The 72,089-nt window shown below is 36.8% G+C and overlaps 1 protein-coding gene across 1 annotated transcript; it reads left to right on the top strand.

The window, feature by feature from the left end:
- The first annotated feature begins 20,216 nt into the window (after positions 1-20,216).
- Positions 20,217-51,849, top strand: LOC149570127 (weak chloroplast movement under blue light protein (DUF827)). Its single transcript, XM_089822793.1, has 3 exons — positions 20,217-21,271; positions 49,141-49,322; positions 49,439-51,849. Exons 1-3 carry the CDS (start codon positions 21,196-21,198, stop codon positions 51,326-51,328), a joined length of 2,148 nt encoding a protein of 715 aa, XP_089678919.1. The 5' UTR covers positions 20,217-21,195; the 3' UTR covers positions 51,329-51,849.
- Positions 51,850-72,089: the final 20,240 nt, after the last annotated feature.

Raw genomic sequence — 72,089 nt, 5'->3', positions numbered from 1 at the left:
ATATATTTGACCTTTCATGTGGATTCTATGAGTCTTGTCCTATGTGTAATAGATTTAACCTTTCATGTGAATTCCATGAATCTTGTCCTGGGTGTAATATATTTAACCTTTCATGCAGTTTTATCAATGCGAAATGGAAAATTGAGTTATCAAAACTTAGATTGAATATTTCTCTCTTGATCTTTGATGTTCAATACACGTTTAAGAATGACAACATTTTAAAACTCAAAAATTTTAACGGTATTCTAGATGGCTAATGTCAAGCTATCTTGGGTCAGCCTTCTTGACAATTTGACTTTAAAATGTTTGATAAATATTGCATGACATTAAGAAAGTCACCTATGACTTATATGTTAGTTTTGATGTAGTCATTTCTATGTAATACACTAATCAAAATATTCCCTTTTTTTTGTGATTATTTTTATAAATCAATTACTTATTGAATGCCTTTATATACTAACACACAATAATATGTTGTACAAACTTGTATATAGTTGGCACATAATGACTATTAGAAAAGGATGGGAGTTAGTACTTTTCAATTTTAAGATATATATCTACTTTATTTAGATTATTCTTACATTTGAGAAAAGTAATCTATATTAGGGAATATATAATCCAAGGATATGATAAAAAAATATGTGAGATAAAGACAAATATATAAAATACATGTAAGAGATAATGAGTAAAAACGAAAAAAAGCAAAAAAAAGAAGCTAATGCAACACAAGAATCTACACATCACCATATAATTATATTTTAATATTTTTAAGTTAATTTTAAAATTAAATATATTTAAATTTAAATATATCAATCTTGGACAATAGAAACAAGAGAAAGATTAGTCTTAACCTTTTTTTTGCTTGAGAGTTTGAGATCATTTGCATGATTAAGCTAATTATTTGTAAATCTCTGTTGTTTCTTTAATGCAAGATCTTTTTTTTTATATCTATATTGTAGGAAAGTGAGCCCTCATCTTGCAATCTACTTAAGAAATAACTATATTTAGTTTGCTATTATTGACATATATACTTAATTATAAATTAACATACCTGTATTAATTTTGGCCAATGAAAACAAAAATATGATTGATCTTGAATTTTTTTGCTTGGGAGTTTGAGATAATCATTTGAATGATTAAGTATATTTTAATTGTAAATCTCTCTCTTTCTTTATTTATTTTTTATGGATAAACCTTCTCTATTAATTTATAATATTAAAATGTATATTCACAAAAAAGGTCGAGGGATACAAGATCACCCTGAGAGAGTCACAAAATCACAAGCATGGAGCATATAACATCAAGTATTCATCAAAAAAATATGGGCATTGCCTAGAGAAATCTACCTCAAGAGGCCACAGCAATGTCAATTGGGAGTGGGGACTGGTGATCATCTTTACCTCATACATCAACGGGGCCATGGGCATACTTCCCTTCTGGGAGGCAAAATCGCCAAAGCCAAGCAAGGAAACCCCCTATAAGAGGAGCTTGCAAGCCAAGTAGAATCTCCTCTGGTAGGATAACTAAAAGTAGTAGGAGCATAATGAGAAACAAAATTTAGGGATGCTCTCATGGCAAAGCCATGGTGCAATGAAGAATTCAAGTGATGCCTCCACCCATCACCACCACACTAGGAGAGCGACAATTAGGTTAGGATTGTGGGGTTTGGTACCAATGAGAAAAATAGTTGTGGCTACGATGACACCTATGAAGTAGAGTGCAATGGATATGTAACGCCCCGCCAAGGGATCCAAAAGAATTAACCTAAAGTTTTACTAAGTTTGCTAAACATTTTTTTTTTTAAAGTAAGAATGTATAACATACACATCAAACACATAGTAGCGGAAGCAATAACATGTAATCATCAACAAACATACATAAACAAGTTACATTCCTTAAGGATCCCAAGACGTTGAGTCACATTTAAATTTAATTAATTCTAAGTCTAACAACTACCACATCCACATGAAAGAATAATAAGAAAGTCCAATGTCCATATAATATACATTTGTTCCGAATGCCTCTTGGCAAATTAATTCGGAATGCTCAATCATCCACTGTACATGTCACAGGGTATGAAAGGCTTAAAAGAATATACATATATAAAAATAAAGATACATCACCCTCAAATCCATGATACAAAGTACAGTAAAATAAATGAAATCATTCACCATACATGATACATCCATGATAATCCAAAAACATAGTGAAGGCAAATGCCAACCAAGAAAGCTCTAGCCACGGCGACTACGAACGGATCTCAATGGTAAGAGTAAAAGCACTACCACCCGACCACGTGGAACCTAAATGGTCCACTCCCACCGCGCTGAGGAGATAGTCTCAAGTCCCAAACAGGATACCAAAACACAAAACACAAGTACTCTCTAAGTCTGGGAAATCCTAAAAGTACACTAACTCAAAGGTTCCAACATAGATAGACATCTAGACCTAGAGGCACCACAAAGACACGTAGGAAACCTACTATGCAAGCGGGAAAGTGTCATCGCAAAAGTCACGTCGAAAGTTACCCGAGCAATCCCTTAGGAATCCCGGGTCCCCTGCGATCCAATGGCCACTAGTATCCTCTCGTACTGACGAGGCATACTACGAAATGCAAGGTTGTAACCAGGCGTTCTCTCTACCCCATCCTAGTCTGTACTAGCACTCAAGGCATGGGAGAGAACATACAGTTATCTTATTAGGTTCATTTAAGTCAGTATTTAGGTGAGATGTTTTCACTTATTAAAACAAAAAACTTACAATGAGTCATGCCCATAGCCACTTCGGGTCTCCCGTCCCTCATTGCAAGCCACTTCCCGACACTACACATAGATAACCTACCCTAGGTTCATGAAATCACAAAATCAAGAATCATAATAAAATCACCTCAGTCCTATACAAGCGACTGAAAACATCATAAATATAATCCATAATCATCACATCAGTTCTCCATGAGCAACTAAATAGCCTCAAATAATAATCATAATGATCACAACAAATCTCTATCAACATTTGAAGGCATCAATGATAAATCACAATATCCCATGGTTCTCCAACAAGCAACCAGAAAGAATCCCAATAATAGAACACAAAACTGATCGAAGACTCCAAAATGGTTAAGTCAGGTAACTCAAATACATACACCTCAGTCTCACACAAGGAAATTGGAAAGCAATAACAACCAGTAAAAATATCCATATCATAGAGCACTCCATCACATTACCATGGTCGGGTTAAGAAAGATCGAGACCAAATCATCATAACATCACATTCCCAACCCCGAGCCTCTAGTAACAACCTAAACTGGTCAATACTAGAACAAACCCCAAAACCTCAAAACATAGACAACAAAATAATCTCATAGAAAAATAGAGTCATCACACAGTTGGATCTGAATGATAATATACTGTTGAGTTAAGGTAAGGTTTATGTTCCAGTTTAACGTCTATTTCAAGTAACTAAGTTTTCACAACTAACCCTTACGATTAACCCATTTCTATAATAACTTCCATTAAATCAATAATCTAAATCTACAATTTAATCAAATAATATCTATTAATAATTAACTTTAATTCAACTAATTCTAATTAAGTTAATTATTAAATATTTAAACTATATCAATAATATTTAATTAATTATTAATATATATTAATAAAATTTATTAACAATATTAATAATTAATAATTTTAATTCATTATAAACTAACTTAATAGCATTACTAATCAATTACTAAAAATAAAATACAATTTATTAATAATACTATATTTAATAAATTGTATTAATTATAATCTATTTTTAATGAATTAGAAATTAAAAATCATATTTAAAAAAAACTAACCCCGAAATGTCTTTTTTAAACAAAAAACGCATTGTTTAAAAAAAACGAGTTTAAAGGCCTGCCGGCCTGTGCTACCCTACGGCCGCAGGTGTTACTGCTGCCGCAGACAGTAGTACCACCTGCCGCGACAGTGGTTGTGGGGCGTGGGAAGTGGTGGCCCTGCCCCACTCCATAATATATATATATATATATATATATATATATATATATATATATATATATATATATATATATATATATATATATATATATATATATATAAAATTTTAAATTAGCTTTGTCATATGTTAATTTTGTTAAAACAATTTTTGCTAAAAGAAATATATATATAATTTATTTATTTCATAAAATTTGCTAAGTTATAAAATTTATAATTATATAAAATTACTTAAATAACTCTTCTTCATATATATATATATATATTTTTTATTTTTAAATTTTGATTTCCACAGTAATTTGGTAAAGGAAAATTATATCAACCATATAAATTTTTAAATCTAGAATTTCCATTTTTAAATTCAAACCCTTCCCAAATTAAATCTTAATTTCTTTAATCTAGAAAACAAGGGTTTCTAATAACTCTTCTATTCTCCACGTATACAGAAATTATTGATAAGCAATTAATAATTCACAATATTGACAAGTTTAAACTTTCATCACAGAGAATTCAGATTTACAATCCCCAGACACGAAGAAGACAGGAAAGGATGATTATGTAAATAATCAGTGATCAAAACATAAGACCCTACCTGATCCTGATGCTAATACGAAATCCTTGAAAACCTATGAGAGAATTTTCTCTCCTTCAATAACTTTCTTAGAATTCTCCTTCTGAAATTCGCTGCCAAAAGATGTCTCCAAAATTCCTATCTCCCCAAAATTCTTTCCCAAAAATTCGCTGTCCAAATTCGTGTCTCCCAAAAACGAACCCCCAAAATTGTGATAAGGAGTTTTCTCCTCAATTCGGGGCACTAATTGTGCGTTCACCCGAGAGGACTCTTTGCTCAACTGAGTTAACTCAAAATTAACTTGTATTAATTCTATGCTTTATCTTTTAATGCGTATTAAATGCATTATTAAATAACTTAATTAATATTCCACTTGACTTCTATTTTAAATTAATTAATTACTTTAATCTCATGTGCTCTTTATGAAATTAAAATAACATTATTATTTTCTATTCTTTTATCTTTTAATTTATTTCTCATATTTAAACTCATGCTTAGATCATGCAATCTAGAAACCTTTAATAATTTAATATCTTTCAACTTTCAATTTATTTTAAAAACTTAATTGATAAAATATTTAATTAATTTAAATAACAATAATCTTTAGCATTTATTTAAAAATGAACTCTAAATATATTATTATTAAATTGAATTAATATTATCATGTTCTAAATTTATCTTTGAACTTTTATCTCCAAATTTAATTCTTTTATTTAATTAATTTCTCAATTAATTAAATATTAAAGATATCATATTAATTCTCCATTAAATTAAATCATTAATTAATCTTTTTAATTAGACTTAATTAATAGAAAACACATCAAGGACTCATAAGGCAACATACGAAAACCCATCATAGAAAACACATACTAAATCAAACAAAAGGGTTATAATCACGAAATTACATCATTTGATGCATTCGGAGGGTACTTAACTCAGATACTTGTCCTAATTATCAATTAGGACAATTGGCTAAAGGGTTTAGGATTTGGACTTAAGAGTTTATCTCCCCTCTCTTACCATTGAGATAATGTGATAGGGTACGCTCATCCTGGCAATTCAGAGAAGTCGATACCCGGTACCTGCAACCTGCATAAAATCCATGCATGTACAAACACAATATTCTAAGCTAAACAGACAATGGCAGGAAGTGGTGCATCGTGTAGATCCTGACTAGCAGGTGACTACGACTCCCTTCCTTAACCACATCAGAAACACCATTCATAAAGAAAACAAACACGCGCACCATACACATGCAGTATGGGGTAAGTATCCATAGGAAAGCGCATGTGATAATAAACCATCTAACTAATCATCATCGATAACTAAAAACATTGGATAATCATCATACATGCATGAAATATAGAGTACCAAGTAATCTCATCATATAATAAACTGAGTGTAAAACAACATCCAATAATCTCTAAAATAATAATACTAATCATCAAACATAAAATTGGCCTAAAAGAGTTTGGCAAGGATGACAGAAATGCAATTTAGGGGCAGGCACTACAGGATATAAATATAATTCACCAACACCCTGATAGTTGTACAAGGGCCATTACCCCAATGTTGTAGTAGCTTCTACAAGTGAGCCACATCTAAGGCCGATCTATTAGTCTAAACTTGAATTTGAATCAATGCATTATTACATATGCAAGGCTTAGTATACATAGAGATAGTTATATCAAGAAACCTATGATTAATGAGAATGGCATTCCTATTATTTGAAAGAGAATAGAATCTCCATTTTGAAAGCATGTCGAATCTTAGAGAACTTGAAAGGGATTTTGGATAGTCCCCCGACAAAGCCATATGACAAAAAATTGAATCAAGCTTAAATGGTTTACAAAATCATGAATCCAACTCCAATATTGTGGAGCTCAGTAGTAAAACAAGAAAATATGGAAAAATATTTTAGTTACCCACAAAAGAGTATTTGGGATTAGGAACCCCCAAATGCTCGGTCTGAAACCCAAGGACAACCCTTGAAAAAGTACAGACTAGGAAAAGTGTATAATCTTGGGTTTTGTGGTGGTAAACCAAAGAAAAAGAAACCTAAGTCTCCAATTTTTATGAGAAGACAACAAGTGCCAACAATAGTTCAGAGTGGTGACCATAAGAAGATGTGGTACCAACCTTTGATTACCCTTTTTGGATTTGTAAATGGAAAGAGGAGTACAAGGATACCACTTCCAATCCTTCCACCAAGGTTTGATGGATTAGATACCAAGCTTATAATGAAGCAAATGTGTAGACAAAGATGAAACAAGCAAATCAAGAGTTTGTCAATATGGGTGACCAAGCCAAGACAAGACTTGGAGGTCATCCCATGTCCAAAGAATCACAATGAAAAAAAATTATGCAATAATCATGATACGATTGTGCCTAATCATATCATAACTAGCTCTAAAATTAATCAATTATGTCAAACATCGTCGAGATAGCGATGATTTGTAAAGGGATAAGAAAGATCCAATTTATTACGCATGTAGTACCAAGCTTCAATCTCTCCAATTATCCATTAAAGAGGTAAAATCACATCCTTCTTTGAAGCCACTTCAACCATATTGAAGTCTCCAGACATGACCGAAGTTGAAGGTGAAAAATGATCTACAATGCATTACAACTGATGTGATCTTTCAAAAACATCATTAGGAACATAAGCATTAACTATCTCAAAAGAACAATTGTTTAACAACATCAAAATCTATTAGATTGTGGTGACTGATCAGGAAAGTACTGTATAAATTTTTTTTGGAAGTAGCCGACATGGTAGCCGACATATTATGGCCGACATATGGCCGACATGTTATAACCCTAAAGCGGTTTAATACTTGTATAAAAAGGGCTTAGGGTTGGGTATTTTTATGTGTGGTGATACGAAATTGGTTCTTGCGACGGTATTGAGCTGTAAGGGATTACGGATTGTAATCAGGTTGTAATCACTGGATTGTAATAAGATCGGACTTGTTGTTTGGTGGACGTAGCCTAGGGATTGGGTGAACCACGTTAAATCTTGGTGCCTTGTGTTCATTTCTATGTGTTCTATTATTTTTGTTATTGGTTATATTCGCATGTAGTTTTTTATTTATGTCCGTGGTTTATCCTAACAAGTGGTATCAGAGCCTAGTTGTTTCTCAGTTATCCTCTGCAGGAAAGTCTCACGGTTAAGTGGGAGTCTCACGGTTGAGTGGGAGCAATGGCAGATGATGGTAAGCTGAGGGTTGATAGGTTTAATGGGCAGAACTTCCAGTTATGGAAGATGCAAATGGAAGACTATTTATATCAGAAGGATTTATGGAAGCCGTTGGAAGGAAAAGCCAAGAATCAGGGAACTATGTCAGAGGCTGAATGGGATCTTTTGGACAGAAAGGTACTCGAAAGCATTCGGTTATGCTTGGCACCATCGGTGGCATTCAATATTACAAAAGCAAAGACGACAGAAGATTTGATGAAAACCCTAGCGACACTGTATGAAAAGCCCTCCGCTTCAAATAAGGTATTTCTCATGAAGCGTTTATTTAATATGAAAATGGTAGAAGATGGATCTGTTGCAGATCATTTAAATGAGTTTAATACTATTACTAGTCAATTATCTTCTGTGGGTATCAATTTTGATGAAGAAATTAGGGCTCTCTTGATTTTGTGTTCTTTGCCTGAAAGCTGGAATGGCTTGGTAATGGCGGTGATTAATTCTGTTCCTGGATCAAGTACCCTAAAATATGATGATGTGATCGGTGTTATTTTAAGTGAGGAAACTCGTAGAAAATCCTCAGGTGGATCTACATCAGGAAGTGCTTTAAATGCACAAAGCAGGGGCAGAACGACTGAAAGAGGAAGTAACTCTGGAAATCATGGCAAATCAAGAGGAAAGTCAAAGGGGAGGAGGTCTTAATCGAGAGGACCAAATGATTGCTGGTACTATGGGAAACCAGGGCACAAAAAGAAAGATTGCTGGACTCGAAAGAAAAATGAAGGAGATAAATCAGATGGAGACAAAGAGGCAAATGTGGTAAGTAATAAATCCGAAGAGGATGCTTTGCTTCTGTCTTTAGAGAGTGTTGATGATTCATGGGTTTTAGATTCTGGTGCTTCTTTTCATGCTACACCTCATAGAGGTTATTTCATTGATTATGTCCAAGGGGATTTTGGGCTTGTTTATTTGGGGGATAATGAACCCTGTCAGATTGTTGGAAAGGGAAAAATTAAGATTAAGTTGCAGAATGGGAATCATTGGCTACTACATGAGGTAAGACATGTTCCAAAGCTGAGTAGGAATTTAATTTCAGCAGAGCAACTCGGTGATGAGGGTTGTGTAATTACTTTTAATGATAAAAATTGGAAGGTTTCAAAAGGTTCCCTTGTAGTAGCAAAAGGTGTGAAAGTAGGCACCTTATATCTTTGTATAGGTCATATTGTTCCTTCTACTTTGATTGTTTCAGAAAAAAATGAATATTCAGGAACAATTACTGCAGTTGAGCAGGGAGAACAAATAGCTGTTGTAGATTCTGATACAGCGTTGTGGCACAATAGACTTGGGCACATGAGTGAGAAAGGTATGAAAGTACTTCATTCAAGGAAAGTTTTACCAGGTCTAAAATGTGTGAATATGGATTTCTGTGAAAGTTGTGTGTATGGAAAACAAAAGAGAGTGAGTTTTGTAAAGACAGGGAAGGAAAACAAAAAGGAGAAATTAGAGCTTGTGCATACAGATGTATGGGGACCGGCTCAGGTATCTTCCCTTGGTGGCTCTCATTATTATGTTACATTTATTGATGACGCAACTAGAAAAGTATGGGTTTATTTCCTTAGACAGAAATCTGATGTATTTCAAACTTTTAAGAAATGGAAATGCTTGGTTGAAAATGAGACTGGTAAGAAATTAAAATGTCTCAGATCTGATAATGGTGGTGAGTATTGCAGTCATGAATTTGAAGATTATTGCTCCACTAATGGTATTCGTAGACAAAAAACTGTTCCAAGGATTCCACAGGAAAATGGAGTGGTTGAACGCATGAACAGGACTATAATGGAGCGCGCAAGGAGCATGAGGTTGCATGCTGGGTTGCCCTTACACATGTGGGCGGAGGCTGTCAATACTGTAGTATATTTGATTAATAAAGGTCCCTCTACTCCTTTGGGCTGTGGTATTCCAAAGGAAGCATGGACTGGTAAGAAGGTGAGTTATTCTTTTCTCAAGACCTTCGGTTGTGAAGCTTTTGCTCATATAGACTCTGAAAATAGAACCAAGCTAGAAGCGAAATCAAAGAAATGTGTCTTTTTTGGATATGGCATTAATGAATTTGGCTATAGGCTTTGGGATTTTGAAAATCATAAAACTATAAGAAGCCGGGATGTCATATTCAATGAAAAAGTGTTGTACAAAGATCTGTTGCAGCAACATGAGAAGAAAGAAGATGATTATGTAGTACTGGATGATACTCCAAAAGCTGATGTTCCAGCCATTCCTCATGATGTGCAACAACTGCAACAACAAATACCACACACACCAGTAAATGTTAGACGGTCAACAAGGCAAATTAGACCTCCACAAAGGTTTTCTCCCTCTTTGTATTCTATTTTACTTACTGATGCTGGTGAACCTGAAAGTTATGATGAAGCTGTGCAGGTGGATAATAAGATTCAGTGGGAGTCTGCAATGAAAGATGAAATGGACTCTTTGCTGAAAAATAAGACATGGGATTTGTGCAAGTTGCCTGCAGGTAAAAAGGCTTTACAAAATAAATGGGTTTACAGGTTGAAAGAAGAGGAAGGAGGTAAGAAAAGATTTAAGGCCAGGTTAGTTGTAAAAGGATTTGCACAGAAAAAGGGAATTGATTTTGATGAGATATTTTCTCCTGTTGTTAAAATGACTTCTATTCGTACTGTTTTAAGTCTTGTGGCTACTAAAGATTTGCATTTAGAGCAGATGGATGTTAAAACAACCTTTCTTCATGGTGATTTGGATGAAGAAATATATATGGCTCAGCCACAGGGTTTTGAGGTCAAAGGTAAGGAGAACTTAGTGTGCAAATTGAAGAAAAGTTTATATGGCCTGAAGCAAGCACCTCGGCAATGGTATCTGAAATTTGACAGTTTTATGCATGAGCATGGATATAACAGGTGTAATTCAGATTACTGTGTTTATTTTAAGAGGTTGGATGATGATAGCTACATTATTTTATGTCTATATGTTGATGATATGCTTATAGCTGGGTCTAACATGCATCATATTAAGGGGCTAAAATGCCAGTTAGCACATGCATTTGCTATGAAGGATTTGGGGGCAACAAAACAAATCCTTGGTATGAAGATTTGCAGAGATAGGAAGAACAGAACATTGATGCTATCTCAAGCTGATTATGTTGAGAAGGTGTTGCAACGTTTCTCTATGGAGAATGCTAAAGCTGTCAGCACACCTTTACCTGGTCATTTGAAATTGACTAAGGAGATGTGTCCCAAGACACAGGAAGAGGAGGATAAGATGTCCAAGGTACCCTATGCTTCAGCTGTAGGAAGTTTGATGTATGCTATGGTATGCACTAGGCCAGATATTGCACATGCAGTGGGAGTCATTAGCAGGTATATGAGTCATCCAGGTTTTGAGCATTGGAATGCTGTCAAGTGGATTCTCAGATATTTGAGAGGAACATCCAATAAGTGTTTACACTTTGGGGGCTCTACTACTGATTTACAGGGCTATGTTGACTCAGATTTGGCTGGGGATATTGATACCAGGCGGAGTACTACAGGTTATGTCTTTACTGTTGGTGGGGCAGCCGTGAGCTGGGTTTCTAGGCTACAGAAGATTAATGCTCTCTCCACTACAGAGGTAGAGTATGTTGCTGCTACAGAGGCAGCCAAAGAGATGATATGGCTTCAGTTCTTCTTGGAAGAATTGGGACATCCTCAGAAGGATAATTATTTGTTCACAGATAGTCAGAGTGCCATTCATCTTGCTAAGAATTCAGCTCTGCATTCTAAGACCAAACACATACAGTTGCGGTACCATTTCATTCGATCAGTTTTGGAGGATGGACAGTTAAAGCTGGAGAAGATACATACCAATGAAAATCCAACAGATATGTTGACAAAGGTTGTCACAAGGGAGAAGCTGAACTCCTCTTCAGCTTCAGTTGGTCTTTTAGACTAAATGTGAATAAAAGAATAGCAGAGTCCAGGGTGGTTTGATCCAGTGGGAGCCCCATGCGGTAGTTGTATTGCTACAGGATCAGTCTCCAAGTGGGAGATTGTTGTTTAGTGTGGAGCCTGATCAGTCCCCAAGTGGGAGATTGTTAGATTGTGGTGACTGATCAGGAAAGTACTGTACATACTTCATAAATAGTGGCCGACATATTATGGCCGACATATGGCCGACATGTTATAACCCTAAAGCGGTTTAATACTTGTATAAAAAGGGCTTAGGGTTGGGTATTTTTATGTGTGGTGATACAAAATCGGTTCTTGCGGCGGTATTGAATTGTAAGGGATTACGGATTGTAATCAGGTTGTAATCACTGGATTGTAATAAGATCGGACTTGCTGTTTGGTGGACGTAGCCCAGGGATTGGGTGAACCACGTTAAATCTTGGTGCCTTGTGTTCATTTCTGTGTGTTCTATTATTTTTGTTATTGGTTATATTTGCATGTAGTTTTTTATTTCTGTCTGTGGTTTATCCTAACAAAATCCAAATAATTCCTTTCATGTAATCAAAACCTTGAGCAATTACAACAAAACATAGATGAGGGGAAATGATAGTAGTGGCTCTATGCCCACAACCAAAATCATGTTGAAATGATATAACAAGGCTATCCAACCATATAACACAACATGTAACATTAAGCATGAAACAAACAATTTTAACTTCTTGGGGAGATAGAGAACATCTAGGCTAGAAACCCTTTGATGAACACCTCTAACAAAGTACTTTATATGGAGGTCAATAAGACCTCAAACATTCTTAGATATGTAATTCATGTTAAAAAAATCTTATATATCATCCTTGTCCTCCGGAGAGGAGAAATTGTTGTGCAACAATTTCAAACTAGTTCTAAAGCTAGGAAGAGACTCACCTCCCAAGATGACTCTTTGCTTCTTAAAACCTCCATTGGCAGTCTCAACATGCCACAAGGGTAATGAGAATGACACAATGATAAATAAGCATCAATAAGAAATGCCATCCATATTCTACAAACCCAAGAAGGTTGAGAAACACCTACAAAAACCTCCTTCCCTTGTTGGCCAGAGTTTGAAACTAGAGCATACACCAATACCTAAGCAGAAGCTAGGTTGGGATCTTTTGATGTTAGTTGGGAAGAAGAACCAACAAGTTTCTTTTGGGCTAAAGCTAAAAAGTTCTCAGCTTTCAAAACCACCATAGTCCATTCTTCATTTTATTTCCTGCTTCCACCGAATAAGAACTAGACTCCATAGGAGCAAACTTCATTTGTGGCATAGTTATAAGATAATCCTTGATCTTATGCTCCATCGATTGACACCTATAATAGGTGTTGGGGAGATTTAAATAGAGCACATTTTGGGTGAAGGTATGACCATCCACTTCAACCTCTATAGTTTCTTTGAGGTCCCTCGAAAAGTCAATCTCGACACAAACCCTTTTTTGAGGTTGAGCGTTAAAAAAATGGTCAATTTCAAGAAAAACCACCTTGCCAAGAAATTGAGCATTATTTTGCATGAAAAACCAACACAACAAGCGGAGAATAGGAAATTCAACCCATATAGGAGCCCTCAATTTCTTGTCATCTTAGACAAAAATATCTTAAGACATAAAAGTCTCGAAACCAACAAGAAAGACTAGACATACCATGACCCATGAGAGAGGATAACCTCGACATGCGAAGGGTGGGAAAAATGAAATAAAAAACCTTGGGTAAGGCTTTGGACGCCATTGAGTTGAACTCCATGAGGAGCTCAGACTTTGGCTACCCACTCTCACAACATGCTTTTAGGAGGATTATACCTGCAAAATAGACTATGAATGTATCTTTCCCTAGCCATTCACAAACATTATCAAAATCTTGAACATGAAGCACAACATCACGTGGGGGCATACCTCATGAAACACTTTCGAGATGGAATTGCGAGGGCTTTTGTTCAAAAATGACTCCATGAGCATCCGTTGGAGTAATTCCAACACCAACATCAATTACTCGACTACAGTTAGCTAGATCCACTATAAACCCTATTAATCCTACAACTAATATAGTGTCACACACAAATATACACAAGAATTAATCAAAATAATATAACACAACCCAAAACCCTAACTGAACTCAGAGCATGGATTAAATAGACAATTAATAAATTGATTATAAAACATTTTTTTAACAATCTATACTACACATTTCACAATTCACTAACATATATACTCAACTCTTTCCTTTCCATTTCCATATTTTCAAAGAAAGATGCCTCTCTCTCTCTCTCTCTCTCTCTCTCTCTCTCTCTCTCTCTCTCTCTCTCTCTCTCTCTCTCTCTCTCTCTCTCTCTCTCTCCTTTCATTTTCTACTAGTCAAAAGACTAATTGACTAAAAGTTTGTGTTGAATAATTGCCTAAATACCAATGCTCAACACATAACCTTTTTTTTTAATTGAAGAAAGCTAATAAATTGCAAATAAAGAGAGCAACAGACAAAAGGCTGCTAAAAAAAAAAAAAACTAACTCAATAATAGAAGACTATATCAGCCAACTCACGGATTAGTAAACCAAAATATCATCTAGGCACAATGCATAACAGCCAGCTCGTAGGCTGGAAAAACAAGTCACAAACAATAGCAATACATAAGAACCAAGTCACAAACTCTAAACAACAACAATACATGAGGAACATTAGGGCTGCACTTGAAACTTAATGAGTTGTTGGAGCCGTCTAGAACATTTCATCTCACCAGCATGGAGTTGTAGAAACTGATATTTAATTTCATCCAACTGTCTTTGGTACCTGGCTTGATTCTGCTACTTAGTCTTCTTAGTCTGTAGCTAAGAACAAAGAAAAACTAATTCATACAAGATATCTAAATAAAATAGAAAGGTATCTATTTCTTGTTGTAGACAATGGTTAGAAAATACTGCTCAACATCTACTTTTCCAAATATGTAGCAATATGCATTGTATCATAGAGTTTGCAACCACATTCTTACAAAGACCAATCCCAAAAATTGCTTCTTTCCAACTTAAAACATGATAAAAGATGGAAGGAAAATGATGAAACATAATATTCCATTTAACTTTAGCTTGAGGACAACTCCAAAAGATATGTTTCAAATTTTCAGATCGATGACAAAAAGGACACAAGGGAGTTTTTAAAGACAAAAAATTCAATTTATCCCCAACAAGAAACTTTTGATGTAAAATCTTCCAAGACAAAATTTGTGCATTTGCCTCAGCTTTAGATTTCTAGATTTGAGAGCTCAAATTGCGCCACTTCCTTTCAGTAAGCCTGCAATCCCATCTATTGTTTAGACAAGGATTTAACCTCAAATGTGGAAGAATGTGTAAATAGATTTTTTAAAGAGGAAAACAATAAAATGGAAAACATCCCAGCCACTGCCAATCCTTCAAGACACTGCATTACAGAGGTGTACATGGCTTCATAATGAGCTCCATGGCACCAATGACCTGACAAAAATAAAAAACCCTTTAATCTTGTTATTTAAATTGAAGCAATTCTTTCTAGCTCGCCAACTTGCCCAATCAAAAGAGTTGAAATCCCATATATCATTAAAGCCACATACCCCTTTCTTGAAAAGGTATATAGCATGCTTAGGAAAGTTGACTGCCAATGGCTGTCCTTGATATTGTATAAGTTTGTTCCACCAAATAGAGGAACTGGAAAAGTTGAAACCATGTAGTAATGAGTTCCTTCTCTAATCTAAACAGCTGCAAACAATCCTCCAAGCCTTCCAAATGGATTGCAAAGGAAAGGAACCTTTGAGATGAAATAATTGAGCAAGTAAGATCTTGTCCAACCATCCCACATTATGCCACTTATTATTCCTATCAGCAAGAGCAATCTTGTTTCTCACCAATATCTTCCAAGGTTCATCTCCGAAAACAACTGTAACAATCCATTTAGAAGCTAAACAAATACCTTGAGTCTTAGGGTCCAAAAGTCCCAACTCACCTCTATGTTTTGGTTGAATATAATGAAGCCATGAAGATGACCTAAAACCGACTTTACCATCCCAACTAGTCCACAAAAACTAATAGATGAGTTTGTTGAGGTCTTCATAACATTTTTTAGAAGGCATCCAACAAGAAGAGTAATAAACATGTGATGCTAAAAAAATTCTATTAATCACTTGAATTTTACCAACTAATGAGAGATATTTATTGCCCCAATTAAAATTTTTATTCTTCAACTTTGTGAGAAACCAATCCCACATGTCACATAGAGAAACCCCCAAACCAAAGGGAATGCCACGATTGCGTGTAATCTGCCCATGCTTAATGAGTTTCCATTGATTGGGAATCCATGGTGGAACTAGGTCAAGCTAGATCATCAGAAACTCGGTCTTATGGTGAGCTAGTTTGGAACCCGAGACTGAGCAATACAATTCCAAGACCTCCATCACATTGTTAATTTTGAATTCAAAATTAGAACAAACAACAAACTGTCATCAGCAAAATGTGAGTTGATTACCACATAGTTTTTAGGAATAGAAATGCTCTTAACTAGCCCCATGTGATTATATTTTTGCAAAATATATCCTAGGGCATCAACAACTAAAACATAAAGAAAAAGAGAAAGAGGACAACCCTATCTTATCGAGCGTTCCAAAGGAAATGGGTTAGATAAAAAATTATTGACCCTTAATTGTGCATTTGCATCGATAAATAACATTTGAACATGCTTACAAATTTTAGGACCAAACCCCAACCATTGTAACATCTTTATAATGAAGCCCCATCACATTCTATCATATGCTTTATCAAAGTCCAGCTTGACCACTAGCGCATCTTGTTGTGATTACTGAGCCCATTCACATGTCTCCCAAGCTAACATTAAATTATCCAATATGAATCTACCATCGAAAAAATTGGTTAGCTCAAGTCGAACTATCACATGGCCACTATATTTATCTTATTAGCCAATGCTTTCGCAATAATTTTATAGGAAGTGTTTAGCAAGTAATAAGATGACAGCCAAATATGTAATCTGTATTTTTCCCTTTAGGGAGGAGCTTAATCAAACCTCTATTAATCGCTGGGCTCAAGGAACCTTCATTAATAGCTTCTAGGTAAACCAAATAGAAGTCCTCCTTAATATGCTACCATAAGGTTTGATAAAATTCAATTGATAAACCATCAATGCTTGGGCTTTTATTAGGAGCCATAGAGAAAATATGTTCTAAATCTTCCATAGAAAGGTCTCGATCAATGTATCTACTATAATCTTGTTCCACCTTCCGCAAAATGACATCTTCAAGGATATCTTCTAAAACTAAATGGACATCCTGCCAATTTTTATCCTCTCCAAAGAGATTCTCACAAAAACCCTAAAATAATTTTTTGATTTCTTCTGGATTAGAATGTAGTTGTTCATCATCATCAAATATAGGGCCTATGAACTCCTTCCTATGCTTATAGTTGAGGTACTAAAAAAAGTACTTGGAGCCTTTGTTAACTTCTTTATACCAATGCAATCTTGCTCTAATTTTAGCTCCTTGCCCCCTTTAATTATCAAGATTTCGTAATAGTGATTCACTAGAAGCTATGACAGATTGGATAACTGTGTTGTTTGGATCAGACGCCAATAATTTTCTATTTAGCTCTAGTTTCCCTTGTAAAGATTTTTTCTTCCTTCTAAGCTGCCATGCCAATCTTATGCTAAATGAGCTCAAAAATTCAGCACACTTAGAGATAGCTAATTGCCACCATTCTCTATATGACTCCCCATCTCTCAGTTTAGGGAAAGAGTTCCATAACCCCACCAATGCATCAACACAAGATGAGATTTTTAGATAAGAAGTGTTAAGCTTAAAAGGCAATTGCAAATTAAAAAATGTGGAATTATCTTTAGCAACCATACAAATGATAGGAAAGTGGTATGAAAATGTAGTAGTGTAATCTACCCTCACAACACAACCACTAGCATCTTGGATTACTTGTAGGTGAGGAGAGATGTAAAATCTATCTAGTCTATCGAGTTTCCTTTCAACCCCTAACCTGCAATTAGACCAAGTAAACCAATTTTGTCAGTGGCTTAGAGATTTTTAACAAATAGGGTCTACAACACCAATAGAATTGCAACAAAATAGTCATTTGTCAAATTCTTAATTGCTGATTTTAACATGATTAAGCCAACTGCTATCTATATAATGTTCCACCATGTTAAAGTCCTCGCCAAAAACCCAATCTACCTGTGGAAGATGATTAGACAACCATTCCCATAACACAAATCTATCTTTAGCACTATTAGGGGCATAAATTGAACAAAAACCAATAGGCTGATCATTGATGAAGGTCAGTACCCACACACAGTTATGTGAGGGATCCTCTCCTTTATTGATGGCAAACCTATTAACCCAAGAAGCGAGTCCAATAATTGCTCCCTCCCTGCCTTCACTATGCGATGTATGGAAGAAAGTTCCCTCTCTCCAAATGTTGAATAATGAAGCATTGAGACAAGGGCCACTAAGCTTAAACTCTTGCAAAAACACAATATCAGGTTTTCACTTGACAATGGTTTTCTTAACTTCAACTTTGCGGTGAGGGAGCGATAACCCTCTCACATTCCAAGATAGAGTTTTGTAATTCATAATTAAGCTGTGGGAGAAGAGTCATCCTCATTAGGCAAGACATCAAAGCGATTTGTATGCACAACTGACTTTTCCACATTTCCATCCTCCTTCCAATTGGAAATGAAAGATCTTGATCTTGGTCTTGAAGTTTGAACAGAGGAATCATGTATTTTAGAAGGGGAAGGGGACCTGCACCTCTCTGAAGGACTTGAAAGATATGTTTCTTTGTTCTTGACAAAAGGTCTAGTGGGAGATGAAGACCGATTGCGAGAGGACGAGGATCCCTTGTTCTGAATAAAAAATGAATGAGGGGAGTCTTCTCTTTTTTTAACCATCCTCTAACTATCCGTCATAATGGCATTTTGTAGGTAGAAGTTGTAACATTGTCATTCATGTTTGAGGGGTCATTGTTGAGTTGTTGAGACTAGGGGACTATATTGGGCAACACCATAGGTTGAGAGGGCTAAGGCTCTTGGGCTGGGCTAGGGGAAATCGTGTTTTGGGAATGACTGAGTTTGCTCTTACGGGTTGGGCAATCTTTAATCAGAGGTCCCTCTTGCCTACATAAGAAGCAAACATTAGGTTAATTTAAGTAGACTATAGGTTGATAAAATTCAAAGCCTAGCCTAACTAACTTAATACTCTCTGGCAACTGATTATTCAAATCTATCTCAATGCAGGCCCTAGGATGGACCCTTAGTGTGGAAAACTTATCAGAATTATTTTTACACCATATAACCTTCTTGAGCTGAGCAACTATGTTCTTCATAAAGGGTCCGAAGGCCAAATTTAGAAAGGGTAGCTCAATCCACATAGGATATTTTGATCTAGAGGGACCCTTAGGGTGAAAGTCAAGTGTCCAATCCTATAAATAGCAAATTTGCCCACAAATAACCCAAGTAACATACTGCACAACTACTTGAGCAACATCAACAGACTTAAATTTGTATGAAATTTATCCTTTACCCAACCTCTCAGAGCTTCTATTTTCCACCCTGTGCTTTTCCAATTAAATTTGGCCCATTTATAGAAATCAATTTCAGAGGGGATGCCCTTCAAAAAAACAAGATTACAAATTTGTATTGATAATCTTTAATCGAATCAAGCACATCATCAGGGAGAACATATTCCAAGATTTTTCTGTCATTGTTTGGTTCCTCCATGGTCTTTTCGCTTCCATAGGGCTTTTCTCCTCTTCACCAATATTGACTGGGGCCTCCTTGTTTACTTCCGTTACAAGCACATCTTTAACAATTTGCATGTCATTTTTGTCTACCGAGTTGCGGTTAGATAACTCCACACTACTCTTGCTTGTTGGACCGGAGCTTGCATTGACCCCTTGAACCGCTAAAGGGTCTAGCCCCTCTGTAATATTCTCCACCGCCCTCCTAGCCTCAACCTTAACCTACATGGAGTTATCGTCGTTTAGTAGAAAAGATTCACTCATCTAACCAACGAAAATGTTATTCGGTTCTTGCAATTCCTCGCTAGGGTTTTTTGTTTTTTTTAGCACATAACCTTTTCATACACACAAGGCCAAGTACTTTAGAAGTAAACAAGCTTCCATTTTCTACTAGTCAAAAGACTAATTGACTAAAAGTTTGTGTTGAATAATTGTCTAAATACCAATGCTTAGCACATAACCTTTTTGTACCCACAAGGCCTTCAAACGTGGAGCTTTTTCAACTTTATTTTTCACAAACATATAGAAAGAAAGAAAGAAAATTTTAATGTCGGCAAGACTAAACATAGTCTATGGGACAACTCGTTCCTTTCAAAAGATCAAGCCTTTTCTTGTGCAAAACGATGATAGGACCCCACATATCCCAATGTTCTCCTTGTTAAAAACTATATCCCAGGAACAAATCAATAGAAACCCCTGAAACCGCCCCTGTTGTCCTTGAAGTCATCACAGCCAAAAACAAAATAACCCTTAGTAATAACTCGTAGTCTTAGTTTCGACGTTTCGAGAGTTGCAAAAGGTACAAATTATATATCAGAATAGATTATCATTCATATATGTTAAAAAAAAATGGTTCAATTATTGTTGCGTAAAAAGTGGGAAGGGGCGTAAAAAGTGGTAAGGGGTGGAGCACTGACTGTATATAGACAAAACAAAAACCAATCACCTAAATATCGACAAAACATAAACAAGACAATTGTAATAATCGACATTATATTTACTGTCCATGATAACTCACCGACGGGAAAAGTAAGTCTAAAAGAATCGTACAGTTGATTGAATGTCATACTGGCTGTGTACCATTGTGCTCGCAAAATTCTGAGAAGATAATCATAAAAAATGGATAGATTTTTGAAAAGATTGAAATGGAGCCCCACAGACACATCGGTTTTAATTTAGCACGCTGTTCGTTCAAATTTGAATGACTCATTTGTTCAAAATGGTAACTTGTATTACCTGCTAGAGTTTGCTTTTACCATACCCGTGCTATGGATGCACAGATGAGCAATATGCTGGTTATAGGGGACAAAAAATACCACATAAGCTTTGTAGTGATGTAATAGATTGATTCTCTGTCGCTCTCTGCATCCTCGAGAGATTTTATTGAATGACCATATTGCAAATGAACAGCTTTTAGTCATCCCTGTGCAGGAGATGAAAACTTTTGAACATGTTTCTCACTAAATGCCAACTTGATGCACTGTCATGTGTTGCTCTTATGAAAATCAAATCGGCGGTGCTGACACGAGTCGTTGTGTACTGGGTTGAGCAACTACAGCCTATGGGCACTTGATTTTCCCTCCATTGGTGGATTACCACGGTCATTTCACTCAAAACCTGAAAGTTTGGTTTTATAAGGGCCTATATACACTTATTCGAATTTACAGGGTACAGGGAAATGGACACGGAGGAGGAGAATACTGGATTGGAGAAGCAGAATCACAACAGTAAACAACCTTCAAGTGTTCGTCCAGGTGGGTTGTGTATCGGGTTTTTAAGTTTCAATGATTTTTGAGGTCTTGACTTTTATATTTTACTTCACATGTCAGTTTTACCGGGAGATCATGTTGGGCTAATGTTACCCACGCATTTCATATGCAGTTTTTGTCTTCAATATAGCTAATTTTTTGAAGATTAGTTATAGTCTTCGAGAACTAGACCTATATGCCATACCTTGCATTGTTGCAAGTAATACTTCTGTAGCTGAAATTCCACTATTTGTAGAGATTCTTCCATTGATTCATATTTCTGAGTAAAGCCCTTTGTCAGGAATTGATATCTTCAGGTTCAATGGTTTACGTGCATTGAAGATAAACATTGTAGCCCATCACAAGGTCCATAATGAATCCAGGTTCTCTAACTTTTCTCATGTCCCTGAGAATTTTTTGTTTGAAAAGTTGAAAATAACCTTGAACCTTTAGTCCGTCCCTGATTTTTTTTTGTTTGAAAAACTGAAAACCACTTTGAATGGCAACTTTGAACTTTTGAAGTGTCCAGGTTTTCAGAGTAATGCGGAGTATTCTGTTTTGTAATGCAAGCTTTCTTACACGCACATATACATGCATTGAGCACTGTCATGCCTTGCCATCTTTAACCTAAGGTCTCTGCCGTCTTTCAGGTCAAATTGTACACCATTTACAGTTGCTTGCTGTTAACATGTCTAAAAGTTCCTTTCCTTGTAACAGAGAGAACTTATTCTGAATGATAGTTGTAGAAGATGAGGTGGCTCAGGCTTGCAAAATCATCGTCTTGTTGCTGTTTATGTAGATGCAAGTTATATTCTGTACCATATAAACAAATTTTAATTCTTCTTTTGTGTGCTGTTTAAGGTTTGGTAGGTTTTTTAGGTGCAAGTTGATTTCTGTACTATCTAAACAAGCTTAGTTCTTCTTTTTGTGCTGTTGAAATCAGTTTGGTGGAATTGTGAGAGTAATCTGTGGTTGAGACTTTTCTGTGTTTTTCATAGTTACCAGGAAACTCCTTTATAGAAATGTGCACTCAGCTGTGCTTCCATCAACTATACTTATTTTTTCTGATGACTACATTTATGTATAATATAGCTGTCTCCCTATCTATTTACTTTGGTACATTAATTTGATTGGCGACTCCGTTCCGGTACCCTTACATCTCTTGGTAACTATTACTATTTTTTGCTCTCAGAAACAGTTTCAAAGTTTTCAGATTTCAGACTTCAAAGGGAAAAACAAATTATTATTTTAAATTTCCATTTCTACTATCATTTTTCTTCTATTATCATTAATTATCAGATTTGATAGCTACAGTGTTATTGAATACTGTTTTATTTGTTGTACACCGGCATCCATAGTAGACACAACTACACATAACACCTTGGATGAATTGTGGTGAAACCTAGATCCCTAAATTTTTAAACATAGAATGTACCTTTAGACCCCTATGGAATGGAAGAGAGCTTTTCCATCTTAGATAGTTGTTTTAACATGGGTGTCCCTCAGATTGACACTTTGCCAATTTGCTAAAGCATTAGGCCGGGAATAACGATGTAAGTGGTTTCTGGAGATCTTAGGCGATATCTCTTTCACTTTTATGTGAGCTATAGAGCCAAGGGGGTAATCCTCCTTAGAGCTCTCATTTGTTATTGATCCCCTGGATTTTCCACAAGTTCTCCTCCTTTAAGATTTGTGTTTAAGCTCTTACTGTGATATTATGAAAAGAAGGTCTGGATTAAGTTCGAATTTTTCCCGTTTACTTCTCACCAGTGCTTTTATCTATTAGTAACTGTCAAATTATATTTAATATTCTGCTGACATTCATGTGAAACAGAGATGCTAGATATTTTAGTTTCTGGGAATAAGATTTGGTCAAATGGGTATCCACCATATTTGGGTCAGTGAAGTACATGTCAACCAATAGACTAGAATGGTTAAGGAGGGCATCCTTGGATTTATATTGAATATTATTAAGAACATGTTTGATTATAATGTGATTCTTTATCCAACAAACCTTTCTCTCCCCCCCACCTCTTGGCTTTGTATGGTGTTTGATCTCTATTTCACCATTGGCTTAAGGATCCATATGGATAGGACATGAGCTCATGACTTCCTATCAAACATGCCACTTCTCATATCTGGCTTCATCTGATAAAATAATAAATCACAAGTTCATGGTTTTAGCTGCCACAGTTTTGAAACTCAGAAGCTCTTTTGTGATCATGTGTCAGCAATTAGCAGATGCAATTAAGACACACATTTACTTCAATGTCCCCTTCCTTGTAGCCATCTCAGTTATCGTCTTAGCCTTTATGCTCCCAAAGGCTGTGTGGAGAAATAAGGGAGAAATTAATCAATTATTTGGAAGGTTATCAGATAGATGAATATTAAAAGGTTACCTTATATTTAATTAATTTAACAAAGCAACAAAAATAAAATAATATGTTTCTTGAAGCTTCTTGAAGGGATCACCTCCTCATGTTTCTAGAAGCTTCTTGAAGGGACCACCTCCTCATGTTTCTAGAAGCTTCTTGAAGGATCTACCTCCTCATGTTTCTATAAGCTTCTTGAAGGGTTCATCTCCTCATGTTTTTAGAAGCTTCTTGAGGGATCCACCCTCTCACGTTCCTAGAAGCTTCTTGAAGGGTGCACCTCCTTCATGGAGAAAAAGTATGAATAGTGGGTCAGGTCAGTTAAGCATCTAATCATCGAATTCTTGGCAATTGTTTTGATATGAAGATTTGTGGAGTTAAGGATTTCTGCAGGTTATTCCATTGGTCACTGGGAACGATCACTCCCATTGATGAGCATATTTATGGTGGCGAAAGCTCCTTTGAAGGGTTGCAACAATTTGGGTTAGAGATATTCAGTGTTTTACATTGGTATCATTGTGTTCAGATTTCATGGAGGTTGACTTGATATGAATAATGCAAATTGTTGTTTGTCAACATCCATTTGGGCACTGGTTTTACACGGTAATTCAATCGCTTTATTGAGAGAATTTTGGCAATGAATTTAGAGCCTAAAAAATGCATTCCCTTGTAAGCCAATAATTTTGGCCATTACTTGATGTTTGTAATCAGTCAATTACATTTTGATTCTAATACATTAGATGTTTTGAAGTCTTTACAAGCATTTCTATTGTTACCAATTGAAGTTCTGGAAGCACTCTACAAGATATTCCTTGTGTAAAAAGTGTATGACAAGATTAAAAAAAAAAAAAAAAGTGGAATCTGAATTAGTAAGGAATAATGTGCGACATAGAATGAGAAGACAAGTTTTTATGTAGTGAAGATGAGAGATACTAATATGGTTTTGGGAATGACATGGCTTTATGTCATAGATGATGTTACTTTTAATCTTCATGCTATGGGAATGAGGTTTCAAGTGGATGGAAGACTCCTGTCAAAAGCCCTCAGGGACACTAGTTATAGGACAATATATTTAATGAGAATGGAGTGGTTGATGGGACGACACAATTGAGTGGGCAACAAAGTGTATTATGACACAAACATAGGAGAAGCGGCAAAAACCTACTTATTGTCCAAACAGACACAAGTTGAGGATTAAGCATACTAAGGTGTTTAATGATGTTTCACTTGGTAGGCCTCTAGATAGGGAGAAAGAGCACATCATTCTCTTGGATACACTTTTAGGTGTTCTTGATAGGGAGTCCTTATACGCCAAGGATTCCAAATGTGATTTGTGCATGACAAGGTTGTTGTACTTAGGCCATATCACGAGTGTAGAAGGTGTGCATATGTATCCTAACAATATTAGAGCAATTACTGAGTGTTGACACTTGAGAACCTTACACAATTGTGGGTTTTCTTGTTAGAGTGGGGTTGCCATTGCACCAAAAGACCGATCTTTGATGTCCGATACAACCACTCAACTTATAGTACACAGGAGGCAGTTAAGCCCTTGTCATAAATCCTGAGGGGAGCATTGGACAAATTTCCAACAATCCCCCCCTCAGTGTTACCTGAGGGTCTGAGGATTCAAACTTGTGACCAAGCTCTGATGCCACTTGTTAGAGTGGGGTTGCCATTGCATCAAAAGACTGATCTTTCAATGCCTAATACAACCACTCAACTTATAGTACATAGGAGGTGGTTAAGCCCTTTCACAAATCTCGAGGGGAGTGTTGAACAAATTTCCAACATTCCAACATTTCTTGTGTTTGTGGTTTCTACCACATATTCGCTAGTGGATATTCACAGCATGTAGCTCCATTTACATATTTGACGAAGAAAGGGGCATTTGTTTCGACTTCAGAGGCATCATAATGTTTTGAGAAATTCAAGCAATTGATGACTTTTTGTTTTGTGCTTGCGTTACTAGATTTCACTAGACCCTTTAAGCTTTGATTGGATGCTTCAAGTGAAGGGATTGGTGTAGTTTTCATGCAGGACAAGTGTTAGGTAGCTTTTGAGAGTAGGAAACCAAGGGCTCCAAAGAGCAGCTACAACATTTATGACAAGGAGATGTTGGCTATCATGCATGCATTGGCCAAATTCGGGCAATATCTTGTGGGCAACAAGTTTTGTGTTAAGATAGATAATATTAACCTAATACATCTCCTAGGGCAGCGAGATATTAATAATCGACAAATATAGTGGGTTATTAAGATACAATCCTATGATTTCTACATTGCCTATGCGAAAGGGACTCAAATTGTTGTTGTTGATGCTTTGTCTTGCCATCCATAGTTGAACTCTATGGTTGATATTTTAGAAAGGATTGGAGACATTTGATTTTTGCAGAGTATGATAGGGACTCTTTGGCTTCTGGCTTAATTGATGGGTCCATAAAGGATAGGAGATATTTAATTGTGAATGATACTATCAAAAACAAAGGGAGGATTGTTTGGGCCTTGAGATCAAAAATAAAGAGCACAATGTTGAGGACTTTTCACAATGCACCTATGGCAGGACATCCAAGGTATTGTAAGACTTACAAGCAGGTATGGGAGCGCTTCACTTGGAAGAGTCTTAATTCATATTTCCTTCATTATATTAGAGAATGTCTTGTTTGCCAACAAAATAAACTCTTGAACACACATACCCTGCAAGACTACTCCAACCATTTTTGATTCCTAATAGGAAGTGAGAATGCATATCGATAGATTTCATTACAAGCTTATTAAAAGCCCAGGGTAGAGATTGTATCTATGTAGTTGTTGATCGAGATTGTATCTATGTAGTTGTTGATCACCTTACCAAGTATGTGCATTTCTTTCTGGTTGTAGCTACATATTCAACTACACAGGTTGCATATTTATTTTTCAATGAGAAAGTTAGGCTACACGGGTTACATCAAAGCATTGTGAGCGACAAATATGGTTGGTTCTTGAGCAATTATTGACAGGAACTATTTAGATTGTGTGGGACAAAACTCACTCCGAGCACCAGTTACCACCTGCAGATAGATGGTGAGGCATATATTTTTAACAAATGGATGGAGGGATATTTCAAGAATTACATTGCAGGGAGGAAAAGGCATGGTTGAAGTGGATTCATCTTTGTGAGTATTGCTATAACACTACATACTATCTTACAATTCAAATGACACCATGTATGGCTTTGTATGGTTATGAGGTGCCTAGCTTCCTTGACTTGTTGATGAGTGACAATAGAGTGCCTAGCGTTGGAAATGTGTTGCAAGAGAACCAAAACATTGTGAGGGCTCTTCGTGAGAATATCCAAAAGGCATAGAATCAACAAAAGTAGTATGCAAATCATAAGAGAGTTGAGTGTTCATTTGACGTAGGGGATACGGTGTAATTGATGTTGCAGCCCTATCATTAGCCCACTCTTAAACAGATTGGTGCAAAACAGCTTAAGTTATGATACTATGGACCTTCCAAGATCAATAGGCAAGTTGGTGAGGTGTCTTGTGAGTTGGAGTTATTGGGTGATAACAAGGTTCATAATGTTTTCCATGTGTCACAATTCAAGAAGGTGTTAGGACATTGTGTCATTCCTTCTGCAGCTCTACCATCCTTGGATGATGAGGGGAAATAGATTTTGGTGCTTGAGGCCATCCTAGAGGTAAGAGAGAAACAATTACAAAGGTAGGTTATCAAAGAGTATTTGATTAAAGGGAAGGACTTGCTGGTTGAGGATGCTACATGAGGCCACAACCCAAGCAATTTCAGCAAGGTTGAATTGCAATGCTCCCTTTCTTGTAGCCATCTCAATTATCATCTTAGCCTTTACGCTCTCGAAGGCTAAGTAGAGAAATTAATTAATTACTTGTAAGGATATCAAATAAATGAATAAAAAAATTCACCTTATATTTAATTAATTTTAGAAAATAACAAAAATAAAATAGTATGTTTTTTGAAGGATCCACTGCTTCATGTTTCTAGAAGCTTCTTGAAAGGACCACCTCCTCATGTTTCTAGAAACCTCTTGAATTTTCCACCTCGTGTTTCTAGAAGCTTCTTGAAGGGCCTGCCTCCTCATGTTTCTAGAAGCTTCTTGAAGGGTCCAACTCCTCATGTTTTTAGAAGCTTTTTGAAAGAACCACCTCATGTTTCTAGAAGCTTCTTGAAGGATCTACCTCCTCATGTTTCTAGAAGCTTTTGGAAGGGTCCATCTCCTCATGTTTTTGGAAGCTGGAAGGATCCATGTTCTCATGTTCCTAGAAGCTTCTTGAAGGGTCTAACTCCTCATGGAGAAAAAGTTTTAATTGGGGTCAGCTAAGCTTTTAATCATCCATTTCCTAACAATTGTTTTGAAATGACGATTTGTGGAGTCAAAGGTTCATCCAAAGGTTTAATCATCCATTGGTCATTGGGAACGATCACTTCCATTAATGAGCATAATTGAGGTGATGAAAGATCCACTGAAGGGTTGCAGCTGTTTGGGTGAGAGATATTCAGTCTTTCACATTGGTATCACTGTGTTCAGATTTCATGGAGGTCGGCTTGGTATCAATAATGCAGGTTATTGGTTGTTGAGATCCATTTGGGAATCGCTTTCATGATGTAATTCAATTGGTCTATTGAGGGAATTTTGGCAATGAGTTTTAGAGCTTTTGAAGTGCATTCCCTTGCAAGCCAAGAGTGTTGGCCATTACTCAATGTTTTTAATCTGTCAATTGCATTTTCACTCTAATACATTTGGATGTTTTGAAGTCTTTGCAAGCATATCCATTGTTACCAATTGAAATTAAGCATATTAGAAGTGATCTTCAAGGTATCCCTTGTGTGAAAAGTGTATGACAAGACCAAAATCCAGAAAATTGGAGTCTGAATTTGTAAGGGATACTACATTTACTCCATCTTAAATCAAATGGTGGACATTCATGTGTTGAGTAGAGGTGTGTGTTTGTGCAAGTTTTCACGTAGAGAGTTGCTGCTGGATTCTTTGCATGACAAGGCATTAATGACCACCTTGTTTTCAAATTCCTAGTTATTTAGTTTCTCTAAATAAGAGTGATTTAATCAGTTATAAATTTAGAATATATTAAATATGCTGATGCTTATAGATCTAATTGAACTTAACATTCTCATTTATTTTTCAGCTATAATAAGCCTTCATTTTTTCAAAATGTTCTAGTGATTCTTGAATTTGTAAGTGTGCATTGTCATAAGATAAATAGAGAAGTGTTGATCTATTAATTCCCTCTTGATTAATCATATATGTATAGCCCTTTTGTCTACATGTCCTTTGATTATTGCTGTGCAATTTGTGTTGTTGAAAGATAATATGTCATCTGATGAATTATTTCTGAATTTCCACTTTGATTAACTTTATTTTTTGTGTATTTCTTTAGTTCTATATTCTTGCTTTTCATTACAAAAAATTGTAGTTTATTCAAAATCACATGAAGATCTTACTTCTCAATCTTGGAGTTGTTTTGTGAGCCACATTTCATGTCCATAGGATCAATGCTTGATATCTAGAGAGTGCAAGTTTGTATGACAACATAAACTGATATGTCAAAAATAAGGAGGCTCAAAATCAAAATCTCGGTTCTGCATGAGATTCTTTTGGCTGATGGAGGTTGAAATATCTCAAATGGATATTTGCTCTGCTGCTGCTATAATGTTTAATTATATAAATTATATTTTCCTGTAGATTTTTCTTTGATCTTATAGAGCTAGACAAAAGTTGCAGAAGAATGTTGTTTCTTTTTGTATTTTTCAGAATATAGTATTACAATGAATAAATAACAATAACTGATAAAATAGAAATGATTGAAATCATATGCGACAATACATACTAATCTGGAAATGATTCTAAAACTGTACCAATAGAGTCTGATTTATTTCAGAATAGTATCAATACAGATGTACTTCAAACAAGGTTGACGCTATTTGAAGATGGGAACCCAACTACAGTCAAACAAGTTCAAATGATAAAGCCCAAGTTGTTGTAATAAAACAACTCCAGTCTGTTGCAAATAAACACCCCAGAATTCCTCACGTGAGCTGCTATAAAGAAATGCCAGGCTGAACCAAAGTGGTCGCCTTCTCTAAAATTCCACTACCTGCAAAGTGTGATTGCAATACTAGAAATCGATCTTCTGCCTTGATCAAATTGTATGCATAAGAACTTCAAATCTGATCTTGTTGAGGGCTACGTCCCAACAAATCTGCTCTTAGCACTAGGGTTTGCGTCCTAGGTGAGGAATGCTCTTCCAGAGCAACAACATCCAAAATGGGTTGACAAAATGATATATGATACTCAACTTTAGGTTGCCTTCTCCTTATATCCCCCTCTCGAAGGCAATTCGAACCCTAAAGTGGAATTCATTTGAACTTTATAATATAACATTATTTTCCCCAATAAAGCTGTCCAAATAGAAAGAAATCATTACTTTATTAATGACAAATAGCTCCAAGCATCAAATAGGTCCCGGTAAGTGATTGTTGTTGGTAAAATCTATATTGTGGCCGATAAGTAGAATAGTATCCAAATGGGCGCGTTACGATTGTGTCACCCCTTCGGAAAGGTATATGTACACCATCCGAAATGGATTTTGTAATCATCATTGTAATCAATCATATCAAATATTGTAGTATCTTTTGCATACATGCGAATAATAAAAGGAATACTTTTGTGTTATGTGTTCTTGTCTATTGTGTGAATGCTTTAATAAACCGTTTACCCTGTATGGTAAACATTTGGCGCCGTTGCCTATAAGGCCGGGTGCTATGAATGTCAAACACATTGAATAAAGATAAAAATAAGAATCTAGAAGATGACGGCATAAGGGTGGCACGAGAAGTATTAAACCACACACAACAAAGAAATCAGAGGCACAGACTCCAACAACTCGCCGAAGGGTATGACAGTGGTGGCACAAGAGGTGACCATAGTACCACGGGAGCACTGAGGAACGAAGTGCAGTCGCCAAGTCGATCAAGGGAAAGGTTGATGGAAGAAGCCCGAGAAAGGCGAAGGGTGATCGAAGGAACAAAGGAAGAATTGGCAAATTGGTATACTCCAAGGGGGAATCCAGACGGAAGGGAAAGGACCAGCACGGCTCAGAGTGTCGAAGGAACTCGAGCGTGGGGTGAACTCTTCGTCCTTGATACACTTGACGAGCAAATACAGTTTGGTTGAAACAACCAAGTCCTTGAGGAAGCCTTCACGCCACTTGAGAACGTAGGTGTCTATAACACGGGTGTTTAGAGCGGTACGAAAGCACAGAACAATGCGGGTACAAACAACAACGCACAACAAAAGAAAGCAAGGGTACTGATGGCTGGTCCAAAGGAAAAATTACCAAAGTTCGACGGGGATGGCATGGCTGATCCGATCAGACATTGCAAAACTTACGAAACGATTTGGACAACGAATGGAGAGAACGACCAGGACGAATGGGCAAGACAATTTCCAGCCACCTTATGAGGTGTAGCAATCGATTGATTTTTGGACACCGATCTGACAAAGCTAACGACATGGGAAAACATAAAGAAGGAATTTATTACAGAGTTTCGACTGCTACGAGATGACAATGAGATAGTAGCATAAATCTATAGCACTAAACAAGGGAAAAATGAAATAGTCCGAGTATATGCCAGAAAGTTAAAAGAATTAGTAAATAAAATGGACAGTAAGCCAACAAACGGACTAAAGAAGAGATGGTTCATAGAAGGACTACGACTTGAGTTAAAAAGGAAAATGAAGATCGTACTGCCATTGTTGTATACTGAAGCATACAATCAAGCGATGGACTTAGAAAGTGAATAGAAAACAAAAAAGAAGAAGAAAAGCAGATTATTCGACTCAGATGAATCCTCTTCTGAAGATAACTGTGATGATGAAAGGCGCAGTAAGGTCTGAGCTCTTCAGAACGATATGATCAGGATGATGAAAGAATTTAAGAATATGCAGAAAGGAAATAGCCAGACCAAAGAAAACGAGCTATGGTGCACAGAATGCAAGACGAAAGGTCACGGTAAGGGATTTTGTCCGAAGAATTAGTTTTGTGATATATGCTAAATCACGGGACATTCCACAAAGGAATGCCCATTCAATATGAAAAACAAGAGGGCATCAACAAGTACTCCTGATACAGGAAGCATCCACATCGGGAGAAAACGAAAAACACAAACAATGACGGTGCCACCTTGGGTGGGTACAAAAAAAAAATAACAGAAGGGGGTAGAACAACAACACCAACAACAACAATAACAATAATAATAGAGGCCGCAGTCGGATAAGTATGATGCGAACGGTCAACCGATGGTTTAGCGTCGGGCATGCAACTTATGGGGCCACCTTGCACGGAACTGTACAACGGCGAACACACCGAAGTTGTTATGCAGGTGGTGTGGTCCTGGAGACCATGAAGATGCCAAGTGCCCGAAATCAGGAGTGAATTTGATCAGCATCGAAGCAAAAACGAACGAAGAGGAAGTCCTGGCAATCACTCGTAAACAGGCAAAGCTGTACCTAGGCCTGACGGAAGAAAATAAGAGACTGAAAGAAGCACGGGCATAAATTGAAAAAGGGATGCAGTCGGAGAAATCACAAACAAAGAAGAGGGACACTGCGGGTACCTCAATGAGGAACTGCGCGAAATAGAACATCATAAGGCGAATATTACAAACTGAAGTGCGAGTAAAATTAAATGCTCTGATCCTCACAATGTCCCAACTACGAATGACATTCACAAACATGGCTCCGGTTGTTAAACTACCAGAAGAAACCAGGAAGGAGAAGGAAAGCGGAACAAGTGTAGTAGACCCGACGCTGTTAGCCCTCACATCAGGAAGGCATCTGATGGTTGTAGAAATGGGTATACTGGGAACGATCCTCTCAAACACAAGTGTGGACGGAGGTTTGGGGGTAAATGTCCTACTAGAAGATACCTGGAAGAAGTTGGGACATTTGACGTTGTGGCCACCCACATTCCAATTGTTAACTGTAGACCAACATGGCATTAAGCCTCTTGGGATCCTGATGGCACAACCAGTGACTATTGGCACACAGCCATTCCTGCTTGACTTTGTGGTCATACCACTAAAAAGAAGGGGATATGATGCCATTCTTGGACGAGGATGGCTCGTACAAGCGAAGGTTAAACATGACTGGAAGAAGAATACAATATCAATGAAGAGCAGAGGACGGAGATTTATTATTGATTTACACACACAAATGGTGGGAGAAGAAGCCAAATCGTCCGATTCAGAAGGAGAGAACGAAAGGAAGAAGATAATGGAACTTGACGAAGAAGGGGTATTGACATTAGAAGGGTCGACTGATGACGACCTAAACTTGGTGAACGACCTATTCCACTAGCAGATGGAGGATTACGAGCTCTTCCCGAGCTGTAACATGTTAAGGGTCGATGAAGGTAAGAAAGGAGAGGAAAATGAATGTTTGAAAGAATACAGAGAAGCGAAAGAAGGCAAGGTTGTTACGGCTGAAGTTGAAGAAAAGAACATGCCGTATAGCTAGTACAAGAGGAAGAACATACTGTATGAACCCAAAAAAAGGAAAAATTCCACCATATGGTACACGGTGAACGGACCGCACAGAAAGGAAATGTTACACTGCACCACGAATTTAGTAGAAAGGTGTTGACAACAAAGAAAACACGTCGTACAGTTTGCACAGGAAACAAAAAAGAAGGGCTTAATAAAAACTTCAGCAGTACAGAGTGAACATTCTAAAATCAAGAATACAGTTATTGATGGCAAGGAGTGGCAGTGGCGAAATTCATGGTACCAAGTTCGAGGATTGCGGTCGAAAACAAGCTTGGAGATATGGAAAGTCTGAGGGAGGGATAGTATAATAAATTTGATGAGCAACGATTGTAGGCACAAGGGCCATGAATATTACACAAAACAGGTATAAGGCATGGCACAACAAGCACTTGAAGTGGAACAGATTCTAATCGGGACAATTAGTTTTGAAGTATAAGAGGTGCAACGAGATCAAACCAGGTAGATTTAAAATAAAGTGGGTCGGGCCATATAAAATCCGCGAAGTGGGTGATAGTAGAGCAATAAAATTATGGATGCTCGATGGGAAGGAAGTAGCCGATGCAATGAATGGGTTGATGCTGAAAGTCTATCATGAAAGAAATAACGCACCTTTGTGGACGAACAATTGAGAATAAATAATAAATATTAATGTATATATGTAAATTATTTAATTAAGTAATCTTTTATGTTTAAACATAGAGTATTTTAGAGCAGATACCGTTTTGTTTTTATTTATCTAATTAGAGGACACTGTATGACTTGTACGGTGTCAGAAGATACACATTGTACTGCTTGTACAGAATTCATAAGGGGAACTACAAACACAAAGGATATTGATAGAGATCGTATGACCTTGGAGGAAAAGGCATATTTGGAACTGTACGGCCATTAGGGAAAGAGAGGCAAAAACCGTACGGTTCAGCAAGCAAAGAAAGAGTAAGTCACTATACGGATGTGTGAGGAAGGGGCTTGACCGTACGGTAGAAAGGAGGTCAGCTACGATCAAAGCAGATCTTGAAAAGCAAACATCGTACGGTGTTCACTAGGAGGAAATAAATGTGTTGATTGTATGGTGTCATTAGGAGGAATATGCTAACCGTACAGTACTCATAGAAGGAAAGGTGTCGATTGTACGGCACCAAAAATTGATACAAGGATACAAAAGTTTGTATGGGCTGGATAGAGCGTGACACAGCGAGTTATAAGAGGTAAATATGTCGTACGGATTGGGTCAGAATAGTGGAAGATTGAGTAGCTAAGTACCATATGTTATTGGCCGTATGGCCGACACATAAGTATATCGTATGGACTGCCATACGACACAGAAGAAGGGTGATAAGAGGTTTTATAAATTAAAAAAAAACAAAAAAAAAAAAAAAAAAACGATGACAAATCAAAACAGTTCAGAAGGTGTAACTTATGATACCAAAGGAAAGGGAAGACATAGAAAGGTAGTAAAATGTAAGCAGTTGGCAGAAATAGTATGAGATCGGAAGAAAATCACAAAAATGGTGTGTTCCATGGACTTTTATGTGCGTTTGAGATTGCTAATTTAGTCTTGGTGGCGGGGGCATTGCCCCTTGACCCTGCTGGTCAGTTCAGTTATGAGTCGTGGGAAGTGTGACCAGTTGATGAGACTTGGAGCTACTGCAGGCATAGAGTGTTTGTGTGCCAAAGGTGGGGAGAGCACTAGAGCAAGCCTTTTGAGAAGGGTGTTCTGTTTCGAGGCACTTGAAGTAGGTGTTGGATGTAAGGCTGTTTTGGTGGATGCATAGAGAGCTTGGGAGGAGCTGATCATCCAGTTGGAGGCAGTAGAGTGACACTTGGCTCAGCGTACCCAGGCATTAGAAGTAGAGAAGGCAACACAGGTGGCTATCAAGGTCGGATTGGCCAAGGAGATAGTATTGTGTTAGTAGAGGCTATAGATGCAATGTATTTTGGAGACTAGTTTGGTGCAGGCACGAGAAGAGTGTGAATGTTATGTGATGGAAACAGATCTATCTTGTTATAGTTAGTTAGTTAATGTATTTCCTTTTGTTAATCTGTCTCGGATATTTTGTAATCGTCATTCAGAGAACTTTTTTTTTTGGGGGGGGGGGGGGGGGTGATGTTGTCAGTAAAATCTATATTGTGGCCAACAGGTAGAATAGTATTTGAATGGGTGCGTGACGGTTCAGTCACCCATTCGGAAAGGTATATGTACACCATCCAAAATGGATTTTGTAATCATCATTGTAATTAATCATATCGAATATTGTAGTATCTTCTGCATATGTGCAAATAATAAAAAGAATACTTCTGTGTTACGTGTTCTTGTCTATTGTCGAAATGCATTAATAAACCATTTACCTTGTACGGTAAACAATGATAAACAAATAGTAGAGACTGAGCTCTTTCCAACGAGCTATCACACATAGACAAATCGATCCAGATGGAGCTAGAAAACTCTTTATTACTCCAAAATGGCTAAACACTTAGCCTTATTTAAATTATTAAAATGCTAACTTAGGAGAATATTTAAATATATTAAAATATTTCCCAAGTAGCCAAAGAACAAACCAAACACCTCCCAAACATGAAATTGAGTTTGTCACTTGCTTGTGACTGATGCCGAACAACTTAGGTCAACTGGCAGTCTCACCCTCAAATCTAGGGATATTCCTAAAAAATAGAGAACACATCCAAATCTCCTGAAATTGAGACCAGGGGGTGATCTCATAGAACCTTAACTCTGGAAAATGTCACAACCTCCTAAAAGGTAAGAATCTCCTCCTACAATCAAGGAACTGACTCCTAAAAGGTCGGAGATTGAGTCTGTCACTCTGAAATTGAGTACTAATGAATCTCCTCTGCTATGTGCATCTTCAGAGTGTGTCATTGAAGTGGGAGTTCTTCCTAACAATTAGGAGATGCGTCCAATTTCTCCAAAATGTTCCCATTGGTCTCTGGAAGCCTCCTAGATAACTCCCAATCAGTCCCTAAAAATTAGGGATCCCTCCTAAATTTTAGAAACCTATTGTAGACTACCCAAACCAGCTTGAAAAGCTCATGTCTAGGTCTATATGCCCTATATGAGTCCCTTACACACTCTATTGGCCTATGGGAACTCCAGTAGTAGGCCAATCCATGAACAAATGTCTATCATCCTGGAAAGGGGACATTACAAATCCTCCCTTCCCAGAGATTGCTTGTCCTCAAGCAATTTGCATCTACATATTGAAAACCAATTGTTGAATTCCCATATCAATCTGGAACACACTACTCCACCCAACTGCTGCGCTACTTTGATATAAACATCAAGATCTTCAAAGTGTAGCATCTCACTATGAATCAATTAGAGGAATGTATTATACATGTTGATTCTTGGATTCCAAACCAAAAAAATAAAAATGCAACATATTCATATGGCACTCGTTTGAATAGATGTGCAAACCCATATTGCCAATGCCTTTCTGTGAGGTCCTTGCTAACAATCCTTGATCTTGATGCAATTTGGGGAAATTGACAAGATAACATGCTCAACCACAGCATGCAACCCTTCATATCTCTCAAACATACAACCAACTGTTCTATTCTGACAAAAATGCCCAAACACTCCAAACCATGAAGCAATATACAAAAGTCTATGTAAAGTGATGTATCTCGCAAATTGATACCTGGGTCACATAACCAAACATATGCCATACTATGTGTGATGTAGAAGAACTTCATATTATCACCATCTGTATCAAGTAACCCTCTGTGTATGCAAGACACCATAACTATGGGTGAGTAATATCTTGCATGCTCAAAAACTATCAACAATGGCCACCCTATCTCATTGTCATAACTCTGACCAACAACACGAGTGATATCAATCATGCTATCAAACCAATTCCAATCAACAACAAACACTACCCACTCTATCGCTAACCTATAGCCATACTGTTGGAAACCTAATGTAGACAGTGAAAAACTCGGAGGAGTCATAAGATCCCCACTAGGATAGTCACTAATCCTCAATGGATTGAAGAGTATAAAGTCACCAATCAACAAGGTTATTTCTGCCCTGTCAAGGAAACCACGAGGCCACCTCTTAACATAAGTATATGTGTCATCCATGTCCATAAAGGACAACTCTTGAGTGGCCGGCCCATCAAGTGTATGCTCAACTTCACAATCATACTCCAATATTGAGCTCCTCATATCATTTGTGTCATCAAGATCAAGAGCTTCCTCATCATCCAATTTAAAGAGTGGGTTATCTAAAATCAAATCAGCACTCATCTTGGAAAAAGGGTTATCAACAATGATTGAATGTATGTCATCAACTTCTTCAAGACTATAGGCAGCAAACTCATGAGAATGGGAAGTAAAATTGCTGCTATCCAAAGTCAGAATTTTGGAATCCTCCTCTATACCTTCTTTGGAATCATCTTGTATATCCTCAGTATTAATGGAACTACTGATATCACTAAATAATTTATCATCAAGTGGATCCTCTTACTCATTCACCTCGTGAATATGTTGTCTATCTGAACAAGCTGTTGCAAGAAGCAGGTTTGATTTTGTAGGTAAAGCATGGATTAAACTCAACTCCCTATTCAGTTCTTCAATCTGATTTTCTGCCACGAGGAGAGCTACTTGAGAATTTCCTAAAGTTTCTCTAACCTTTACAAGTTCTGAAATAAGCCGATCAACCTCCTCTTCATTCCCCCTCAAAGCAATAGAGCAATTAACACCAAGGTCAAGAAGATGATCTCTATCTGAAAGGAGGTTTAAGTAATTATGCTTCATTGCCTCCATGGCTGTCTTAAGCACATGCAAATCAAAGATTGATGAAGCCTCTTCTTTACATTTATGTCTTCCCTCAAGTTGGATCTTCCAAATCTAGCTCTCTACTAACTTGTGGGAATTGTCAAAATGTGACAAGGCTGCAATGACCTTTTCTTCACCAACTTTCAGTTGGCTCTCCAAAACAAGCTTAAGGACATGTGTAAATCCATAAGCAAAGGATGTGAACTGCCATTGAAGAGCAAGTCTCTCTTCAATATCCTCTTTTGATACCCCCTCAAGATCTTCAGCTGGTAATTCCTCTTGCTAGTTATTGCTGGTCCTTGTTTCCTTTGTTGACTTATCTTCTCTCTCAATACTTTTTTTTCTATCCTTTGATTTTTCTTTCCTTGCTGCTGATATGAACTTTTGGATACCAAATCATCCTCTGCATTTGATATACCCATAAATTGTGTGAATGCAAGCATGTCTTGTATCTCCTTTGGAAGAGAATGATATTGATGGTAGCTGCTCATTATTGCATCATTGAAAGCATTAGTAGGAGGCATCTTGTACCTGTTGATGGAGATGAAACCTTAGAGCGCCCATTTTTAATTCTAGCCATGGTTTTGACCTGCAACTAACCCAACAAGTTGGCAGGTTCGAGGCTCTGATACCACTGCAATATTCCAAATGGATATTTGCTTTGCTGTTGCTATAATGTTTAATTATATAAATTATATTTTCCTGTAGATTTTTCTTTGATCTTATAAAGCTAGACAGAAGTTGTGGAAGAATGTTGTTTTTATTTTTATTTTTCAGAATATAGGCATTACAATGAATAAATAACAGTAACTGATAAAACAAGTGTGATTGAAATCATATGCAACAATCCATGGCAATCTGGAAATAATTCTAAAACTGTACCAACAGAGTGATTATTTCAGAATAGTACTAATGTAGATAAACAAGGTTGACGCTAGCTGAAGATGGGAACCCAACTACAGTGAAACAATTTCAAATGATAAAGTCCAAGCTGCTGCAATAAAACAACTCCAGTCTGCTGCAAATAAACACCCCAAAATTCTTTACATGAGCTGCTATAAAGAAATGCTAGGCTGAACCAAAGTGGTTGCCTTCCCCAAAATTCCACTGTTTGCAATACTAGAAATCGATCCTCTGCCTTGATCAAACTGTATGCATAAGAACTTTGAATCTGATCTTGTTGAAGGCTACGTCCCAACAAATCTGTTCTTAGCATTAGGGTTTGCGCCTTAGGTGAGGAATGCTCTTCTAGAGCAACGACATCCAAAATGGATTGACAAAATGATATATGATACTCACCTTTAGCTTGCCTTCTCCTTATATCCTCTCTCCAAGGCAATTTGAACCCTAAAAGAACCCTAAAGTTGAATTCATTTGAACTTTATAATATAACATTATTTTCCCCAATAAAGCCGTCCAAATAGAAAGAAATCATTACTTTATTAACGACAAATAGCTCCAAGCATCAAATAGGTTTCGGTAAGTGATAATCAAATGGTAGAGATTGAGTTCTTTCCAGTGAGCTATCACACATAGGCAAATCGATCCAGATGGAGCCAAAAAACTCCTTGTTACTCCAAAATGGCAAAACACTTAGCCTTATTTAAATTATTAAAATGCTAACTTAGGAGAATATTTAAATATATTAAAATATTTCCCAAGTAGCCAAAGAAAAACCCAAACACCTCCAAAACATCAAACTGAGTTTCTCACCTACTTGTGACTGATGTCGGACAACTTGGGCCAATAAGTAGTCTCACCCTCAAATCTAGGGCTACATCGAAAAAAAGGGAACACACCCAAATCTCTTGAAATTGAGACCAGGGCGTGATCTCATAGAACCTCAACTCTGGAAAATGTCACAACCTCCTAAAAGGTAGGAATCTCCTCCTACAATCAAGGGACTGCCTCCTAAAAAGTAGGAGATTGAGTTTGTCAGTCTGAAATTGAGTACTAATGAATCTCCTCTACTGTGTGCATCTCCAGAGTGTGTCTCCCTAGCTAATAGATGTGAACAATTGTTGAGCTCCTTGCTGGTAAAGTAATTCACATGGTATCTTTGAATACTTAAAAATATGTAATGAAATACCTATATAGTGTAAGCAGTGCACCTAGTATGAAAATCTGATGCATTAGACTACTTATAGATGGGTTGATTGGCATTTGGAATTGAGTTTGCTTGATCTTGTGCATGTATGCTGACTTAGGTTATGTGATTTGATTCTATGTTAGAGAGATGAAAGAATCCCAATATGAACTTCTAATAAGAATTTGGAAGTCCAAGAAAAAATTCCAGTTTTGTATGGATGCAAGCAATTAGTTAATCTTGGATGATCTTTATCCTTTTCAAAATCCACATGATTCCCTTTTTGGTCAATGTTGTAGCCCAATAGTGAATCTAAGTAACACGAGACAAACCTTCTAAACTTGTGCAACAGGTTCTTCTCAAATGTTATTATAGACGAGGATGCCATCTAAGTAGCAATGATGGAGGTGTTTGTGAAGGGTTACAAGATATCACTCATTAGCTACATGAAGGTCGCAGTTGTGCTTGTTCGTTAGGTATATTCTTAGTTGACTAGAGCATGATAATAATCCGTCTTGAATTTAATGGCTGCAAAGTATTGTGAGCCTCAGAGTTGCCCCCAAAAGTCATTAATGCGAGCCAAGCAGCATAGTATAGCTCTTTTTATTGGTGGTTTTTTGCGTGCCACAAACCAATCACCGTTGACCTCACTAGGAAATATGTAACACTATATGATGGAATATTTCCTATAATTCTGTAAAAAGTATTAGTTTTTATGTTAGCATTTGAGTCTTTGACATCTTTGTCGATTTCTATAATATGTGGAATGCATTTTTTAGATGTGTTTGGAAAGAGTGGTATTTGCACGTACTGATATAATGTTTCTCGTAACCTTGATTTTAAATTTTTATGTGATGCAGGAGCATCCAGAGGTATAAGGGCAATCCCGTGTCACCCAAAAAAAATGTACTTAGACTTGGTTTCTGTTTCATGTGTTTTCATTTCTAGATACCCATTTGAGTCAAATAAAGGTTCCAACTCTCACAGTTCCACTATCAGTGTTCTAGGATAGAGTATTTGAGCACCTTGGGATATGTGTAAATGCCAAAAAAATAGGAGTATGTAATTGAGCCATCATTTTGGTGAATTAGAAGGTGTAAATTGGTCAGATGATTGTCATTGTACTTTAGAGCATTCCAAAAAAAGAATCAGGTCAAAAAGGCCCCACGGTTTGAAAGTTATCGCAGTTTTTCGATTTTTGGAGACCTCCTAAGAATGCTTTAAAGTCAGGTTAGGGGCATTAAATGACCTCAAACAGGGCTGAAAAATGGGGGACGAGCGAAACTGGTCCATAGGGCTATAGAGCGTTTCGAGAGCTTTGCGGAAATGCAAACGGATCTTCAATCGGAGCTATGGTTCAAAAGTTATGCCTCCCAGAAGTTCGGTTACCGTTTCTAGATTATTCCAATTTTGTGCCGACTTTTAACGTGGCCTCTGGAGCCATCTATTTGGTGGGTGGATGCCAACTAGCACTTTCTAGAATGTATTCTTAATCCTTAATCCTCCGGGGTCTATTTAAGAACATTTCTGGCATTGTAAAAGGCAGTTCGGAGTGGAGTTTGAGAGAGGGTACTAGGAGAAGAATTTATCTCCAGATTTATGCTATTGTAAGCCCATAGGGCATGTTTTGGAGTCTGTTTCTCTGCACTAAGTGTACTAGCGTATTTTCACAGTTAATAAAATTTTTCCTTTCTTGTTGTGTCCATTTTGTGCTTGGGTTGTGTCTCCATCAAGTGGTATCAGAGCTGGTTTTCTTGAGTGTGTAGACAGAGCGCCGACTGTGAGGCAGTTTGCACCAGGACTGTGTGGTTGTGGGTTTGAGTTAAGAAGATGCTTCCACGAAGAGAGCGTGGTGGAAGGGTTGGAGCTATTAATCCTGATGAGGTTAGAGCCCTCCAAAGGCAGGTACAAGCATTGCAGGAGGAGCTCCGTAGAGGAACAAATGTTGCTACAGGTGACGAAAGTGAGGATGACAATGAAGAAGAAGAAATTGGATCAGAAGGGTAATTTGACGTGGAAGTTCTGAATTAGGCAGAGGAAAGGCTTTTTAGGGCCATTACTAAGTTTGGGAAAAGACCTACAATTGATGTGGGTGTATTTTCAGAAAATTTGAAACCAGATGAGTTGGTTGATTGGATCAATGAACTGGAAGAGTACTTTGAGTATGAGGATATGAAGGATCCAGATAGGGTTAAGTTTGCAAAGGCCAAACTGAAAGGCCATGCCAAAATCTGGTGGCAAGAGGTTCAATTGGAAAGAAATAGAAGAGGAAAGGAGAAGATCACAAGGTGGGATCGTATGGACAAATTGAAGAAGCAGTTCATTCCTGTTGACTATGAAATTGATTTGTTTAAGAAGATGCATGGGTTAAAGCAAGCAGGAAAATCAGTCTAAGAATATACAGAGGAGTTTTATCGACTTCTGATTAGAGCGAGGCATGAAGAAGCAAATAAGGAGAAGGTTGCTCGTTATATCAGTGGGTTGCGACCTAGCATCCAGGAGGAATTAAGTCTGGTAAGAATGACCAGCGTTGAAGAGGCATACTAGTTTGCCCTACGAGTTGAAGAGAAGCTAAATAAGAAGTTTGAAGGGAGACAAAGAGGGCGCGGTCAAGGAGGAAGGGGTAGTGGTAGGTCATTTAGAGGCCGAAATGAAACCCAAAAGAGAAATGAAGATGTGGGTACTAGCAGGAACTAGAGGAACGAGGGTTTCAACCGCTCCTGTGATCAAGACTTTGGAAATTAGAGAGGAAGAGGTAGAGGACGTGGACAAGGAAGAGGAGGCTTCCGTGGTACCTGTTTCCATTGCAATGAAGAAGGTCATCGTGCCTTTGAATGCCCTCAATGACAAGGAAGGATAGATAGGAGAGCTGAGGGTCAAGCTAGGGTTGCTCATGTGGATGAGGATGCACAATCATCACATTCAGAGGATGCAGAAAGAGGAGAGACTACAGTAAATGAAAGGGTCCTACTAAGTGGTGAGATTGAACTAGGACAAAGGAGGAGTTTATTCCGTATCGGGTGCAAGTGTGAGGATAAATGTTGTAATGTGATCATTGATGGTGGTAGCACTGATAACTTAGTATCAGAGGAGATGGTCTCTAAGCTAAAGCTCAAGAGGGAGAGACACCCCCAGCCCTATCGGATCGCTTGGGTGAAAGATGATCATAAGGTCCTGGTAAGTGAACAATGTTTACTGAAATTCAAAATTGGGAGTTACCATGATGAAGTTCTCTGTGATGTTATCCCAATGGATGTTTGCCATCTATTGTTGGGTAGACCGTGGCAGTTTGATAGGCATGTAGTACATGATGGTCATGCAAACACATACTCTCTAACAAAGGATGGAGTTCGCCACAAACTGAAGCCCATGAAAAAGGAAGGCGAAAAGGTATGTAGCAGTGCTAGGATTTGTCTTGTTGATGGAAGGAAGCTTTTAGATGGCATGAAACATCAGCATATGTGCTATGCTTTGATTCCTAGGAAAGATAAAGAAGGTAGTAGTGAAATACCACTTGAAGTTTCAGATTTACTAGGTGAATTTGGAGATGTCATCTCTGATAATGTTCTAGAAGGATTGCCACCGGTAAGGCAAATCAGTCATCAGATCGATTTAATCCCAGGAGCTAGTTTGCCTAACAAGGTTGCTCACAGGATGACTCCTACTGAAATTGAGGAGCTAAATAGACAGGTTCAGGAGTTATTGATGAAGGGTTTGATTCGAAAGAGCCTGAGTCCATGTGTAGTACCTGTAGTACAGGCACCAAAGAAGGATGGAGAGTAGAGGATGTGTACAGACTCTCGAGCTATAAATAGGATAACCATCAAGTATCGGTTTCCTTTGCCAACAATGGATGATCTTATGGACTGTTTGAGTGGAGCTCAGTACTTCACAAAGATAGATCTCAAGAGTGGCTATCATCAAATACGGATACGAGAAGGAGATGAGTGGAAAACTGCCTTCAAGACCAAGGAGGGTCTTTATGAGTGGTTAGTCATGCCCTTTGGATTGACGAATGCCCCAAGCACCTTCATGTGGCTTATGAATGAGGTACTTAAGAAGTTTTTGGGAAAATTTGTTATTGTCTATTTGGATGATATTTTAATTTTCAGCAAGACTTTGGAAGAACATTTATTGCATATTCATAGTGTCCTTGAAAGGTTAAGGGAAGAGAAATTGTTAATTAATCTGAAGAAGTGTATCTTTGCAAAAAGGGAATTAGTCTACTTGGGGTTTGTTATATCACCTGAAGGTCTCAAAATGGATCTAGAGAAGGTAAAAGCCATCTTGGAATGGCCTACTCCAAGGTTTGCTACTGAGGTAAGATCATTTCATGGTCTGGTTAGTTTTTACAGGAAGTTCATTAAGAATTTCAGTGGCATATGTGCACCCCTGACTGATACAATAAGAGGGGATAGAAAAGAGTTCAAATGGACTGCGGCAGCTGTGAGAAGTTTTGAATTGCTGAAGAAGAAAGTGACAGAACAACCTGTGTTGGCACTTCCAGATTTTAGAAAGGTGTTTCAGGTGGATTGTGATGCTAGTGGCAGCGCTATTGGGGCTGTATTAAGCAAAGAAGGTAAGTCTATTGCATATTTTAGTGAAAAATTGAATGATGCGAAAAAGAAATATTCTGTTTATGATCAAGAGTTCTATGCAATAGTTCAGGTCTTAAAGAAATGGAGGCATTATTTTTGCCAAAGGAATTTGTTTTGTATACTGATCATCAGGCATTACAGTACCTAAATAGCCAAGGTAAATTGAATCAGAAGCATATAAAGTGGGTAGAGTTCTTGCAGAGCTATACATTTGTGTTAAAGCATAGAAGTGGAAAATCTAACAGGGTTGCTGATGCACTAAGTAGGAGACAGTTGTTGCTTACAGTAATGCAGGTTGAAGTAGTTGGGTTTGATGAACTCAAGAATCTGTACCCTGAGGATCTTGATTTTGCTGAAGCATGGAAAGCTTGTAAAGATTCTGTTGCTGTAGATAGAACCAAGTGGCTAGACTATTTGATTCAGGATGGTATGTTGTTTAAGGGCAGTCAATTGTGCATTCCAAGGAGTTCCATGAGGGAAAATCTGATTAAGGAGAAACACACTGGAGGGATGGCAGGACATTTTGGTCGAGATAAGACCATTGCCATTCTCAAAGAACATTATTTTTGGCCTCAAATGTCACAAGGTGTGAAGAAGTTTGTACAGAATTGCCAGATTTGTCAGGTGGCCAAGGGATTTAGTCACAATATTGGACTATATCAGCCATTGCCTGTTCCATCAAAGCCATGGGAGGACATAAGTATGGATTTTGTTCTTGGATTGCCGAGGACAGAAACGGGTAATGACTCAGTATTTGTGGTGGTTGATAGGTTCTGCAAAATGACACATTTCATTCCATGCCACAAAACTCATGATGTTGTCCATATTGCAGACTTGTTTTTCAGAGAGGTGGTAAGACTACATGGTCTCCCAAGGAGTATAGTTTCTGACAGAGATACCAAATTTGTGGGGTATTTCTGGAGAACATTGTGGAAGAAGTTGAGAACAGACTTGAAATTTAGTTCCACACATCACTCGCAGACTGATGGCCAAACAGAAGTGGTAAACAAAAGTCTAGGCAATTTGCTGAGATGTTTAGTTGGGGATAAGCCCAAGGGGTGTGATTTGATTCTACCACAAGCAGAGTTTGCTTACAATAACTCTATAAACAGGAGTACTGGTAAATCACCATTCCAAATTGTATATGGAAGTAGCCCAAGGACTGCACCAGAATTGAGGAAGATAGAGCAAGGGGAGAGGACAAGTGCTGAAGCTGAAGAATTTGTTGAACATATCAAGCGTTTACATGAGGAGGTCCAGGCACACATTACCTAGATGAACCAACAGTATAAAGCTAAGGTTGATCAAAGGAGAAGACATAAGGAGTTCCAAGTAGGGGATCTAGTCATGGTACACTTAAGAAAAGAAAGATTTCCAGTCGGTACTTACAAGCAGCTGAAAATGAAAAAATTTGGCCCTTGCAAAATTCTGAAGAAACATGACTTAGGAAATGCATATGAAGTGGAGTTGCCAGATGGAATTCACATTTCTCCTATTTTCAACATTGCAGACTTAACAGAGTATCATGAGGATGGTGCAGATGAGGAGCTGATGTTAGAGCCATGTCTAATTCCTACATCTAAGAAGGAGGAGATAGAAGACATTCTAGATCATCGTGTGGGTAGGAGTACCAAAAATAGGCAGTATGAAGAGTATTTGGTCAAGTGGAAAGGACGGCCAATAGAAGACTCAACTTGGATATCAGCAGCTGAGGTTTCCCATTTGGGATTTCCTCTACCATTCATAAAGTGATAGGGTCACTTTTCAATCTACCATGGGTGTCTGATGCAGAAGCATCCAGAGGTATAAGGGCAATCCTGTGTCACCCAAAAAAATTTACTTAAGACTTAGTTTCTGTTTCATATGTTTTCATTTCTGGATACCCATTTGGGTCAAATAAAGGTTCCAACTCTCACAGTAAGCGCTTCGAGAGCTTTCCGAAAATGTAAACGGTTCGTCAATCGGAGCTACGGTTCAAAAGTTATGCCTCCCAAAAGTTCGGTTACCATTTCTGGATTCTTCTAATTTTGTGCCGACTTCTAACACGGCTTCTGGAGCCTTCTATTTAGTCGGTGGATGCCAACTAGCACTTTTAGAATGTATTCCTAATCCTTAACCCTCTGGGGTCTATTTAAGAAGATTTCTGGCATTGTAAAAGGCAGTTCGGAGTGGAGTTTGAGAGAAGGTACTAGGAGAAGAATTTATCTCCAGATTTATGCTATTGTAAGCCCATAGGGCATGTTTTGGAGTCTGTTTCTTTGTACTAAGTGTACTAGCATATTTTCACAGTTAATAAAATTTTCCTTTTCTTTTTCTTGTTGTGTCCATTCTGTGCTTGGGTTGTGTCCCCATCATTATGACTATATGCAACATGAATGTATGAAATTGAAGTATCACATAATGTCAGTATTACCTCTTACTTGTGTTGCACTTGATGCGTTTGTAATTTCTTGTCATGTTGGGTACTTTCAGTACATCATCGAAACTATAGAGAGCATTATTTTACTATGAAATTGGGTAAAGTCACCATTTTGATGTCTTTCTTCCCGACTGTATATAAAATCTAAGTTCAAAGGCTTGAATTTGATTCAACCTTTTCCGTTGCTATGGAAATAAATTTTGTAGCTAAAAACTATTTCTGTTAAACATTTACCTGATGTATTTCGTTCACTTATATTACTTATATGGTTTCAAGCAGTTTATTATTATTTGTTGATTTGAGTTGTTTGTACTTTGCCTTTTTACCAACTAAAAAATTGGGTGTCCTTGAATTTTAGAATAAACAATGTGTATTCTGGTATGAAGGGTTTGATATTAGTTTCAGTGGTATAAATCTGAAGCTTGTAACCATTTGAGAGCAGCTTAGATTGCCTTACTCTGTTGAAAAGAATCTGCGAGTTTCTTTGCAGGGATAAAAACCCATGAGGTTTTACAACTTTCTTATTTCATAGACATGTAATTTTATGTTGGCTAATCTGATATGGCACGGTCTTGGTTGGTTCACACTTTATTTATAATTTCAGGTAGCCAACACATTCAACTATTTATTCTGAAGAACTAATCAATTTTTCATCACAGTTTTCTTGAATTCTTGACATGATGTATAGTAAATTGTTTCTGGTATGCAAGAGGATATCATAAACAAATTTTGCCTAAAACAAATGAATTATCCGGGTTCTCAATAATCATTTACTGGGATTTTCTAGATGCACTTGTCTTTTTAGTCTCTCTTTAGAATTTCTGTTTGGGCATAACTTGCATATGGTCTGGCTCTCTATGTCGTCCAAAGTTTGTTGATTCTTTGTATGCAATGTGATTTGTGTGTGCAACTAGTTGTATCCAGGAAGACATACGGAGATTATTTAAATTGCTTATATTGCTTTCTGTACTGTTATTCTCAGAGAATCAAGATAGTAGAGACTTAGTTGATTGCATTCTTGTATTACAGATTTATTACATCTTTTCTTGCAAATAGTTCATTTTTTAACTCTTGGGGGTATTATCATGTGATGTGACGATGTGAAAATACCCTTTTTCCATTTGTGTCTTATCAGAATGCTTATTAAGCCTAGGAATTAAGCAGTGTATATATGTGTGCATTATTGGATTTGGCATAATGGACTAGTCGGCCATTGTGTACTTCTTTGCTTGAAATCAGAAAGCAGTATAGCTTGTTTGTTTATGCTCCATTTCCATCCTTATCCCGAGAAGAAAGCAGTTCTGATAGGACATCCACTCCAAATGTTGTGCTTTTGCTGCTTCTTGCCTTGGCAGTGACAGTCAACTTCTGTTATATTCAATGTTAATGATTATATTCAGTGTCTCTTAGTTTAAATTTCTCATATATTTGTTTAATCAGTCTCACGAGATGAGCTTGTGGTTACTAATTTCTATAACAATGGATAAACATTAGGCTTGTAGGATTCTTATGATCTCAAATTTATCTACTCGAATTTGTGAATAAAAAAGCATATCATTGCAGTTGCATAGAGCTGAAAGCTCTGATGCTTTAATTGGTTGAAAGCTTTTCCAGAATTTTTATTTTTTGAATTTAAGATTTTTTTCCAATGTAACCTCATTTAGTCACTTCAATGAAAATAAATACATGCCAAATACATATTTAATATGCATATAAATGAACTTAATTTTTTTTAATATTATCGGTAAGAGGCCGAAGCTAAGATTAATTATTATTACGTGTTGTGATAATAATTATTCTTATTATTTATTAAGCTCGAGTAGACTCAAACCCAGGACCTCCCACATAAGAGTCACAATTTACCGTTGTGTTGTAGGCTCTTGCCTGCATATAAATGGATTTAGTCATGTAAGAATTTGTAATATTTAAATATTGTACAATATGTCCTGGTAATAAAATGCATGTTGATGTTCAAATTGTTTTGCACATATTTTCCTGATTTCCTAGCCATTTTATTGACAGAGCAAGAAATTTCTACAAGTATGGTAGTCAGCAGTTCTCACAATCCAATAACCAGAACAGAGTGGGGAGAAATAGATACAACAGCACCTTTTGAGTCAGTTAAAGCTGCAGTTACTTTGTTTGGAGAGGGAGTCTTTGGAGACAAAGCTGAAGGAAAGAAGTTCAAACTTCCAGTTGTGGAGGTAATTCATTATCATCATCAGTGTTCATGTCTTGTATATGTGCTAATTATGAATTCTATAGGTTTATGCTCCATTTTCTTATTATGTTTGAACTTGTTTCTGTTTTCTGTTCATAGAGGCGCATAGCCAAGGAAACAGAACTTCATCAAATGCAAAAGGAATTGGACAAATCCAAGGAGCAGTTGAAGAATGCAGAAGCTACAAAGGTTCAAACTCTGCTTGAGCTGGAGGAGGTGAAAAGGGTTGTGAAAGATCTAACTCAAAAGTTGGAGACGGCTAAGGAGTTAAAAGAAAAGGCCAGTGAGGCTACTAAAATAGCCATGGTGCGTGCAGAGGAGCTAGAACCTGCAAATACCAGTACATCAGGGGACAATAGTTCAGGTCAGCAAGAGGAGCTTTATGCTATTAGGGACAAGCATATCACTATAGTAACTGAGTTGGATGCTGCTAAACAGGAACTGAGGAGGGTTAAACAAGAACTTGCAGCTTCCTTAGAAGCAAAAACACTTGCAACTAAGCAGGCTGAAGATGCAATGATCAAAGTTGAAACAAACTCGACAAGGGTGGATGAGCTTTCGAAAGAGATTGCTGCAAGTAACGAGTCTCTTGTCCTTGTTAAATTGGCTCGCATTGAAGCAGAAAAAGAACATGCTAATATTCTGGCAGAAAAGGAGGCCAAAAACCAAAAAGATGCTGCAGTTGTAGAAAAGACTAGCAAGGAGTTGGAGGCTCTAAGAAAAGGACTTGATGCTGCTAAAGATCTGGAGATAAAGCTGTCTACAACTGTGGTTGCAGTGGAACATGTACAAAAAGAGATTATTTTGGCCAAAGAATCGCAGTCAAAGGTTGCTGAAGCAGCTTCTAAGGCTCATGACAAACTGAATAAGGTGAAATTGGAAATTGAAGAAATAAAAAATGTCACATCTGTTAAAAGTACATCTGTAGAATCACTCTCTGTAGAGCTTGGGGAGGCAAAGGAAAATATGCAGAAGGCAATAAAAGAAGACTCGGCCTTGAGAGTTGCCATGGATTCTGTAAGAAATGAGCTGGAGCAGATTAGAAAAGAATTAGCAGAAACAAACCAGAAAGTGGCAGATGCAGAAGCGGCAGCAGCAGATCTAAATGTTGAACTTCATAAATGTAGATCAACATTGGCAGTAGCTGCTACATCTGAAGCAAAAGCAAAAGAAGCCACTTCTGATCTTGAGGTAGCTCTTCAACAACTTACTGCAGAAACTGTAAATGCTAGAAAAGAGGCTGAAGCAATGAAAGAGGAAGCAGAAAAAGCAAAATTGGAAGCAGAACAGGCAAAGGCAGCCCTGAATACAGCTGAAAGTAGATACAAAGCAGCATTGATGGAAGCTGATGCTGCCAAAGCTGCAGAGGAAATAGCTCTTGGCAGGATAAAAGCATTGACTGAGAAAACAATAGCTGCACGTGCTTCTACATCTGAATCTGGTGGGGGTATTACCATGTCACAAGAGGAGTATGACTCCCTAAATCGGAAGGTTGTGGAAGCAGATGAGCTTGCTAATATGAAGGTTGCTGCTTCCCTAGCTCAAGTTGATGCTTTTAAAGCAGCTGAGGAGGAATTATTGATGAAACTAGAAGCTGCTAATAGAGAGATCGAAGAAACCAAGTCGGCATCTGAGCAAGTTTTGCATAAAGCAGAGATGGCAGAAGCAGCCAAGAGAGCAGTTGAAGGTGAACTTAGAAAATGGAGAGAACGAGAGCAACGGAAGAGGGCTGTTGTTTTGGCAGCTGCACAGGACTTTTCAAATAATGAGAAAAATAATGTTTCAAGGACATTTACAGAAGATAAATCTGTGCATTCTCAGCCTCTTGGTAAGGTGCTTAACATCAAAATTGCTTCTCCAGAAAAAGTTGACCATGTTCATTCTATTGATAGATCTTTTACTCTCAAGAAGAAGAAACAACTGATTCCAAATATTGGAGGTATTTTTACCAAAAAGAAGAGTACAATGGATGATGATACTCCACACTGAGTTATGTGTCGATGTTCAATTGTTTACACTGTAGATGCAGTGTCTGCAGTTTTGATTCGCCACATCCTGTATCCTTTTAGAGTTCATCTTCATAGTATTATGGTTGTATTAATAGATGATTCTGTGGCATATTGTACAAGAAACACAATGATTCTCTGATCCTATAAACAGCTATTAAGTATAGTTACTACATGGTGGAAACAAGCAACTGTATTGTTGGGATGTGTGGCATGTCCAATAACACAATGATGATAAAATGGTTGTTATTGGTAAGAAACTGAAGAAAACTGAAAAGAGAACCATGATATACTGTGCTGCCTCGATAATTGCTTCTTTGGGCTTTCATTTGCCAAAAATGCTTGTTGAAGGCATTAGGACCATTTTAGTGCATTGTGTGGTTAAGCTGTGGCTGGGCCTGATTTGATTTTGCAATCTCTGGTTTATAGTAATCATCTACATGTCAACCATTCTAGACCGAGAGTCATGTTATAAATTAATTTCTGATAGAATATATTCAGCAAGTGAGAATGCTAGCAACTGTATTTAGTGAGAATCGTAATGATATATAGGCACACAAAGTCACAGGAATATGAACTGAATTATTTAATTGAACAGTGTAAAGACTGTTGACATATACTGCATGATTTTATCATTGTTCTCATACAACAATTCTATATTCATTTGCATTTTGCAGCTGGTGATTTGTTAAACTTGATTTAAATTTTGTAACAAATATTTTTAAATTTTGTAACAAATATTGGATATATTCATATTTTTTGGCGATTTTGAGCTTAGTCATCACTAAATTTATTTTTGTAGTTGTCTCAATCGGTTGCATTGGAAGTCAATCCAGTATTAATTCATTCTTGGAGTGTTTTATTAAATTGGCTTAGTTAATGTCAAATCATATCAAGTAGTTTTAAAAGCCATTTAATCCTTTGACAGTAAGGTTAACATATGACTAATTGTTGTAATGCAAGTTACTTGAATACTATTTTACCAGCGCCATTTGCCCATCCTTGTTAGTATAAGATTAAATTCATTACAATGACGCACAAACAGATTCCTATTTTCATTCTTCAAAATCATATGCCATTGATTTTAGGAAGAATGCTGATTGGAATGTGCTTGATAAAGGTCGAGTGAAGTAAGGCATTGATTAATTAAATTAAAGGGTCACTTGATTCGTTTATAGAATAATGTCACTGCTATCTGAAATATTATTTTCTGGGGAGTTTAATCATCTGTTCTAGATGATAGTAAGCACCAGTCAACAATTGGGAAAATTAATTCTTAATGCGAGGAAAGGAGTGAAGGTACAAAGAGCAGTTTTCTAATGAAGTTTAACATTAAACCATTGGTTTACAGCTACCCTATAACCTCATCAACAGTGCAAATTTATCAAAGATTCATAATGGCAATAGCTTCTTGTAATGCCCCTTTTCTAGCACATGATGTATAAGGTTTTTGTTAGCTTATTTCTCCATGGTTCTGTAGGTTAACTAGGACATTTAAGAGATCTTGAAGTCAGGTAGTTTACATTATAGGTCCATCTGAGATGTTTAGATGCAGTTTTGGCATACTTACTATTTATAGTAGTCAATTGGGCCAAGCCAAGATCATCAATGATAGTATTGGTGTCGATTGTAAATGTTCAAATATCGATCGGGTATTTTAGTATCATTGATATGTTTTATTTATGTATTGATTTGGTTAAATTATTAAGTTAAATATAAATATTTATCTTTATTAATGTAGGCTATAATCAAGTGGAAATATAAAAAGGGCTTTTTAGTGGAGACTTAAAATGTAACGGAGTGTGATGCCATTTATCCCACATTGGTGAGTTAAGTGAGCGAGCTCTGACGTGGGTGTAACAAAAGACTACTAAGGGCTCATTTTCAGATATGCTGGATTGAATCAAAGTTTATGACACACTAGTTAGGTAAACATTTGAGACAAAAGTCCAAGTTAGCAACCATCTAGAATAGGGTCATATAAGTCTACTATAAGATTTCTGCAAATTCTGAAGATATAATATTGATGGAGAATTAATACCTTGTTGCAAATCAATCTACTACAATTCTAGACTAGATGTCATTGTTCTCGAAGTCCGCAATAAATTTCGAAAATTAAATTTTATTTCTATACTAAATCGCCAAGGAGTAGATTGCTAGAAGAGCAAACTTAAGATTGTATTGTGTGTTCTTTATCCAAAATCTTGCTCCTAGTTATATATTAACCAAGGGTCTTGTCTTTTCATAAGACACAACCCCTTCTAGGTCGACCCTCCATGAAATAACCTACTCTACAAATTGGCTCCCTTGTCCATTAACTAATAATTAATTAGTCATTAACTACAATAGTCATTAACTACAAGGCATACAAATATGCCTAGCAAATTGTCGATTTGTTCTACAGAGATGTATTTATCATGAGGCCATATATAAAGGAAATTACACGTATTTTAGATTTGTCTAATCTGAAAAATCAGAACATAAATATGATCAAGTTATCAGGATTTAACACTCCCTTTTAACTTGATAATATAAATGAGAGAAACGTATCTAGCCACATTGTTAAGCATAGATTTGTACTCTATCTATCTGATTCGTCCAAGCATGTAGTATCATGGTACACATGATACTTTGTCATATTACTAAACTTGTAATATAAATTATCACTAATACTTGTGATAACTGTATTACATATGATGCAATACACATGATAAAATCCAAAGAATGATTAAATTCTTTTTTTATCTAAATTGTGACTCATAAGCATAGAAATGTCTATAACACAATTGAATCTTTAATTCATCCAAATTTGATAATAGTTTCCTACTGTTTTAGAACATTATCTTAGAGATTGTCATCTCATATAATGTCTATTCATTATCATAGAGATTGTCACCTCTTTAGATAATAAACACAAATGGTGAAGCCCATAACAGTCAATAGTTTGACAATAATAATTTAACACAAAATCAATGTATTAATAATCAAAAAATGCAAATGAGTTATAATTCAATTAGATCAAGTCCTTTTCTGAAGTGATCTATCTTCACTCGAGAGAGAGGTTTGGTAAGAATATTTGCTGTTTAATCTGCGACATTATTTTTGTCTACCATATCTCTTACATAATGGTAAGGAATTTCAATATGCTTGGATTTGTCATGAAAAATTGGATTCACAGAAAGCTTGATGCAACTGTGATTATCACAATGAATGATAATGGAATTTATGGGTTGATCAAATAATCCCACAAGTAACTTTCTAATCCAAATTGCTTCTCGAGAAGCCATTGCAACTGCAATGTATTCAACTTCTGTGGAACTCTGTGCTACTGATGCCTACTAAAAACATATCCATGATATCATCGCTGAGCTTAAACTGAAACAACATCCTGAAGCGCTTTTCCTATAAGTAGCACTTCCAGCCCAATCTGAGTCTGTGAATCCATGTAAGTCCAAGTCAACTTTCTCATACTTGAGCCCAAGGTTAAGAGTGCCTTGTAAGTATCTCATAATGTGTTTGACTACAACTAGGTGAATCTCCATTGGTTCACACATAAATTGACTTAAGAGATTAACTGCATAGAAAATATTAGGTCTTGTATTTACCCAGTACATGAGAGACCCAATCGTTTGTTTATAAAGAGTAGAATCTATGGAGGGTGATTCTGTTGCTACTTCCTTAAGTTTGTGTAGGTTAGTCTCCATTGGAGAAGATACACATTTGCAGTTCCACATTCCAAATCTCTTCAAGATGTCTGAAGTATACTTTCCTTGATAAGTATGATGTTGTCAGAGTTTTGCCATACGTCCAATCCTAGGAAGTAATGAAGGAGTCATAAATCTTTCATATCAAACTCTCTGATTAGAGCTTTCTTGTATTGATCTATAAGATGATCATCACCTATTATTAGTAAATCATCAACATATAGTATCAAAATTATCATATCATCTTTATCCTTTTTATAATAAAGATTTGGATCAACTTCATTCTTGGAGAATCCTAAACTGGTGAGATGTTTATCAATTCTTTCATTCCATGCCTTTGGAGCCTGTTTAAGCCCATAGAGAGCTTCTTAAGCCTGCAAACAAAGACTTTAAGATTATGAGTTTCAAATCCTTCAGGTTGTTCCAAGTTTACCTCTTTAGTGATCTTTCCATTCAGAAATGCTATTTTCACATCCATCTGATCTACTTTCCATCCCTTTGATGTTACAACAGCTAGGACTGCTCTTATAAAGATGTATTTGGCAACTGGAGCAAAGGTTTCTTCATAATCAATTCCCTCCTTTTGAGAGAATCCTCTGGCTACGAATTTGACCTTAATTTTTCAATACTACAGTCAGCAACATGTTTGATTTTAAATATCCACTTAGAAGAAACAATAGATTTTCCCTTAGGCCTTGGAACAATTTCCCAAACATCATTCTTAAAAATGGATTGGTATTCTGCTGTCATAGCATCCTTCCAAGCTATATGTTTAATAGCATCTGAAACATTGGTTGGTTCTGATTTAGATAAATCACTCTTGTTTGCAACATAGCTAGAGAATCTTTTGGGTCTTTTGCTTTCTCTGAAGGTTCCTTCTGGTGCAAAGAAGTATTGTGCTTCTTCTATAGTCTTAGAGGCCCAAAGTGACATTTTCTTAGGATTTTGAGTTTCCTCAAGATTAAGATTTTGAATTTCACCTTCAATTTTTTTTGTGTTCTCCCTCTCAAACTCAAATTCATGATTTTCTTCAGAAATAGGTATACGCGAAGGATCTTCAAAACTTAAGGCTCTTTTGAATGCTAAATCTTCTTCAAATATTACATCCCTACTAAGTTCAATGTTTTTTTGACCAGATATGTAAATTCTATATACTTTGGATGTTTCACTGTATCCAACAAAAATACCTCTTCTGCCTGAAGGTTCAAGTTTAGTTCTTTTCTCTTTAGGAATATGAATGTAAACATGACACCCAAATATTTTAAGATGACTAATATTTGGTTTAGAGTTAGAGAAGACTTCCTTAGGAGTTTTATCTTTGAGGTGGGAGTGAGGGCATTTGTTTTGAATATAGACAACAATACATGTGACTTCTGCCCAAAGATAGGATCCTAAATTTTGGTCAAGTAGCATAGCTCTTGCAACTTCTACATTGTCCTATTCTTTCTTTTTGCTACCCCATTTTGCCGAGGATTATAAGGAACAATACACTCCCTCTTAATTCCTACTTCTTTACAAAAATCCTTAAAGAAATCTGAAGTATATTCCCCTCCATTATTAGTCTTAAGAGTTTTAATTTTGTGTCCCGATAGATTTTCAGTTAAGGATTTCTTTTGATTCTTTACATTTCAAGAAGTAAATCCATGTCTTCCTGGAGAAGTCATCCATAAAGAGTACATAGTACAAAAATCCTCCGAGAGAAAGAACATGGATAGGTCCACATTAATCTCAGTGGACTAATTCTAAAACATTGTTAGTTTTTCTAGTGCTATTTTGAAATGGACTTTTGGTGTTCTTAGCTAGTGCACATCCTTTGCATATGCTTGAATGATCTTTGTTCAACTTAGGTAAATCAGTAACCATCTTCTCCATAATTGATAAGGCTTTGAAGTTTAGGTGCTCTAACCTTCTATGCCATACTTTATCTATATTTGTAACTTCATGAACTAAGGCTTGAATAGGTTCCAAACACAGTTCATACAAGTATCCCTTCCTTTGACCAATCAATTTTGATTTCTTAATAGAAGAGTTTTTAGGCCAGATCATTACCTTTCCATTCATAAATGCTACCTTATATCCATCATCCTCAAGTGCTGTGAAAAAAATTAGGTTCCTCTTGATTCTGTGTACATATAGTACTCTTTCGAGGTGCAAGAAGAGGCATGATTTTAGTTTTAAGGTGCAGCTTCCAACTCCTTTGACTGGATGTGTAGAATTGTCAACTATGGTAACGTCTTCATCGGTTTCCTCTGTCATTGAATCCAATACTTCTTCATACCCCGTAATGTGTCTGGATGATCCACTATCAATTACCCAAGAGTTGAGTTTGCTAGATACATCATTTGATAATGCTAAATATAGTACATAATTTTTAGGATCATAGTCTTCTTTTGTCTTAGTTACCTCTATGAAATTTACTTGCTGTCTCGTATTCTCAAGATAGTTTGACTTATAATGTCCAAGTTTCTCACATTTGAAGCATAATTATAACGTCCAAGTTTCTCACACTTGAAGCATTTGACTTCAGATATGTCCCTCTTGAATTTGTTATTTCCTTGAGGGGAATTTTCTTCTTAAAGTGTTTCTTCTTTCCTTTGTAGGAATTTGTGTTGAGAAAATGAAGTTCTTCATCTCTAGTTTTCGTTTTTAGTCTTTTCTTAAGTTGCTTAGATTCTTCTTGAAGGCAGTCTCCTTTAGTCTATTGAAGTCTAGGAGTTTGTCTCTAGCACTTACTCCTTATGAGAATGTTTCCCATGAATCCGATAATCCATCTATAGTCATAAGTGACAACTCTTTGTCTTTAATTATAGTCTCTATACTTGCAAGTTCATTTCTTAAACTAGCCACCCTTAGGAAGTATGAATTCATAGATTCTCCCTTCCTTATTTTTATATGATTTAGTTGCTTTTTTAGTGCAAGGGTTCTAGTTGCATTGTTAACCTCATGCATTTATTAATGCACTCATCATATTAAATATTGTCTAATGTTTCATTAACATAGGTACTATTTTACTTTTTAACTCCATCTAATATGATTTTCATGGCTATCCTGTTCAAGTTTCTTGGATTCCTTCTCAACAAACTATATTACATCATTGTCTTCAAGAGTCATCATAATTATGAATTTCCATGCAACAAAGTGTTCTCTTCCATCAAACTTTTCTTGGGGTTTGATTGCATTAGCCATTGAAGGTAGAAGGATGTTGCTTAGATATTTTCAAATCTGATTGTCATTTTGAAGAGCCTAGGTTTGACAACTTGACTTTGATACCATGTAAGATTTCTACAAATTCTGAAGATATAACACTGATGGAGAATTAATACCTTGCTGCAAATCGATCTACTACAATTCTAGACTAAATGTTATTCATCTGAAATTTTGCAATAAATTTTGGAAATTATATTTTATTTCTTTACTAAATCGCCAAGGAGCAGATTGAAAGAGCAGACTTAAGATTGTATTGTGTGTTCTCTATCCACAATCTTGCTTCTACTTATATATTACCCAAGGGTCTTGTCTTTTCATAAGACACAACCCCTTCTAGGTCGACTCCCCATGAAACAACCTACTCTACAAATCGACGCCCTTGTCCATTAACTAATAGTTAATTATTAATTAACTGCAATAGTCAAATACAAGGCATATAAATATGCCTAGAAAATTGCCAATCTGTTCTAGGGAGATGTATTTATCATGAGGCCATATATAAAGGAAATTACATGCATTTTTGATTTGTCTAATCTAAAAAATTAGAACATTAATATGATCAAGTTATCAGGATTTAACATCTACAAACTGTTTGGAAGGTACCGTACAATGTTGGGCATTGCCTAAGGGTGTTGTGCAGGTCTAAAGGTCAACTAGAAGATTGCCAATAAGGTGTGGAAGCATTTAGGTTTTTCTATACAAGGTCAGACAATGTCATCTATAATTTGAAACTATCTAGGAATTTAGGGAATTGGAGATTTCATTGATTTTCATGTGTTTAATGATCTACATTGTGACTAAATCAATGGTTCATGGTTATATAATTACATCATGATGTCACAATTAGATTGAAAGACTAAATGTTCTTTTTTGTGAATGTATTTCAACTGCTAACAATGTATTTCACTTGCTATTAATGCATTTCTACTATTATTGGTCTCAAGATAGAAAATTTAGTAAGTAGCTTTATAGACAATTTTGAGTTGTGGTAATTCCATATCTATTTATAACTATTGCAAATTGAGAACAAATTAGGAAACCCAATGTTCAATTTACAAGCAAACTATTTGACAAAATTACAATGAGTTGGAAAGGCAAAAATATAGTGGCTAGCTAGGGGGCACCTTACAGTTGTATTGTAGTGTATTTGCCACCTTGGTGGGTACAAAGTGAGTGGGCAGTGACATGTTTGATTGGGGTGTGCAACCATTGTCTCACCATTATAACACAAAGAAGCAAAACACTGTTAAATAAAAGGCCAAAAGAACATAGGGTTATAGGTGAACAAATAATAGGTAATATAGGTGAATAGAGCACAAGAACCATGGGGGTGAGAATACATATGGATGGGGAGAGATTCTTCCACTTATTGGATGCTTTAGTATAGGGGCAACAATAGGCTAAACATAGAGCCCATGAACAAAATCAATGAGTGGACTTAATGATGCAAAAGATGGATGGATAGATGGATATTAATGTTAACGCAAACAACAATGGACATGATGGGTAGAATGGTGGCAATGGAGCAAGAAACATCGATGATAAGATTGGAAATGCATCTTGGCTAGTGAGAATAGTGAGCTTGAGATCACTTATACCCATCTTTTCACCTAGAGTTTTGGTATAACTAGAGAATGAGACCCAAATTATAGAGTTACATAGTTAATTTCAACATGATTAAGAGAATGGAAAAGTCGATCTGCAAGCAAACAACACTTTCAAGGAATATATAGATGCTAGACTCGAGCGTTTTCCTCAAACTGGTGGTAGTGCACATCATCATGACTTGCAGAACAAAATGGGATAGCTCATATTAGCTTACTTCGCTGGATTTGGGAAGATCACGTCTAGAGAATGGGTATAAAAGGTTTTTTAGTTACTTTTAGTGCATCCATGCCAAAGGAAGAAGCTATTGAGTATGGAATGATTCATTTGTATAAGATAACACACGTGGTGGTATCATGGGATGCTTACTATGGGATATGATTAGATTACCTCCTATGTTGAGTTTATTGAGAGATTGATTGAAAGATTCGATAAGAAGGGTCTTGAATTGCATTTTAAGGAGTTCACCAAGGTTATATAACAGGGATCAATTGAAACATATATAACAAAGTTACATAGGCTTTTAGTTCTAGTGACTAATATCTCACAAATAAGGCCCACAATTTTGTTCATAGATAGAATAGCACTTGCACCTAAAAATGTGCAATGTTATGCCGATAACAAGATATACCTTGTTTAATGTACTACGAGATGAAGGGAAATAATGCCATGCATATTATCCTCCTCATTCTTCTTCTCTAACTTCTCCAAGGTATTTTTTAGTAGCTAATATTCGTAAATTGGCTAATTTTATATTTTTTTAGCTAGTAATTTGGCTAATAATTTAAGATTTGATATAACCTAAATTGCCATAGTTTTATAAAATTTAGTTCTAGAATATTTAAAATTGCTCAATAATTTATTTTATTGAAAAATTTAAACTCAAATATTCTCCACAATATTCATTACACAATTAGATTTAAGTCACCTAAATATAATATATTGGAGAAATTAAATTGAACTGACCAATAATTATCATAATTATTAGTTACTTTAGAGATACAACACCAATATTTAGTTTTCACTATTGATTTAAAGTATATGTACAATCCTCATAATATTCCACGAGGTAAAAAAAATATTCAATTTTGATTTGTAATATTCCATGGTGATTAATGAACTTTCTATTATTATTAAGATTCATTAATATTTTATACAAAAGAATTATGATTCAAAAATAATCGCCAATATTAATCATATTTAGAATAAAAAATTGAGAGATTTGCCAATAGAAATAATTTTTATTTTCAAACTAATGAAAGATTCACCGATATTTTATATCTTTTTTTGGAGGCGTCTGTTGGTGTTTTAAAACTACTAAGTAACAACATGCTCAATACCAAGATGACATTACTCACACAATCTAAAGACTAGCCAATTCTTATTAACAATTGTATGTGTAAACCATTTGGGCCCAACTTTAACAAAACCAAGGGTGGTTTTCTACTCTTCAGGCTCTGCAAAACCAGGGTGGGTATACCCAGGGATGATTCAAGACTGGGAAACATTGTATGAGGATTATTTTAGTTTCATTATGATTCTCACCTCAAATCCTCAAATACATGCATAATTCATGACAATTTGCTAAACACATCCCATATAACTGATCTGGCCAAAATTTTTCTATAGATCTGTAGGTGTTCTGAGCAATAGTGGCTAATTGAAGCTAAAACATTCCATGCAAACAAGTACTGGCCAACTTTGAAGATCTACAGGAAATAAAAGTAAAATTGATTATAATTCTGCATTTGAAAACCATTTATGATACATTTCTCTTCCAGCTGAATCAATTTGACTAGTGCCTAATCCGTTGGGGTTCAGAGTCTACTACAAATCCTTAGATCTAATTTGTTGCCTTAAAAAAAATGTTATCAGCAATTCTTATCATAATTCATCATTCAAAAATCCTTTCCACTACTACAACAACCTTATCAAATTCATCAAAGCTTTTACTTAATCCATTGAACTAATAGCAGTGATGAACAGATATACAACCTAACTGGATTGCATTCAATTGCATAAGCCTTCACTCATACAATATCAAGATAACCAAGTAATCAAAAGGAGACAAAATTCATAAAGAACTAATATGGGGACAACTCATAATTTGTATTCATTTTCTTTGAAAATTGTATACATTTACAGTAAACTCAGAATGACCTTAGGGGGAAACACAGGGATCATTCTATTATTCATGTATTCTCAGAAACTAACAGAGAAAATACATCACAAACTTGCTCCAAATAATGGACCAAAAATAGACTAAGTATATCACTTAGAAAAAATAGAATTCGGATCACTTCTCTAGCCCTGGAATCTCACTTATATAGTGTGAGATGCAATAAGCTTCAGGCTAAGAGAAAATGACAGGTGTCCTTTACAAGGAATATTTACATACACCTATCACAAAATGACAAAAATGTGGGTAACAAAAGATCTCTAAATCAAAACATTCTTTTTGGTGGGTTAGCTTCTGTCACATCTTCTAATGCTGTTGAGTTGGCTATTAATATGATTCCTCTTCATATGCAACTGCCAAATTAGCCAACGATGAAGTTTGTTCTGATGATGGCACATTAACCTCCACCTGTAGGTTTTCACTGTCTTTATCTTGTATGGTAGGAACAACATCTACCTTTTCCCCTTCTTTAGTTGTATCGATATCCTGTGGGCCCGGGCCTGCAATTGAAGGTGACTGATTATCTTTGTCTTCTTCTTCCAGTTGGGCTTGTGTAGTGATGGTGTCAATGATTTGGATCTCCTCACCCTGCACCTCATCACTGTCAATTTCGTCTTCATCAAACTGTTCACCAGGAGAGATTTCTGCCATCCACTTGTCAAACAATGTATCATCTAGCCAATTGAATTGCAAAATATCCTTCTGTCTATTTAATATATACTCAGCCTCATTATCAATATAATGAATTCTTGTTTTAAAGAATCAAAAAATATTTGGACCTTCACCATTTCTTCTGTCATGGTAGCCCACCATGCATGCCCTGTTTCATTTATGACTTGATTCATTCTTAAACAGAATAAATCATTGTGTTCCTTTGCTCATTCATCTTTATTTTTTAAATTATTTTTCTTATCCAGGGAACGAGTAAACAAATTGAATTTTTGGCTCTTGTACTTGTTCAAGTAGCCTATTATTATTCTTTGTAAACAAATCCTTTTACTGTCAAAATCAGCAAGATCAGAAACAATGTCAAAGGTTTTTTCAATTTGATCATGAGAATTATTTATAACAGATAAACACAAAAATATCATTGCTTTCTCCCTTCTTACCCATTTATTCACAATAGGCTTTAGAGCCTCATCATTGGTTTTCAACTCCTCCCAGACACTGATCAGCCTAGCCAACTGATCATGGATTAGTGGCCATTCAACTTTATCCCCCAATATGTGAGAGCTTTTCTTAGTTTATCTTCATATTTTGACTACAACTCTACATGTAAGGTCCACAGTTTACCCTTTTCTTCTTCAAACTCCTCAGCAATGTAGTACTGTGGCCTTTGGGGTGCATCTAGTATTTCTATGAGGGGGGTGGATTTAAAGGGTTCAACTGGGGGGCGAGGGTATGTTATTCTTGGCCTAGTGGATTTTTCCAATAGCGTGTTCTCAAGCTCAATTCTCTTTTTTACCTCTTTATTGTAAGCATCCACCACTGTTTCATACTTGCTCTACAGCTCAGTCATTTCCTTTTCTTCCCCCTCTGTAGTAGCCAAGGAAAATTGAGAATAATCCACATTCATGTGGGCTGCTTGTACATGTGAGGTATCAACAACTCTCCTCACAATGATACTCCTTGTTAGTCTTGAATCATTAGGCTATGATGGAACAATCCTAGACCCTCTTCTCAATGACCACATAACAAGAGCAGCTTGGTCATTACTAAATGCAGTTCCCAAGAACTCCTTTTTATCTGGATCTTGCAATCCCAAATTATTTGACACAGAATTAAAAATCAAGGTATTAGCAATGTCCCAATTGGGCAATAATAAAATGTTTGCAGCTTTTACCATCTGTCTCCCCTCTTCAGGGGTTATATTCTAAAACTCTTGTATCCTTTGTTCATTTATTTGATTCTGAATGGAGGCTTCATCTGTTTCTGGATGCTCTACTTTCATATTTTTACATCTTTCCTCAAAAATGTGCATGTTTTCCCTCCAAGCAAACTGATGGAAAGCCCTAGACCTTACAAAACTATTATCAGACAAAAATTGTTGACTGGCTTGTTCCAAAACAGGGTCTAATTCCCTTCTCCTAAAATCTGCTATAGTTAACTCAAAACTTGGCATAGGAGGCTCTGGGGGTTCCCTTCATCAATCTCTGCCTGGGTAACAAAAACTCCCACTTGTGATCTAATTTGTTCAATTTTCTCATCAGTGAGCTCCTCCTCCTCAATTCTCATAGGGGTTTGGGAAGGCGAGTAACTTTCATCATGTGCTTCCTCTTCCCTTATTATCTTTCTTCTCTTAGGAGAGGGTTCATGTGGCCTTTCTTCAAAAGTAGCACTAGTAGACTCAACTATCTATTTTCCTTTATTCACAATGGACCTTTGATCTTGAATGATAGTATATCCTGTCCTCCTTTGCACAACCAGTGGGCCTGCCCCTATATTGGGAGTGAAACCCAATCTTCTCATCATTTCCTTGGCTTTATTTGGAAAAGAATCAATGAAATGTTGCTTCTTCTCATTCATTACCTCCATTATTTCGGAGAATGTACTCATAAGCTTATTTATTCTATTTGCAGTAGTTACAACATTACTAAGAGGGTTGTAACCTTTGTCAAAACAATTAATTAAATCCAAAACTTTTGAATAGACTCTCCATTTTTCTTTCTTTGTTTCTTGCTCCTACAGAGAGTACTCATTCCTTATTACATCTTCAGGGAAATCAAATTCATGCTCAACTGGATGAAGTTTGATCCTATGCCTAAGGGCCGAATTAAAGAAACTTTCTGCATCAAAAAAATGAGAGTGAGATATTGCCATTTTATACTGCTCCAAAAATTTGTAGAGGAAGACCCACCCTTCCTTGGTTATTACAAACTGGTGGGCTACTGTGCAAGTGGGAAAAATTGATCTTGTTCCCCTTTTGTGCAAAAAGGCTTCTTCCACTCCTCCCAACTGTCACAAAAATTCAGCCACTCCTACCTTTAAGGGTACCTGGTAAGGTAGTACATGGGGTGTCCCATTGAATCCATAAATTCTGATAAGAGTTGAAACTAAATATGGGATAACATCTCCCCAATTATGTGAAACTTTCAGATTATGGGGTTTGTCCATAGGCCTAATGAGGTGCATTAGTGCCTTAGGAATTCTAGGATTGTCACTCAATATGAGGCATCTCAGTTTGGAGGCAAAGTGCTTGTCAAATCTAACAAAACTAGCATTTTCTGCTTCCCCAGTCATATCTACACTCCATAATTGAACTAGCAGTGCTTCGCCCTCTTGTTCTCTGTTCAGAACCATCTCTTTACCAAAGCATGTAACCCCCTTAAACAGAAACATGTGCATCAACAAGGAATATTGGCCCCAAATCTTCTCCACCTTGCCCTTAGCAATCCCCACCAATCTACTGTGAATCTCATCAACCAGGTAAGAAGCAAAATCAAAAATCATTTCTACACCGAATGAGGAGATTTGAGTGATCATATACATGAAGCTCACAGGGATAAAATATTCTTCACCCTCTCCAAAAACCCTACACAGGGTCCTATATATCTCTACTGCCCTGGCATTGAAGCATGATTTCATGAAAGGTTCTTTAGAGGATGATGTTATTGTTGGTAGGTTTCCAATTCTGCCAATGTGGGCCTTTAGTGCGCCTTGTCTAACTACATCCTTCTTTGACATATATTCTTTTTCTAAATCTGTCAAATCAATGGGCACATGATACCTAGTGAGAGGTCCCAAACAGAAAACTTCCCTAATCTCTTCTGGACTGATGGTGATTAGAATTTCACCATCTACTCTTCTTACTACCCTAGTGGATTGATCATAACTTTTTGCCATGGCCTCAAGGAGGTCATAATCCATAAACACACTGGGAACAACTAGCTTTCCCAGGTCAAAATTCCATATATTGGCATGTGGGGCATACAATTTCGGTTTGAACAAATTTAAACCGGTTTGCGAGGTTTGAGCATCCTGGACCCAATTACCCTTATCATATAATCCATCAGCTATCCTCAACCTAGGGTTTAATGAGGTCAACTTTTTAACTTGCACTGTCTCTACAGTAGACTCAGGTAGCAACTCAAGTAAGTCATCATGTACATTTCTATCCAAGTAATTTACTTGACCTAAAAATCCCTTCTTCGGAGGCATCTTTGATTATGTTTTACAGAACTAAAAAACCCACAGAGATTGCAGTAGGATTACTTACTGGAATTTTGTCCTCGTTTTCCTCTGTATTCCTGTAATCTTTCTGCGAACAAACTGCTTCACAAACTTGCCAAACTCTAGCATGATCTTCTTCAATAATTGCTTCTGCTCAGGAATAGCTTGAAATATTTGTTTGCCTAAGGTGAAATTGATAAAATCCTCTGTATTATACTCTATTTTTCCTCACATGCGAAGCTTTCATGTCTAATTAATACACAAAGTGGCACCACCTTTTGCATTTAAATCTGCGCCGTTGATCTTTAAAAATCCTATGATAATGGGATATGGAGAAAAACAACTTGGTGTCGCACTTGACAAGTTGGCCAGTTAATCTAATGAAAACTGCCCATGTACATAGCTCCTTCCTTAATGGCACTTCTGTATGGACCCACTAGCAATTGAGGACACGTGTCAACAGGTCGCTACTTCGCTATACATAAAGAACGAACACCTTGCCATAGCGAAGCAATGACAACCATTGATTTGATCTTGATCTTGTGGATGATATATTACTGTACTGCTTGGACGGACAATGGTGGGCCCACTTCTCACTACTTCCCTATACATAAAGAACGAGCAACTTTTCATGGCGAGACAACGACGACTGTTGATTTGAGATTAAATCAAAGGTGGAAAAACTGCAGCAAGTACTTTGAAGAATGGTGGGTCCCATACTCGCTATGTCACATAGCTTAAATAATTTGCAACTTTCCATAGTGAGATAGCGAGGACTGTTGATTCTGCTTTGATTTGACGATCAAGATCTCTTGTACACTTTATGAATGGGGCGTGGGTTTGGGGTATTGATGACGTAGGAAGTTTTGCACTACTAGCACCCAACAAGACCTTACTTTAATCCTAGTCACTATCCATGTTACTTGAGGTCCCACTAGCTGTTGATTTCATGACGCCTCACTATTTCACTAACGGCGAGATGTCAAATTTTTTCGATAGCGATGTAGCGAGCTTCGATGAATTGAATAAAACTTAGCTTCGTGAAATACAAGGACCCATCAAATCATTATTGCTCCTACCAACTACATTTGACAATAGCAATTATTACTTGTAATGCCACTTGGACAAACCATGGTTACTAAAAAATTTTGAGGTCACCATATTTTTAATTTTATAGCACCTTGCTACTTTGCTAACGGCGAGATGCTCTTTTTTCTGATAGCGAAGTAGCGAGGTATCGGAAAAATCCTCATTCCGGCGCCGAATTTTGTTAGGTCCCTTTTCCTATTTTGACAATACTTTCAAGGTGTACGTGACTACAAAGTTAGCCAGAAAATAAATCTCCGACTGCCATATCTTCATTTTTTGGTCCCGTTTTTAAAACTTTCTAGCACTTTGCCACTTTGCTATACATAAAAAGTGCTCATGTTCTTATAGCGAGGAAACAACAATGGTAGATTTATTCAGATTGGATGGTGAGGAACCTAAGAGAAAAGATAACTTGGGGGGGCGAAAAATAAAAGGAAACATAATATTCTCTCAAATTGATTTTTCAAACTTTTCGTGCCTAAAAAATTATGAATGGAATGAAACGTAGGGTTTTCACAAAAAATTTCCAAGGCTAACAAAAAGATGACTTAGCTAGAAACCCTACTCACCATTAATGGATACAATCTAAATTTTCTATTCCTGGACAAAGGAATTTTATCATGCAAAAATTCAGACCAATAGCGTCTTTCATAAAGTTTACCTTGAACTTCTCCTCCTCTCCTACTTCTGCTCTTCCTTATGCTTCTCTTCTTTTGCACATTCTCCTTCTCCTTCTTATGCTCCCTCCCTCTTGCTTCTCCTTCTTCTTTTGCTTCATTGTCTCCTTCCTCTTCTTTTTCTTCTCCTTCTCTATCTTATTTCCCTTCATCTCCTTCTTTTTTGTTTAGTGAAAGAAAGAATGTTCTATATTATTTTTTCAATGATTGTTTTCTTGACTATAATTAAAAATACCAAATCTAAGGCTATTAGAAACTTTACCAAAAAAATCCTAAAAAACTTTCTTTTTATGACTAAATTAGAAATAATCTAGATAAAGGAGGGTCTAAGAAATAACAAATTCCTCCTCATGCTATTGAAATTATATAGACAATATTCACTCTAGAGAGCTTGGGGCCCTGTAATGTTCCCATTTTAGCAAGTCTTGACAATAGGGCTTGGTGAGTTCATCATTGCGATCCTTGTGAGTTGATTGATTCATTTGAGGGTCTCTATTGACACACTTGCTATTTATAGTAAGTCAATTATGAGTGTTTACTATTTTTAGTAGTGCAGTGGATGCACCTAGTGTTTGATTCATCAACATGTCATGGGGTCAATTTATGAAGTTCATGTTATAAGTTGTTTAAAAAGCCACTCTTAATAAATAACTTTACCATTTAAGTGTTATAATTTAAAAGTTCATGCAAGAAGCATCTTAAGTGCAAAGTGCGTTAGAGAAGCCACTACATTTTTTTTTAATATAGAGACTTCATGGAGAAAAATAATTCATTCTCTTAGTTATTGTTAACCATATTTGCGTCCTACCAAAAAAATGAATTTAAATGTCTAAGCCCACCCAACGGCCACTTCCCACTTTTAAATATTTAAATGCCAATGAAAATACAAAAATAAACAAAAATAAAACCTTATTGTATTTCCTATTTTTTTTCTAAGTTATCTTTTTGGGCCCTTGCAACTTCCTCGCCGTCAGATCTTTCATCATCGATGGTCGTCATTATGTTGCTATGCAGAGATTTGAGGGAGTTATTTCATGGGACCTAGCAATGGTTTGACTTTGATTTTTGGTGCACCCTTCCTGCTAGAACAACCAGACAATTGTCAGAACACTTTGGCATTTCGTTGGTTTTTCATTGGTTAAGGTATGACTGTGCAAGGTGGGTCCTTTCCTTTTATGGTCTAGTTCCTTCAGTGCACCTCACTCATCGTCAGATCTTTCATCATCGACGGTCATCATTATGTCTCTATGTAGAGGTGTGAGGGATTTATTTCATGCGACATAGCGACGTTGCAACACATAGCATGTGGGTCCAATTTCTTTAGTAGGCTGCCATAGACAGGGTAGACGAGCTGTTAGAGCATGTTGGCATATGGTGGGATTTTCATTGGCCGAGCCTCTAATATGTCAAGGTTGTCGGTCACATTTTTCGTGTTCTACCTTCCATTGTCCAATGCAAACAGATCAAGGGTGGTTTCTTTGTCACTTTGAGAAGTTGCTCGATCTTTAGTTATAGCAACAAAGCGATGAGTTTCCATGTGGAAGGTGGGTCTGTTTAGTTTGGTGGGCCGTGGTGTGGTGGGTTAGTGTTAGACAGGTTGGCAAGAGGCCATGTTTCTATTGGTTGGTGCATTGACAGGTTGGGTGTACCTTCAAAGTCATTAGGTGGAGGAAGATTGATGTCTCTCGCTTTTTCGCTATGGGAAAATGATTGACCTTTAGCTATATTGACATAGCAAGGTCTTGCCATGTGTCCCATCGGGCCTAGAAAGGCAGTCACAGTTAAAGCTAACTATTATGTGCTGTCACGGTTAAGCTCGAGGGTGGTGTAGTCAAGGTGGTTGTTAGAATCTGATAAGATTAATAACCCAGAAAACTAGTGCAAAGAATAAATATCTAAACTATGAATGCAAATGATACAAAATCAAAATAGCATCATAGAGTTAGTCTCCAAGAGAGTAATGCAAATGTTGGAAGCAAAATAGCATTAAGAGGATGCAAAAATAAGAGATACAAATACAAGCTAGGTAGCATGCTTATATAGGCTAGGAAGAGGGAGGAGGTGGCAACACCAACCAATGAGGAGCAACCATCTATCAGACTAAAGATAGCAAAGTATCTTTTCAAGATAGCTAATGGATGCTCACATATAGGAAGGTGACACCTCACAGCCATTCACCTAATAAGATATGCTTTATTAACCTAAGCAAGATTATTAAAAGTGTAGGAAAAAATTAGCAAAATAGGAAAAATAAAAAACTACACTAACACCCCCCCATAAGCGAAGCTTAGGTGGATGCTAACCTAGCAAAGCTATGAGAGCAGGAAAATGGGTCCCGGCAACAAGGCCTTATTAGGTACCCAATATAAGAAAAAGAACTAGATGAAGGAAACTAAGCCTCCAATCTAGGAAATGTCCCAAAGAGAGGAACAAAAAAGAGCATGAAGCATCTCTGAAGCATGAAGCTGCAAACACTGTCAGAAGAAACTGCTGGAACCCCCACTGAAATAGTGCATGACCAGGTAGAGAAGACAAAGTCTGAAGAGCTGATCAATCAAAGAGGTGACATCCAAAGGTAGGAATGAATGAGTGTCTATATAGTAGATGAACCATCTCACTGAAATGCATAGGTGCCTAGCCACTGCATCCGCCTAGTACATAGGAACAAAAATTGAATACGTAGATCACTCAACCGAACCAAGGAAGCAATAGAGCCAATAGGTGAACCCCCCCATAATGCTGAACATGGAGAGGGGTGACAGGAACACTGAAATGCAATGCCAAAAACATATGCAAGAAGAAGAATCAGGAACACTAATAGTGCAATAGAAGTACAAGCACAGGATAAAAGGTGGTGTCACTGACACACTGCATGGGCTAATGTCGTGGAAGAAAAATTCACTTGACAAAGGTGGATGAGCACAAAATGGCAAAACATCATGACCCCCCATGGCACTTTATAACTGAGTGCGAGTACAAACAAACACAATGTGTACAAGATCCCAGATATGCAAAAGCAGGCATTTTATCTCAGTGTGTTTATAGAAAAGGGAATGCAACAGAATAGAAGCATACAATGCTCAGAAGTCAGAAAGAAGAGTGAGCCAAAAGAACAGAAGAAGAGATTCCAGGACCTGTAGAATCCAAGTAATCCGCCAGAGTGCGAAAGTGCAAAACTCGAAGGAGAAAGAACCTGGAGTAGAATCTGGATAAAAGACCTCTGCAACTAAATAACTCATAGAACCATCTTTCCAACGATATCTGGCGAGCCCAGAAAAGAGTCCGAATGAGCGAGATATGGCTCCCGGAAGGCAAAATAGAACATTTGGCTTTGACTGCCAAAACAGGCAACCAGACTGTAGCAAAAATAAAAAAAACCTGTACCATCATTCCGTCTCAAAACCAGCTTTCTGACACATTTTTTGGATCGAAAAAATACGTCCGTATGCTCAAGTTACGGAAGAAAAATCGACAGGGCCTCCTCATGAAGAGCATATGCTAAAAGTGAAACTTGGGCACAATAATCAAAAAAAAATAGCACCACTGCGATCTACTCGAAAAATCGTGCACTTTCAAAAAAAGAATCACCTTGATACGAGGTCATATGAGAAAGTTATGATCCTCCGAAGTTTCCAAAACGAGAATTGTGCACAGTCACGGCTGAGAATCTTCAATTTTTGAAGAATTCATGCATGAAAATAAAAAAACAACTCCACTAATGGATAGAGCACAAAAAAATAGCCAAGTTCATAATAAGAATCATCAAAATCGAAGTTCGTATGAGCAAGAATGAGACATTTGAAAACTGCATTCAAATCTGCGACTGCTAATGGAGAGGGGCATGGCTGTAGCTTTGCATGCTTGATTTTGCAAAATATACAGCTTGCATGCAAAATCTAAAAGATACCCAGTGGTTTTTCGAGGCTGCGAACAAAACCCAGAAAGCATTTTTCTTGCTGATGTACAAAAGATGTTGCTGTAGTGTAAATCAGATGCCTTTAACAATAAAAAATGGCTCCAAAAATTAAAAAATGATCACAGCAACCAGAATATGACATGCAAATGTTGGATCAGCTTCTTAAGTCCATCAATGGCATGCTGGAACCTGCAAAA

The sequence above is a fragment of the Cupressus sempervirens genome, chromosome 3 (genome assembly GCF_028749045.1).
Source record: "Cupressus sempervirens isolate cs-2001-9-10 chromosome 3, ASM2874904v1, whole genome shotgun sequence".
Taxonomy (NCBI): Eukaryota; Viridiplantae; Streptophyta; class Pinopsida; order Cupressales; family Cupressaceae; genus Cupressus; species Cupressus sempervirens.
Note: the sequence above shows the minus strand (reverse complement) of the source record. Positions and strands in the feature narration are given on the sequence as shown.

Bases quoted from the DNA above. Each gene is read 5' to 3' on its own strand.
- LOC149570127 (XM_089822793.1), top strand. From the start codon at position 21,196: ATGGACACGGAGGAGGAGAATACTGGATTGGAGAAGCAGAATCACAAC. The intron at 21,272-49,140 runs GTGGGTTGTGTA...TTTTATTGACAG, and splicing joins ACCTTCAAGTGTTCGTCCAG to AGCAAGAAATTTCTACAAGT. The intron at 49,323-49,438 runs GTAATTCATTAT...TTCTGTTCATAG, and splicing joins TCAAACTTCCAGTTGTGGAG to AGGCGCATAGCCAAGGAAAC.